The following is a 60,471-nucleotide window of genomic DNA, read 5'->3' as shown; positions in this document are numbered from 1 at the left end:
ACTATTTATAGAAAGAAGTCGGGGTGAGAAGAACCAGACTTACTTTTATGGTAGAGAACCGTCTTTGCCTGGAAAAGTGTGCACTTGATAGAGGTGAGACCTCATGGGCAGGAACCTGAACCCAGGCAAGGAAATGTCACTACACTGCTTTCAATCATGATACAAGGAGAAAAAAAGGGCCCTTGATAAAAGTGGGGAGAACAGAAGAGAGAGAGAGAAGAGAGAGAAATCAGCAATCAGAGACTGGATCTAGGTGGGTACAAGAGCTCTTGAAATTCTGCCACAGTGGAGTAAAGGAAGGACATTTTAAGAATGGTGGTGTCTGCTGTTGCATTTAAAGATGTTTTTGTTATTACAGTGCAAGCCCCTCCTCTGCTTTAGTCTTTAGAGCATAAGTCTTCAGTCATGCTCTCCACATTCAGGAAAGTTTTATCTGAGTAGTGTTGTGGGGGTTAGGGTGGGAGGATGAAATAATTAGACTGTTGCCTTTAGGGTCTAATTGGTAGGGAAGAGAGAGATCTTGTCCAGAAGCAGGGGCCTGAAAACAGATGTAAACCTTCCAACTCTTCCCACTCCTTGAGACTGGCATTCATTTGCAGAATTCCACTGGATATGGATTGATTTTTAAAGCTTGAGCCCATTTTGGGACTTCCCTGGTGGTCCAGTGGGTAAGACTCAGCTGTGCTTCTAATGCAGGGGGCCCGGGTTCAATCCCTGGTCGGGGAACTAGGTCCCACGTGCATGCTGCTGCTAAGGGTCCACATGTTGCAACTAAGAAGTCTGCATGCTGCAGCTAAGACCCGGCGCAGCCAAAATAAACAAATTAATAAATAAAGTGTGAGCCCATTTTATCTGGATTTCAAGGAGCAAAACCCTCCCTTGAACTCTGGTTTACATTTGACATTTTGTAAGGAAGGCATTTCAATCCTTATGTTAAATTATTTATACATGAAGTCCCAAATTGGGGAATGATCTCATTTCTTTTTCTCTTTTAACATTTCTTCTTTTTCCCTCAGAACCCTCCCCCCAACAAGATACAGTATCTCCTTCCAGTTCGAAGATGATAATTGGGAGCCACTCTCAGAAGGGCATATGATCTTGAGGGACAGATTTACTCTTTCCAACCCCACTCTCTTGTCCAGCCTCTCTGACCAAGTGCTTACATATGTGAGACAGCTGCTTAGAGTGAGGAGTAAGGATCTGACCGGATAAAAGACAGAAATTAACTGGGATACATAACTAAACTGTGACCTCATTAACACTATGCCTTAACCGAGTTAACTGCTGCAGAATCTCCAAGGTACAATAGGCCTGCCAAGCCAGTTTGCTTGTTGTCCCCCCCTACTAATTAGATTAGGTAATTATTGCCATTTAAGCTTTTCCTAGTTCATTCCCTGTACTTGAAACAACCAATTTCCTGTCATTTCCATATCATTCTACATCGATAACTTCCTTCAAGTACTGACTCAAAAACACACCTCCTCCAGGAAGACCCTCTTGACTGAACCCATCTCTAGACATTATTCTGAACACATAATGCCACATAAAGTAGCATGAATCCTATATTCTCTAGTTGTTTCATGTGCATGTGTATGTTCTTCTAGGTTAGAAACTCCACAAAAATAGACACTATTACTTTTTTTTTTTTGCGGTACGCGGGCCTCTGACTGTTGTGGCCTCTCCCGTTGCGGAGCACAGACTCCGGATGCGCAGGCTCAGCGGCCATGGCTCACGGGCCCAGCCGCTCTGCGGCATGTGGGATCTTCCCGGACCGGGGCACGAACCCGTGTCCCCTGCATCGGCAGGCGGACTCTCAACCACTGCACCACCAGGGAAGCCCCTATTACTTTTTCTTAACCTACCATTATATATGTATGTATATATATATATTTTTTCTTTTTCTGTTTTTGGCTGCACCTCGTGGCTTGTGGGCTCTTAGTTCCCGCCCTTGGCAGTGAAAGCACAGAGTCCCAACCACTGGACCACCAGGGAATTCCCGACACCATTACTTCTAAGTTTCTACCTCCAAACCAGTTAGTATAGGGCTGAATACAATGGTGAATTCTCAGTAGACATTTGTTAGAAGAATGAAAACTGAGGCTTAAAGACAGGCAGGCATCTGCCTAGAGTTATCCAAATATTAATTCAGTAGTGGAATACAGAAGGACTATTTGCATAAGAGGGCTTTGCCACCACTTCCGGCCTCCTCCTCCCCCACACTGTGCATCTCCCTGAGCCCTGGAAGTAACTGTGTTACCTATATCATATTCCTTTTTTCCCTCCTGGGAAATCCTCTTTCTGTGCTCTGAATAATATTAAAAATAACTCTTCTAGCCCTTCTTCCTCCTTCCAGCTGCCCAGAGAACCCGGCTGGCAAACTTCCTTGTTCACCTCCACTCAGGAGCCAGAATCAGGCACGTGACCCCAGCTCAACCCCTGACTCCAATTCCGCAGGTTACCAAAAGCTATTTTGGGCATTGGAGGCCATGTAGTCCCCTTTTCCCCATCCTCTGGACCATATACTAGCTTAGCCCTTCCTGGAAGGTCCATCATACCCACTAGCCAAGTCAGCATATCCCAACACCCATATCCATCAGATCCCCAGCTACCTTCAGTTTCTACTTCTTCAGCCTCATCTTCATCATCATCATCGAATATTGGGTCTGTTCCCATGTGCTGCTCTGCTTGAGCATCCTTTTTTTTTCCCATAGAAAACAAAACCAATAGGGGGCTTCCCTGGTGTTGCAGTGGTTAAGAATCTGCCTGCCAATGCAGGGGACACGGACAGGTTCGAGCCCTGGTACTGGAAGATCCTACATGCCGCGGAGCAACTAAGCCCGTGGGCCACAACTACTGAGCCTGCACTCTAGAGCCTGCGAGCCACAACTACTGAAGCCTGCACACCTAGAGCCCGTGCTCCGCAACAAGAGAAGCCACCAAGATGAGAAGCCTGCGCACCGCAACGAAGAGTAGACCCCGCTCTCCACAACTGGAGAAAAGCCCACACTCAGCAATGAAGACCCAATGCAGCCAAAAATAAATAAATAAATTTATAAAAAACACAAAAATCAAAAAACCAATATACAGTCCTGTGTTGGAGGACTCTGGCTAACAAGGAGTTTAAAATCCCTTCTGGAACACTGGACTCCTGTATGTCAAAGATGTAAGATGAAATGAACAACAAAGATGAGCAATTTAAACCTGATTGTGACTACAACACAGAGAATATAGCCAGTATTTTATAGTAACTATAAATGAAGTATAACCTTTAAAAATGTGAATCACTGTTGTACATCTGTAACATATAATGTTGTACATCAACTATATCTCAATTTAAAAAAAGTTAAAAAACAAAACCCAAAAAGAGCAACCTGACTGTGATAGTGTAAACTAAGTATGGAAGTGATAAGGAGACCTAACAAAAGGGAAAGAACTGTTAACCAGGGAAGACTTCCTGGAAGAGGTAAGTTTTCAGTAAAACTGTGAATTTTATTTTCAAAATGGTAAAAATTCAAAAAATTTACAGGTTTATAGTGATAGGTAATTTTTCCTCTCATTCCTTATTCCCAGTTCCCCAGTTTCTCTCTCCAGGAAAAACCACTGACACTTGTCTTGTGTATCTTTCCAGGGATCAAGATCCTGAAGGTAATGAGGGGCATAGATTGTTGAGAGCAAAGAAGGGGGCTTTTATACCTCTGCCTTGACAGGGGGCCATCCTGCTATGCTCTTTCCTAAATGTGTTCCTTTCTTAGAACGCATATATTGAGTTGCTGAGCTCTGAACAGGACCCTGAATCACCCTGTATAAACTGTACCAATTTTTCAATATCCACTTTTCTTCTCTCTTTTTCCCTTTTCGGGATGGGATGAACTCCATCCAGATCTTACCTGACTGGCCGCTCTCTGGCCTCTCCAATGGAGGAGGGGAAGCACCCCGACCATTTTCGGGGGAGAAACCCGATTGAGCCTTTTGAAGTGTAGCCACCCTACCACCTTAACCTGGCAGTGCAGTAATTAGGGAATCGAAAAGCCCGCTTCTGTTGGCCTTGGAGCCCTCCTTCAACTGCCAGCTAGCCTGTCCTCTCTGTGGGGTTTTTCTGCAGCTAAGAGTCCTTGTTTTTTTGTTTTGTTTTTTTTCTCCGCAGCTTGGCACTTTTGCTCTTTCCTTTCTACCCAACTCTTGTCACTGCCAGTGGAGATACGCGCCTTCCCTCCCCTGGGGCTATTGCCATATATAACCCCCAGATCTCCACGCCCTGCTTCCCCAAGTCTTTGGGGATTCTGAGGTGTGTAATCGTGGACGGGAGGCGTTAGCTCGGAGGAGGCATTTTGGGCTGGGTGAGATCGGGCCAGCCATTTGGTCCTCAGGTTGCAAGGCACCGCAGCAGGGCCGCGGCCTGAGTTGCCGCTAGGGTTTTGTGGAGAATCCCCCGGGTCGCCAGACTGGAGCGGAGAGCACGGCGCCGCTGGCCTGGGGAGCCGGGTAACCAGCGGCCGAGGTTGGGGTCACCCGAGCCTATGGGACCGCCAGGGCGGGGCGGAGGGCGCCGCGGCCTGGGGCAGCCTGCGCGGCAAGCGCCCTGCGGCCGGGCCCAGAAGGGCCGCCAGGGAGCGCTGCGGACTCCCGCTCCCGCCCCCTGGTAGGCGGGGCTGCGCTCTCCCCGCAGCCGCCGCCGCAGCCGCCGCCTGGGCCGCCCCGTGTCCCCGGTGGAGCCGCTGCCGCCGCCGCCGCCGGGAGCTCGATGCGGACGGAGCCCGGGCCGGGCCATGGGGATCCTCAGCATCACGGACCAGGTCAGCCCTCCTGCCCTTGCTCGCTTCCTCCTTCCAGGGCCCGACGCCGCCGCCACGCGAGCCCAGGGATGTGCGGCCTAGGCTGGGCCCGAGCCCGGGGCTCCCGCCCCGCCCCACGCCGCGCTCCCCTCAACCAAGCCGGTGTCCTTGGGGGCCTGGTGACCGGCGGGGACACCGCGGAAGCCTCCTGCGGCCAGGACCCCAGAGCAGAGTCCCTCCAGCGTCGCCCCCCGCCCAAACCCGGTGTCCCCCACCCCACTCCCCGGTTCCGCTCCGGCCCGCTCCCTGAAAACCGGTTCTCCCTGCAGCCGCCCCTGGTCCAGGCCATCTTTAGTCGAGATGTGGAGGAAGTGCGTTCCCTCCTCTCGCAGAAGGAGAACATCAATGTGCTGGTGAGTTGAGATCAGGGAGGATGGCGAGCCGGTAATCTGGGCCCTGGTGTGCAGGACCCCTCCCCACCAATGGGGCGGCTCCGTGTTTCCTCGGCTCGGGTGAGGCCGCAGCTCTTTCCACCCTGGGATGGGCAACTGCTCTACATTTGGGGATGGAGAGCAGGTCAGGCTTAGAGCAGAGACCAGTAGGGCTGAGGATGCCCAGAAACGGTGTTCTCTTCTGAACCATCCGTGTCTGCAGCGCCTCCACCCCTCCTGGCAGAAGGAGACTGCTTCGCGGGCCGTGGCGCCCACCCCCTGACTCCACCCTCCCTCGGTGCTTGCTTTGACCTAGGACTGGGGTTTAGGAGGCTGCAGAACCTGTGGGAAGAGGTTGTGGGGAAAGGCCTGGAGCACGAAGACTTGGGCTTGGGTCCTGGATCGTTCACCCCTACAGCTGCTCCTCTTCTCTGCCTTCCTAGGACCAAGAGAGGCGAACCCCACTTCATGCTGCTGCCTACGTAGGCGATGTCCCCATCCTCCAGTTGCTACTGATGTCAGGTGAAAGTAGGGAGCTAGAAGGTGTGGCAGCTAGGGAGGGGACCTGAGGGAGGAGCCTTTTTGTCGTATCCAAGGATTGTCCTCTGGTGCTTGGTCCAGGCAAGCTTCCGTCTCCATCCAGATTCTCTGGCCTGATTACTGGCTTTCTTCCCCACCTGCTCTCCACCTCCCACCAAAAGAGCATATTATATCCCCACAGGTGCTAACGTCAATGCTAAGGACACACTGTGGCTGACCCCTCTTCATCGTGCTGCTGCCTCCCGAAATGAGGTACTGGCCTCCCACCTCTTTTCTCCCTTCCAAAGAGGATGACTTGGTTAAAGGTTGGAAGATAAGGGTTGGAGAGCCTTAGTCCTCTGCCCTACAAGTTGGTCTATCCCCAGGTCCAGAGGAGACCAGACCTTGGCCCCTCCCTCCTACCCCTAGAACTGGCTGGTAAGGGGGGGCTGAGTGTTGCTAGCTGATGTGACGTCAGGGGAGAGCTTAACACTGGGCTGGCAGACTGCAGGGGGCCCTGCTGCCAGGCCTTAGTGACTCATCCCTCCCTGGGGGGCCACCATGGAGTCTGATCCCCCTCTGGGCACTGAGATTTCTTTCCTTGTGATGGAGGGATGGGGGTGGTGATTTGTTGCATCCCTGCCCCTCAAGCAGCATGAAAGTTGACACCACGAGGCTCAAACATGCCCCATCAGTTGGGTCCCTCAACCCTGAAGAGTGGGAAGAGATGACCTTCTTCTTGGCTTGGTAGTCACTTCCCTGGCTCCAGCCACCAGGGGGAGGGACTGAGGCCAATGGGAATGGGGTGGGTGGTGAATAGGAGGGGTATTTTAGCCTGGGTTTTGGAGAGGAGCTAGTATCTGTTTGCTTACCTAGGTAATGGAAATGATTCTGATGCATATGGAAGGGCTGAAGGGGGGTATCTGGGGATTAATGTAGCGGGAACATTTATCTTTCCTAAAAGTGGTAGGGGATTGGGATCCTCTACATGTGTGGATTTGCTTGGTAGTGGCTGTATATATGGGTGAAGATGTTCAGGGTTTGGGTTATGAACAATATCAGGTGGCTTGAGGAGGAGATCCACGTTTTCCTCAGCAAGGGAGGGAATATTTTAAGCTCTAAGAAGTTCCAGAAGATGGAAAGTAGGTATTGAAAGGCTAGGTATGTTGGAAAAAATGAGGAGAGACTCTCTGCCAGGGGAGTGGGGAGATGGGGTCACATGTGCTGTGCTGACCTGTTCGCCCCTCCATTTCCTGTTGGTTCACCTCCTGCTCCCCCTCTATCTTCTCTCCTATCGCCTGCTCCTCAACAGAAGGTGCTGGGATTGCTGCTGGCACATTCAGCAGATGTGAACGCCCGGGACAAGCTGTGGCAGACACCATTGCATGTGGCCGCTGCCAACCGGGCCACCAAGTGTGCTGAGGCTCTGGCACCATTATTGAGCAGCCTCAACGTGGCTGACAGGAGCGGGCGCAGTGCCCTGCACCACGCAGTGCATAGTGGGCATCTGGAGGTGAGGACCGCTCCCGTCCACGCCCAGCCTCGTGCCTTCTTCCTTCCCTTCCGGCTCACCTTCCCCTGCCTCCGGGCCATTAGGCCTGGGGAGCAGCAGCCCAGATGATTATATAAACACTTGGGCTCAAGCACCAAATAAATGGTTGGGTTGGATGGAAATTCTTGACTTGGACCTCAGGAGGGTGGTAAAGCCTCTGAAGTTGCATGGAAAATGTTTGCATACGTGGTTTTTCCTGAAGCGAGAGTCCGTGTCTTTCAGCACACTTAGAAGACTTCAAAAGAGTTTAAAAACCACCGAATTACCTGAAGAGACTCCCTTAAGTTTATCTCAGACTTCCAAATCTACCTGGGATCTCCTTAGTGCCTGCTTTCTCTGTTCCCTCTAGTTCTCCAGATTGTTCTGCCCAAAAACAGAGACATTAGGCTGCCTCAGCCTTTTCAGGTGCTAAGGGCTCTGCCCCTAATTAGGTATGTTGAAGGCATGAACCTGGCTCTAAACAGGTGTCTTTCATGTCCTGAAACAGACGGTGAACCTGCTCCTCAGTAAGGGAGCCAGCCTGAATGTCTGTGACAAAAAGGAGCGGCAGCCTCTGCACTGGGCGGCTTTTCTAGGTGAGAAGAGAATCACGGGGAGAGCAGGATTTGGGATTCCTAGGGCAGAGACGGAGTGCTCAGGGCCCTAGAGTTCACCTTCCACCTCCTTGAGAGCGTATTGTCTTTTCTCAGGGCATTTGGAGGTCCTGAAACTGCTGGTGGCACGGGGAGCAGACCTTGGCTGCAAGGACCGCAAGGGCTATGGGCTGCTCCATACAGCTGCTGCCAGTGGCCAGATTGAAGTGGTGAAGTACTTGCTACGGATGGGGGCTGAGGTCAGGGTGCTGAGCACGGGGTGGGGCTGGGGGTAAGGGCAGGGAGCTGGAGGTCGGAGTCTGTTAGGGAGATAGGAAGGCACTGGGATTGCTGGTGTGGTTTGGGGAGGTCGGGAAGATGTGGTGAGAGGATCTGAGCAATGCTTGTCTTAAGCAGTAGTGCCCCCAGTCTTAGGGTCTGGAACCTGAGGGGTCTGAGGCAGTCGTTGGATTTCTGGGATTCTCTAGGCTATCTGTGCTGGCTTCCACTTTGTTTAAACTGATATCTCCCTTATCCCCTTACCCTCACCCCTGGAAATCCAGATTGATGAGCCCAACGCTTTTGGAAACACAGCTTTGCACATCGCCTGCTACCTGGGCCAGGATGCTGTGGCTATCGAGCTGGTGAACGCAGGAGCCAATGTCAACCAGCCAAATGACAAGGGCTTTACACCACTGCATGTGGCTGCGGTCTCCACCAATGGCGCGCTCTGCTTGGAGCTGTTGGTCAATAACGGGGCTGATGTCAACTACCAGGTGCCTGAAGGGATGAGTCTGAGACCAGTGGGGAGAGGGGCCTGGCTCTGGGGGTGCTGACCATATCTTTTGTTCTGGATAACTCTATGGGGAATGGTCCGCTTGCGTCCTGGGTTGATCAGTCCTTCCCAGGGGCCCAGGAAAATGTGGGCTGAGAAGATGTCCATATGATCACCCCGTCCTCAGAGACGTGTCCTTTGGAAGGGGGAACAGGGCACTCTCCATGCTTTGCACTAGGAAAAAAAAAAATGCCATGTTTCCACAGAGCAAAGAAGGGAAAAGTCCTCTGCACATGGCAGCCATCCATGGCCGTTTCACCCGCTCCCAGATCCTCATCCAGAATGGTATGGACCTGGAAGACTTTGTGATCTCTTTTCCCCCCTCAGAGAACTCAACCCTAGAAACACCTTTTCTTCCTCATTCCACCCCCCACCCCATCTTCCAGTCAGGATGGGCACCTGAAGCTCTGAGCAAGACACCTGTGGAAATGGCCCTGCTCTGCCTGCCTAGCCCCCTCAGGCTGACAAACGAGATAACACGTGTAGAAGGCTTAGCCTGGCCCCTGGCACGTAACAAGCACTCAGACAGTAGCTAACTAGTGTGAGTGGTCTGAAGCCAAAGGTCTGAGTGTGTGGGCGTGCGTCCCCCCTTTCAGGCAGTGAGATTGATTGTGCCGACAAATTTGGGAACACGCCACTGCACGTGGCCGCTCGCTATGGACACGAGCTGCTCATCAGCACCCTCATGACCAACGGCGCGGATACCGCCCGGTGAGTCCGGACCACTGACCCCACTTCCAGGCTGCCTCAGATCTAGGCTGGTGGGAGGCCACAGAAAAGAGGTCTGCATCTGGTCCCTCCTTGACCCAAGGACTGAGTCCCTCCCCTTCTCCCCAGGCGTGGCATCCACGACATGTTCCCCTTGCACTTAGCTGTTCTCTTTGGATTCTCTGACTGTTGTCGTAAGCTTCTTTCCTCAGGTATGAGCTAACTGGTTCGGGGGTTGGGCAGGTGGGCAGGAGAGCAGAGGCCCTTCCCGGCTCTGCTCAGAGCCCTCAGATGGGATCTGTGGCTGTTCTGCCCCTTCAGGTCAGCTGTACAGCATTGTATCCTCACTCAGCAATGAGCACGTTCTTTCAGCTGGGTTTGACATCAATACACCTGACAACCTTGGCCGTACCTGTCTTCATGCTGCTGCTTCTGGAGGGTGAGTTTTCTTCCCTCTGTCTCAGGCCTTGAGAAGGAGGCTGGGCAGGGGTCTGGGCCCCTTCTTCTTTCCTGCCCAGAGCTCCCCCCCTCACAGTGAGAGCAGTGGCAGCAGAAAGGGCTGTCCAGTTCCATCCTCCTTCAGCCCCTCCCTGGGGAGAATCCTGTGGCTTCTCCTTGAGCCCTCTTTCTCCCCTTAACCTGCATCCTCCTTCCTTTTAGGAATGTTGAATGTCTTAATTTGCTGTTGAGCAGTGGAGCTGACTTGAGGAGGAGAGACAAATTTGGAAGGTGTGTTAATGTGCAGGAGTATATATACATAAGGAACATCCGATCAGAGAGACAAGTGATGGAGGGCAGGGTGGGGAGTTGGAGACTAAGTGAGGAGAATATTACGAAGCAGCTTTGGGCTGCACATCTGGTTGCATTTGGATCTGCCCCCGATTCTTTTACCCACCCTCCTTCACTTCTCCCCAGGACCCCACTGCACTATGCAGCCGCCAATGGCAGCTACCAGTGCGCCGTCACACTGGTGACCGCCGGGGCAGGCGTCAATGAGGCTGACTGTAAAGGTTGCTCTCCGCTCCATTACGCTGCCGCCTCCGACACCTACAGGAGGTGAGGCGCCCGCTTTGCTCTTCTCAGCCCCACTCTCCTCCCTGAGCGCCCCCCAGACTTCTTCACTCTCCTCCCCCAGGGCGGAGCCCCACTCATCTTCCAGCCACGATGCTGAAGAGGACGAGCCACTGAAGGAGTCCCGCAGGAAGGAGGCCTTCTTGTGAGTAGCCGAGGAGACTACTCGGGGTGCGCTTTCCCAGCAGTGTCAACTCTGGCCCTGTTATTCTCCCACCACCACCCTGCTGCTGCTTTGCACCCTGAGTTTAGTCCTGGACCAAGCACTGTGGGTACAGACAGAAGTAGGAGACATAGTTCCTTCCTTCAAGGAATGGATGGTCTTCTTGAGGGAATCAGAAAAGCTAAACACAAATTCATTTGCTTATTCCACGAGCATTACTTGAGTATTTACTTAATAGGTACCAAGTAATGTGCTGGGTGGTAAGGATAGAAGATGAATTACCCCAAATTTCTGTACTGTATACATTCTAGTGTAAGATGTTAATAATAGGGGAAACTGGGTGAGGAATTTATGGAAACTGTATTATCCTCACAATTTTTCTGTAAGTCTAAGACTGTTATAAATAAAGGGTTTATTTATTTTTTTAATTTATTATTTATTTTTTTGTGGTACGCGGGCCTCTCACTGCTGTGGCCTCTCCCCTTGCGGAGCACAGGCTCCGGATGCGCAGGCTCAGCGGCCATGGCTCACGGGCCCAGCCGCTCCGCGGCATGTGGGATCTTCCCGGACTGGGGCACGAACCCGTGTCCCCTGCATCGGCAGGCGGGCTCTCAACCACTGCGCCACCAGGGAAGCCCAAGGGTTTATTTATTTTTTTTAAAAGATATTTAAAATCCAAGAGGCTCAACTGTGTGATCTTTGGCAAGTAACTTAACCTCTCTGTGCCTCAGTTTCCTCAACCATAGTAGAGATAAGAATGATAGCTATCTCAAAGGATCAGTATGAAGATTAAGTGATTTAATACACGTGAAGTGCTTAGAACAGTGTTTGACACATTGTAAGTGTTAAATGCTGTATCAATATTTCTACTAGTACAACTACTACTGAGCTATAAGAGTGGTGCCGGGGAATAGAGGGGAGGAGGCACCTAACTGGGAAGTTTGGGGAAGGCCTCCCAGAGAAGAGGATTCTGGGAGCGAGTATGAGATGAGTAGGCCTTTTCAGGCGGGCTGGGAGGAGAAGGCAGGGGTCAGTATGCCTGGAGGTGGGGGGAGAGTGTGTCGATCACAGGTTGGTAACTGATAACTGTGCTCCAGGTTCTCTAGGAGGGCATTCAAAGGATAGAGGAGGGCGTTGAAGCAGAGTGGTTCAGGGCAGACCTGGAGGTGGTAGGTCTGGGTCTGGGCTTGAATGGGCAGGAGTTAGCCTACCAAGAGTGGGGGATGGGTGTTGGCCAGCTAGGCCTGGAGGGGCTCCCTTGCCCTCTCCTCTGCTCCTCTCAAACTGTGCCCTCCCTGGCTGGGCCTGTCCCCTCCTCACAGTCTACTCCTGTCCCCCAGCTGTTTGGAATTCTTACTGGATAACGGTGCAGACCCCTCCCTGCGGGACAGGCAGGGCTACACAGCCGTGCACTATGCAGCCGCCTATGGCAATAGACAGAACCTCGAACTGGTACGTGTGGGACCTGGCCTGGGGGAGAGGAGCAGGGCAGGGCACAGCACACCGTCTACTTTGGTATCTGTGGATTCTCAAACCAAGGGGTGGTTGAATCAAATGTGGTCTCTAGATCCAGGGGCTTTGGGGATTGCTGTGGGTGGGGTCAAGGGGTAATATCTTGGGAATACCAGAACCTCAGCACCTACTATTCTGTCCATTGCAGCTCTTAGAAATGTCCTTTAACTGCCTGGAGGATGTAGAGAGCACCATTCCAGTCAGCCCTTTGCACTTAGCTGTGAGTCCCAGGTCTTTTCCTCTTGCCTTCCTTGTCCCTACCTGCCCCAGGCTGGCACACAGGTATAAGCACGTGTGAATCTGTCCTTGCTTCTGCCTTCTTGTGGGGATGTCGCAAGCAGGCAGTGGTCTGGAGAGGGGCCCAGGGAGCTCACGGGGAGGCCTGTTGCCTGGAGTCTCCCTGTGGGCCCCAAGAGCAGAGTGGGGACAGTGTCCCGAGCTGTATCCATTGGTTGCCTGCACCCCTCCAGGCCTACAACGGTCACTGTGAAGCCCTGAAGACACTGGCCGAGACGCTGGTGAATCTGGATGTAAGGGACCACAAGGGCCGGACCGCGCTCTTCCTGGCCACTGAGCGAGGCTCCACTGAGTGTGTGGAGGTGCTAACGGCCCATGGCGCCTCTGCCCTCATCAAGGAGCGCAAGCGCAAGTGGACACCCCTGCATGCTGCTGGTGAGTGCGCCCTTTGGGCTGCTCCCTCCCCTCGTCACGCCAGGCCTCCTCCAAGACTGGTCCCCAGATCCCTCCTGAACCCTGAGGGGACTGGGGTTGGGATGGAGTAGGGCGAGGAAGATGGAAACTGCAAGTTCTGATTTGTAGCCTCCTATCCCCCAAGATTTCTCCCTGCCCCAGGTCTTCCCATAACCTCCACCCTTCACCTGGCCTTCTTGCCTCGACCATGCCCTGACACAGACCCCCTCTTCTCCTAGCTGCCTCTGGCCACACTGATTCCCTGCACTTGCTGATCGACAGTGGGGAAAGAGCTGACATCACAGATGTCATGGATGCCTATGGACAGTGAGTGTCGGCCAGGGGTGGGGTGCAGGGTTCCCATCCCTGCCAGGCCCTCACCCTTTTCTTGCCCCCTCTGTAGAACCCCACTGATGCTGGCCATCATGAATGGCCACGTGGACTGTGTACATCTGCTGCTAGAGAAAGGATCCACAGCTGATGCTGCTGACCTCCGGGGCCGCACTGCCCTCCACCGTGGGGTGAGTGAGCTCCCGGGTAGGGTCACTCACAGAAGGGCCTGGACGCGGGAGCATGACAGTAGGACATTAGATTGTCTAGCACGTGGGCCAGGATCTTGTGCCCGGGCTCTCAGTGGGCCTTACTGTATTTGCTCCAGGATGAGTAGCTGACATCGGCAGCTGATCTCCCTGATTACCTTGCTCTGTAATCACATACAGCCACCTGCTCACCACCCAGACTCTGCCCCAGGGTACCCAGCTGGCCCTGTCCTGTTGGATAATGATGCCACGGCCTGGTCCTTCTCCACCATCGCCTGTCCTAAAGCTGCCTCCTCCTCATCCCACGGGATTCTCTGACTCAGTCTCCCACTACAGAAGGCCAGGATTAACTCTCACCACCCTGATTGTCAGTTGGCATAGAGTCAGGGAAGGAGATGCTCATCCCTAACACTTAGAATCATTGCTGTAAAGACGAGGATTGGAGCCCTGGAGTTGGTTCCTGCTCCTGGGCCAGCCCCAGTGACTGGCCGTTGGAAAGGGAGTTCCAGCCACACCCCCATGTCCCCCACAGGCAGTGACTGGCTGTGAGGACTGCCTGGCCGCCCTGCTGGACCACGATGCATTCGTGCTGTGCCGAGACTTCAAGGGCCGCACGCCCATTCATCTGGCCTCAGCCTGTGGCCACACTGCAGTACTGCGGACCCTGCTGCAGGCTGCCCTTTCCACAGACCCCCTGGATACCGGGGTGGATTACAGCGGATACTCGCCCATGCACTGGGCCTCCTACACTGGTGTGGCTCTGGGGCCTTTGTAGGCACAGCTGTGTGTGTGGGGTGTAGGGGAGGGCAGACAGGGACTAGTGGGTTGAGGGAGGGACCTGGGTTGCTCTGGATCTGGAGGTAGAATGGAGTGTTGAGAGATGGCACAGGACAGATGGAGGGGACCTCGTTGTCATTTCTCTCCATCACCACTCTTCCTTCCTCATACCCAGGACATGAAGATTGTCTGGAGTTGTTACTTGAACACAGCCCATTTTCATACCTGGAAGGAAACCCCTTCACTCCTTTGCACTGTGCAGTGTAAGTCCCTTCCTATACCGCAGCCCCACTCAGGGGTCTGTGACCTGGGCTTAGGACAGGCGGTCCATTTCCCCTGCCCCTCTTGCTGACCCTTCCTCTTCCCCCAGAATTAATAACCAGGACAGCACCACAGAGATGCTGCTGGGAGCTCTGGGTGCCAAGATTGTGAACAGCCGAGATGCCAAAGGACGGTGAGTGGTGGGAGGCTTGGGGAGAAACCTCCGTTGCCTCTGGCTTCCTCTTGCTGCTCAGGAGAGAGGGCCTTCCCTGTTTCACTCTGCCCTGACCCCCTCCCCACAGGACCCCTCTTCACGCAGCTGCCTTCGCGGACAACGTCTCTGGGCTCCGGATGCTGCTGCAGCATCAAGCCGAGGTGAACGCCACTGACCACACTGGCCGCACCGCGCTCATGACGGCGGCTGAGAATGGGCAGACCGCTGCTGTGGGTGTGTAGGGGCCGCGTGTGGAAGGGAGGTGCGCCCCTGGGTTTTCGCCAGACGGGTCAGCCCTGCCTGTGGGGTTTAGGAGGCAGGAGGCATGTCTTTGGATGTTTCACCCTCTGCAGATGGGGTGCAAAGGGTATGCAGACAGGAGGGTGCAGAGCCAGGCCGGCACGGCTCTGGAAGGGAGCGTCAGCCCCCTCTGCCTCCTTTCTCTTGTAGAATTTCTGCTGTATCGAGGGAAGGCAGACCTTACTGTGCTGGATGAGAACAAGAACACTGCCCTCCACTTGGCCTGTAGCAAGGTACCACCGGCAGTGCAGGTGGGGCTGTGTAAGGGGCTGGGCCTGGTGACTGGAGAGAGGGCCCGGCGGAAGTCAGGATTGTCCAGACTGTCTGACTGGTGGGATAGCTTTCTGTCCTCTTGCTGCCCCCTCAGCTCCTATTGTCATCCTTCCACTTCACAAGTCTTCGCTCTCTGTCCCTCTCCCTCAGGGCCACGAGAAATGTGCCCTCATGATCCTGGCAGAAACCCAAGACCTTGGCCTTATCAATGCTACCAACAGTGCGCTGCAGATGTGAGTGCCCTGGGGAGGGGGCTCTTGGCTAGGGGGCGGGGGGCAGGAGAGGTGGGTGAGGAAGTTGCAGCCCATGTTCCAGGGGCCCTCTGGAACTCACAGTGTTCGCTCAGCAGCGTTGCGACTCTGGCTGAGGGTGGAAGGGCAGCTTGCCATTGCCCCGACTTCATGCTCCTTCTTCCTTTCTTCCAAGGCCCCTACACATTGCCGCCCGGAATGGTCTAGCTTCTGTGGTGCAGGCCCTGCTGAGTCGTGGGGCCACAGTGCTGGCTGTGGATGAAGAAGGTGGGTGGGGTCTGGAGCTCCCTGCCCCTCCGGGCTTTGGGGTCAGGGACATTCATTCTTCAGGAGGTGACTTCTTAAGCTTGCTGGTTAATAAACTGGATTTTCTTCCCAAGGGAACTCTTCAGAGCAGGGACCCAACACCGATACGCTAGAGTCTCTGAGGGGAGTCTGACGGCACTAGGTGGAGCCAGCAGGTTCCTCAGGAAGACCTCCTGCACACCTCAGCCTCCCAGCCTCCTGTCCCCCAGGCTGGCTCTGTTCTTTACCCCACGCTGGGACAGTCTGCCTGTCAGCCTCCCTGGGCCCTTATAGCCCTTGAGTTCTGACCATGCTGGGTGCTTGCCTGCCTTGGCTCCCCTCCACAGATAAGAGAGCTCAGGGCCCAGGGGCGGGTGGATGGGGAGCCAGGGGTACAGGACCCTGGGGCTCAGTTCTCCCCTTTGCTCTGCAGGTCACACCCCGGCATTGGCCTGCGCCCCCAACAAAGATGTGGCAGACTGCCTGGCCTTGATCCTTTCCACCATGAAGCCTTTCCCACCCAAGGACGCCGTCAGTCCTTTCAGCTTCAGCCTGCTCAAGAACTGTGGCATCGCAGCAGCCAAGACGGTGGGTGGCTGCGGTGCCCTGCCCCACGGGGCCTCCTGCCCCTACAGCCAGGAGCGGCATGGCGCCATTGGGTTAGATGGCTGCTACTCCGAGTAGCCCCCTCCCGTGTCCCTCCCCCTGCCGGTGGCTTGATATCTTATTCTATTTATTTAGAAAAAGTCTATACATTTAGGGCACTTTAAAGGAGAACACGACTGGGTTGGGGGGCGGAGGGGGGAAAAAGCACTGGGGAGCAGCTGCTCACCCCTTTGCCACACTATCCTGGCCTGGCAGGGGTCTGGGACCAACAGGGAGCACCCCAGGCCCTTGGTACCCCCAGGGCAACCCCTTCTGCCAAGTGTCCCAAAATGATCGCTCGATGCCTGGCTCCCCCTCTCTTTTATCCCCTCTCTCCGGTCTCCCTTTCTGCTGCCAGCTGCCCCCACTCTTCCCGTTGACTCTCCTCTCTGTCCCCTTCTCCATGCTCCTGCCAGGCAGATCCCCACCTCTTCTTCCATACCCATCACTGCCTCCCTGCTTGGCCGGCCCCTCCATCCCCCCTCCATCCCCGCAGCAGTGAGAAGCCTTAATTTCTGGTACTGTGTGAGCACTCTGGGGGTGTCCCCCTCCCCCTTCAGGGGCAGCTAGCGGACGAGGGGGGAGGGTATTTAGCACTGGGGCCTGGAGCTTTTCCCCCACTTCTGTATCCCATCACCCCCAAAGTTCAAATGCAAAACACTTGAAGCAGCAACTACTGTACCTGGGCCCCAGTCCTGCACGCTCCCTGGCTCCTCATATGCAAATCAAGGGCTGGTCCTGCCCCCACAGCCTGCCCCGCCCTGCTTCCCTCCTCCTCCTGGCCTGGCCCCCTGACCACGCACTTTAACCTTGCTTCTTTCTTTTAACTTCTTTCCGGAGGGCAGAGCCTGTGGCCATTCCCTCTCTGGCTCTCCTCTCCCTTAACTTTGAGGCTTGTCATGAATTTTTAAGTAAGCATTTTATCCTTTAGGGGAAGAAACAAATTAATTTCCTGCCCATTTCAAAACCACAGCCCTAGTATGTCTTCTGTGTTTCAGGCATGTGTTTGCATGTGTGTGGAGGGAGGGACTGTGTTCTTCCTCCTGTGCCCCCCAATCCCACAGTTCCTCTGTGCCCCCCGTCTGCTGCCACCTTCTGTTATGTCCAAGAGTACCCACTGCCCCCAGTCACTCCTGATCTGAAGCCAAAGAGGGAGGGGCAGGGCGACTAGGGACCGTGGCTACTCGGGGACCCAGGCTTCCCCTCCGGTGTGAGGATGAAGTTCTGATCTAGGGAGCGACAAGTAGATACTGAGGCTTGGTTCCTGCCTTCCCAGCAGCGGGGAGAGAAGGGATTGAGCTAAGGGCTGCACTGAGAAGATTCCCGGAAGTCGTACCCCAAAAGCCAAACTGGGCTGGAGTGAGGAGGGGGCAGTTTTCTCTCTATATGTAGCATTGAATTTGGCCCTGGTTCCTTCAGACGCCCTGTCCATCCATCTCCTAGCTAAGCCTCCTGGACAGTTGGACCCGCTCCCTCAGCCCAGTGTTCCCTTCCTCACACTCAATACCTCAGCCAGGGGCCAAGACACAGAACTTGAATAGAGGTCATGCTCCCTCTACCCCCCCCCCCCCCCCTGCATCCTCGCCCAGTTTGGCTGCCATCAGTATTGTCCCCTGAGAACTGGACAGGCTTCGTTTACACAGTACAGGGCCTCCCCCTTGGGGGTCCCTCGGTCTCCTTCCCCCACCCGTGCTTGCTTTATTCATGATCTTACCCCCTTTTCAGTTGTGTCCGCTGCACGTCTTGCCACCCTTGCCAAGGGTGGGCTGAGGGGAGAGGGGCATCCCAGGGACTCCTCCCTCCCTAACAGATACCCTTAACCATACCTCATGCTGGTTTCATGAAGCCTGGGGTGTTTGTCCAAGTCCTCATTCTTTTTGTCATGGTCCCTTTTTTATCCCCTCTCTCTCTGTGTCTTGCTCCTCCCAACGTTCAGTTCCTAAACCATTTCAAAGCTTCCAGATGACCATTATTGATGAGAAGGATTGTGCAGCTTTTAGTTTTTATTTTTGTTTTCAAAGCCAAAGGGCCTTGCAACGCCCCTCTCGCCCACCTCCCTTCGCACCCTGCCCTCCCCTGTACGACAATCAATGTGACCTCTCTTAAGGGCTGCAGCCCCCCACCTCCAGTCCTGCTGGTTCTGCAAAGCTTGCCCTTAACTTCAGTTCTCTCTCATAAAATCTTCCTGTTCCACCCCCTCCCTCTCATTTTGGTGCTGGGAATTAGGTGGCGGGGGGCAGGGGGAGCAGAGAGACGTGTCCTCCAGAGAAAACTCCTGGGGTTTCAGTCGTGTTCTCCTTTATCAATGTTCGGTGATGACAGGAAGAATCTGAGTTATTTGTCAGGAGCCCCATCGTTTTGCTAGATGAGATTTCTGGTGGCTGCCCATTCCCTGCTGCGCCTTCAGCACACCGTCAGCAGTGCTGGGGCAGGTCGCGGGGAGTCCTCTGTCCCTCCTCATGTGGCTGTGAGGAGGCCAGCAGGACGAGCAGCCTCCTCTCCTTATGCCAAAGGAAATCCCACACCCCACCCTGGGCTCCCCAGCCCCTAGTGTTTTTTTTTGAAGCATTTTGACCATTCTCATGGCCACTGCATATTTATTTTAATGTTAAGTTGTTGTTGTTGTTGTTTTTAAAAAGACCTCTTTGACTTAAACGGGTGTGGAGAAGTAAAGCAGGCAGAATGCCCCCCAATCTTAAGGGGGTAGGGTGGGGAGGAATCATCTCCTTCCCTTCGCCCTCCCTCTCCCCCTCCCCCTCTCCCCACTGCAGCTCTAAAGCACTTGCTTCAAGTAATAAGCACTTTTGAGAAAAGGCCTATTTTAAGTGAGGACCCTGGGAGCAGCCCCAGGTCCCAGCAAAGGAGACAGAGCGAGGGCTACATAGGAGACAGGGAAACAGATGTGTGAATCAGAGGGTGAGATGAAAAAGAGCCAGTTTTTAGTTTCTGATTTTGGGGGAGATGTTTCTGGTTGGCCGGTGGCTTTGGTAGGGTTGTGTACTATCCTTCAGAAAGACAAATGGCACAAACTGTGGGTCCCAGCACGGACCAACAGGCCCGGGTCACTGCCACTGTCCAGCGGAGACTGACGGGCCACCTCCCCACCCCGCGGCCCCCTGAGCCATAGGACTGCTGAGAACCACTGAATGTACAGCCCAGGTTGGGGTAGGGAGCAGCCCCTGGGGGAGGGGGCTTCTCCTTTTGTTTGGTGCTGTGGGGGTGGGAGAGGTGAGACTGAGGGACTGCCACCCACCTAGACATGTGTTCCTTGGGGTGGAGGGGCTGAGGAGGGCCTACCTCCCTCTCCATTCCCAGCCGTGGCCCCTCTTCCTTCCTCATCCCTATCTGTTTTGACTGTAAGTCCAGCTCACCTTTGCCTTCAATATGTAACCAAAGGAAAACTCAATACTGTTTCCACCTGTCTGCCCACCCGAGCACCTTCCGACTCCCTGGACCTAGAAGGGGAGAGGAGGCGGGGCTGGGCCGGGGGTCGTGGGGCCAGAGCGAACGGTTCTGCAGCTGTGTGCCCCCAAAACCTCCTCTGGGGTCTTGGAGGGCGTCCTGGGAGGGGGCGTGGGGGCCAGGCAGGAGGGGCTGGGAGCAGGCGTGCTCGGGACCTTGTGCACGTGAGTGTGACTTCGTCCGAGTGACGCCCTGACTGCCCCAGGGGGAGGCCCCTTCCTCCTTCCCTCCGCCATTTCTCACCTCTCCCCACACCAAGCGTTCATCCCCCACCTCCCCTTCCTGCCGCAAAGGAAAATAGCCTTACAGACCCTAGCCCAGAACCCCTCCTCCTGGGGCACTCCAGTATGGGGCCCCAGCCCACCTAGTCTGAACCCCACCTTTTAAGAGGGAGGGATGAGGAGCAAAGCAGCCCCTTCCCCTCTGACCGTGGCGGCTCCAGCCCTCCTCGGCCTTGACCCAGATTGGGCCGAGGTGCGGAATCTTTGAGGACCAAGCCCAGTGGTCTGGGAAGAGGGAGGTAGAGAGGGAAGGGTCTGACTTGGGGACCCCCTCCTCCCGACCCAACCCCTAGAGAAGCGACCAAATCCCAGAGATGGGAGGAAGCTGGGGTGGGGAGGGTCTGCTCCATGAATTACTTGAAGGTACTGACTCCGAGGCTGCTGTTGCCCACTTAGGTGTGAGGGGGACACTGTCACTGCGTTTGGGAGGGCAGAGGGTGGCGGTGACGAGAGGGTCCACCTTTGGCCCTCGCTCACTCCTGCTAGGCCCTTTCCCTGGGGAGCCTAGCCTGGCCCTCCTGCCTCCATCCCTCACTCTGGGCACCCTCTCCAATTGCACTAAAGTAGCTGTGTGCCAGTCTTACCCCACGCCAGGGTGGGGTCTCTGCTTCCAGTCCTTTCTCCCCACTGCCTCTGCTCCCATCCCGGACAATCTCCTTGTTCCCCTGTATTCCTGGATAGCTCAGCTTTGTGTGTGTGTGTTTGGGGGGTGGGGGTGGGTTCTGGCTGGAGTGGGTTTGGTAGGGGTTTGGGAAGGGCTGGGGGAAAGATGGCGGATGAAAGTCTCCTACCCCCTTCCTCCACTCCAAGCCACAGAAGCCTGGGAGGGAGGGTGCCTACTCTCGCTGCCGTGTGTCTTGCAGATGTGCCAAAACGGGGGTGGGTGGGAGGGGAGGGTGCCTGGCAGAGCAACCCCCAGGGTGGCTCTCTCAAAGCAATACAGTTCCTCCTGCCTGGGGGACGGCAAGACAGGGGAGAGGGTTGGGTTGGGGACCTGGGGGTTCCCTGTGTACAGCTGTGTATATTCAGGGGTGTTCTCTGTCTGATACCCGCTGTGGGCGTCTACGTGTGTGTGAACCTCCCCTTCCCCGTGCCCTGCATGACCTGTGATGCTGCAGACACCACCATTCCTGTGTGCAAGGGTGCGTTGGGGGCACTGAGGGGCATGTCCCCTGTCCTGTTGCTCCCTCCATCCTGTGACCCATGTACTCGGTTGTAGGAAGTAAAGAGAACTGAGCACAATTCACTGGATTCTAGTTGAATCTTTCTCTAAGCAATGTTCCCCTTCCTGCCCTTCTCCCTGCCCTGGACTCACCTGTGGTGCTAGCGTTGGGGTCGGGGTGTGTTTCATGCTGGTGGGCAGCAATAAAGGGCAGACCTGCCCAGATGCCTGTATCCCCAGGGTGCTGAGGGCAGCAGGAAAAAGTGGGGACCTTGGTGCATTTGCCTCACCCCTCCCCTTCCTCTCTGGGCTAAAGCACAATGCTCTCCCCGCAGATGGATGCATCCTGCACCCTCCAGGCCCCTCCTCCCCATACCTGCTTTGAGCCCTCCTCCTGCCACATCCTGGTTTTCTATGCTGTTTTGGTGCAAGTACAACTGTCGTAGTCATGGCTTTGGGATGGGTTCTGTTTATTAAAATCCTGTTGCTCCTACTGGCCCTGTGTCCCGCCTCCATTCCTGTGGTTGGGGGGAAGGAAGGGCAACCTGGACGCCTTTCCACTGGCCCCCATCAGCCATCAGAGACCAGAGGCCACAGCTGCTCCTCCAGCAGGGCTATGGTGAGCATGAGGCCACCCCCCAGCAGCAGCCCCAGCCCCTGCAGTAGCACATGGAGCGTAGGGAGGGGCCCAGGTGGACGAAGCAGGGCTGGTAGCTGAAAGAAAATAACAACATCAGGATCCTGGCCTTGTCTCTGCTCCTAAAACAGGAGAGGGAGATGTCAGCAGCTCTCCCCCACCCAAGCTCTTCCACACCCCTGTTTCTCATGTAGTCCAGCCACCCTTCTGGGGGGCCAAGGGGGAAGCAGTGGGACTGACACTTCCCTCTCCTCTACACCCACCCCGCTTCCCTTGGTTTCTCCGCACTACCCCACACCTCACCATGTCCACAAGGGCCACGTAGAGGAAGACCCCGGCAGTGACCCCAAACACCCAGGGCGTGAGGGGGACGGGGCCCAAACTGAGCCCCACCCCCAGGGCTGCACCCCCCAGTCCCAGGACTCCGGACACCAGGCTCAGCAACAGCAGCCGCCGGAAGGGCAGCCCTGCCTGGAGCAGCATCGCGAAGTCACCTGTGGGGAGAGAGGACGGGGTAGGAGGGAGTACGCCAGGGCTGCCCCTCACCCACGTCACCGCCAGCCTCCAAGTTCCACCCCTTGGAAGTCTCTCCTTTCTGGAGTCGACCCCACCCCGCTCCTGCCATTCCTACCCAGTTCATGGGGCAGCTCGTGGCAGAAGACTGCTACGGTGGTGCTGAGGCCACTGGAGAAGCCATCAGAGAAGGCAGCGCCTGGGTGGGCAGGATGGGAGGTGGTCAGTCTGGAAGGAAGCTCTCCCCGGAGGAGGCTGGGGCCTGCATTCCCTCTGTGGTCCTCCCATTCCCCGCCTGCCCCCCACATGGTAGCTCTCTCCCTGCCCCATCCAATAACTAGGAGGCCTACCCTCTCCCTCCCTCCCCCGTCCTTCCCCTCCCTCCCTCCCCCGCCTCACACCTATGGCCAGCCCATCAGTGAAGTTGTGCAGACCATCCCCCAGGAGGACCATCCACGTGATATTGGTGCCACCGCTACCCTGACATCCATGACTGTGGCCTTGGCGCCCAGGAGGGGCCAGGACTGCTGGGGGCTGGCTGTCCTGCTCCCTCTGGCCCTGAGCCCCTGGCTCTGTGGGAAGGAGGAAAAGAGCCGTGTTGGTGGCTGCGAGTGAGAGCTGGGAGCCAGGGCCCGCTCTTCATGTCCTCCGCCGGTCACCTGGAACTGCCTGCAGGGGCCGAAGCACCATCCCACTGCCATCCTCTGGGTCCAGGTTTGGAGTTCTGAGATCCTTTCTTTTTCGCTGGCAGCACCTCTGAAATGGGAGGGTGTCCCTCCTGAGGGAGGAGGCAGCAGAGCTGGGGGCTAAGGAGCGGTCAGGCTGCCAGCAGGGAAGGTGAACACCTGGTCCCACCTCTGCCACTTGGGGATGTTCTCTGGCCTCTGCTCTCTTCCCAGGCTGGCACCTCTCTGTTTCTTGTTGACTTGAACTCAGGAGAGGAGGCCGTTTGGCCGGAAGTCCTGGTCTATGCTGAGAAGCCCCAACCCACTCCCTGTTAGCTGTCAGGTCCTGCACAGTCAGGCAAACGTCAGAGCCAGGAGCGCACTTGGCCCCTCACCTCCTGGCTTGAGTGGCCAGTTCTTGGCTAGGACTCTGGTCTCGGCAGGAAGAAGACAAAAGGGTGTCACTCACTGGCTTGAGCCCTCGTCGCCGCAAAAGCCCTAGCATGTTCTCCAGGACGAAGAGAAGAAAGAGACCACCAAGCACCGACAGTCCTGGTCCCAGGTCCTCCTCTGGCTGCCCGCCAGGTCCAGCATGCTGCCCTCCTTGCGCCTGACAGAGAGGCGGTCAGGGCAGACTCTGGAAGCACCTGCACCCGACAGCATCCCCCTCCTGAGATGGTGGAGAGAGGTGGTGAGCCTTCACTCATACGCTCTACTAGAAGGCAGCTGTGGGCTGAAGCTGGGGTGGGAGAGAGGATGTCCTATGACTGGGAACACACTGGCTCCATGGAGGCTGTCCACCCCTAGGGCAGGGGGACAGGAAAGGGGCTTCACGTACATGTGGCAGCAGGTGTAGCAGGGCGTCCCCACAAAGAGTGCCCACGGCCAGGGCCCCCAGGAAGCCCAGCAGGGGCTGCAACAGATGAGGTCCCAGGAGCCGCAGCAGCAGCAAGGAGAGGGGAGCAGGCAGGCTGAGCAGCAGGACCGCCAGGGCACTATGAACCAGGGCTGGGGAGAATCAGGGGCTGAAGTTAGGCACGGCTGAAAGGGAGGCCTTAAAGGGAATGCTGCAAGGGGAGGCGGGACCCCAACGAACCCCCTTCCTTGGCTTGAGCCCCACTCCCTACAGGATTCAGGTGCCCCACCACTTGCTCTCCCCTACTGACCAGATAGCAGATCCCCTGGGGGTGTTGGAGCTGGGGCCCGGATGCAGACACGGCTGTCAATCTGATAAAGCAGGGCTGGACACAGCAGAGCAAACTGACGAGGGGTCAGAGGAGCAGCAGGGCTCAAGCCAAAATTGACCAGCAGCTGGGAGCCATTCAGACACTGGGGAAGTGGAGTTGGAGGTCACACATTGGGGAATTGCTGAGAACTGTGACTCAGATCTTTAATGTCTGCCCTTCCATTGCATGGGCTCCTGGGTCTCTCCCAGGGTCCCCTTTGCTCACACTGGCAGGTGCATCAGGGACTCGGAACAGTTAGGTATAATCAGTGTGTGTTAATTATTAGTGAATATTCAAACCAATGCAAACATTCAGTTCGGTACAGATTGGGTGCTAGTGAACAGCGCCATCATCTCCCTCCCTCCCAAGCCCCTGATGTCTCATGAATTTGGTGATGGAATTGGTTGGACAACTAGAGTCCTCCATTGCAGAATCTTAGAAGGAAAAGAACCTAAAATGCCATGCTGCCCTCCTCTCAGCAGCCCTGTCACTCGTTCAACCAGCCTTGGCTGGAATGCTTCCTGGGATGGGGTGCTCACCTCACCAGGCCTGTTTCAGGTTGGCTTTGGCTGCCCTCTGGTGTACATGGAACAAGTTCACCGACTTTCTGGATGAAGACAGCCATCTGCCGCCTGCAGGCCGCGTTCTCCAGATAACCAGCCCCAGAGGCTACCCTGGGCTGCTTCTCTGAATTCTCTCCTTTGCCAAGTGTGGCCCCTGAACCAGGTCTTGGAGCTTGGGGTGTGGGTTTATCTTGGAGCTTGGGGTGTGGGTTTATCTACTCTGAGCCCAGAGGAGACATAGTTCACTACTGGAATAACATACCCTAAGATCACACCTGGATTTTTTTTTAAGTAACCATTTAAAATGACTTTTTTTGGTGTGGTACGCGGGCCTCTCACTGTCGTGGCCTCTCCCGTTGTGGAGCACAGGCTCCGGACGCGCAGGCCCAGCGGCCATGGCTCATGGGCCCAGCCGCTCCGCGGCATGTGGGATCTTCCTGGAACAGGTCACGAACCCGCATCCCCTGCATCAGCAGGCGGACTCTCAACCACTGTGCCACCAGGGAATCCCCAAATGAATGACTTTTTAAACATTTCAGGCCATCTAAATGCCATGGCTCCTTTTCCCTCACTACAGATCATCAGACTCACATCCTCATTCAGATGGTCAGCCAGTGAATGGTCCAGCAGCAGAAGCCTGTGAAAGAGGCCCAGGCCCGATGGGGCTGGCCCATGGGGTGGTGCTGGGGCCTCGGTCTCCTCCAGGTCACCCCACCCAGGGGGATGCAGGGGCAGCCCTGCCCAGATGTCCACACTCAGCTCGGGGTCCTGGGGCCTAGAGTGGATGGATAACAAAGTCAGACTTACTCATGTTCTCTCAGAAAGGGGCTGTGAAAGGATGTAACGAATCAGGTTCTGAAAAATCTGTAATTCCAGGAATCTGATTTTAGGAAGCCAGAGCTAGGCAACCGGAGGAGACTGATCCAAGTGCTGAGAAGAGCTGGGGTGTGACATTTTGGGGTGGGGAGAGGGGTTAGTACCTGTGCGTGGAATTGTCTCCAGCTGGGGGTGTAGCCTGACCAGCTGGAGGCCCGTGGTGTCCCAGGTGGAGGGCCTGAACTCGGCCTAGCCCCAGGCTGTGGAGAAGCCTCGCTAGGCCCCCTGCAGTCAGCGTCCCATTCTCCCCATACAGGCCAAACAGCTGGGCCAGGTAATGGTTCTGCTCCTGCTCAGCAGGGCCCAGGTAGGGGGCTGAGCCCCCTACCCAGCCCAAGGCCACCCACACACACAGGCCAGCCAGCAGATGACTCACTGGGGGCCCCATTATCAGGGGGACAGGGTTAGAGGCTCTGGTTCCGGCTTCTACTCCTCCAGGAACATTCTGAGGACCGTGCCCTGGAAGAACAAGGAGGAGGGGCTGGGGCTCCTGCCCTGCTGTCCAGCCCAGGGCCCGGGGAGCCTGCACTCCTCACACCGCCCCCTCCTCGAACGCTGCAGCGGCAGCCTCCTTCCTTCCTCCCCCTTGCCTCCTTCTGAGCAGCCTCTTGCTTCCCAGTTCCTAGAACACCTTCCCTGAACCAGAACACTCCCCTCACCTGATCCAGAGCTGACCTGTCCCTGTCCCTCCCCTATCCCCCAGACCCCACCCCTCAACCTCACCCCACCTCTCTATCCCCCCTCAATCCCCAGGGCCTCACCCCCAACTGGCAGTGTGAGAGCCGTCACCTCAGGTCCCCATGAGGCCTCGCTGTGGACACTTAGAGGTTCCTGGGTTGTGGAGGGGAGCCAGGCTCAGCCTCCAGCTGCCCAGGTAGATCGGAGGCCATGTCAGATAGAGGGCTGGGATGGACAAGCCCCCACTCCTAGCCCACCTGCCTGGGGGCGGGGCCAGGGAGGTGCCAGTGTGGGAAGGCTTACATCAGAGAAGAGTTAATGGTTCACTGGTCTCTGGGGTGGGGGTCAAAGGTCAGTCTTGGCTGGGCCCCTGAGTAGGGAGGGGCCACCCTCTGCCCCTGAAAAAGCCACATGGCCAAGGAGAACCAGGGCCTGGGCTTTTCTTCTAAATAATTTACACCCCAACCCAGGTGGTACCGTCTTAGCCTCTCCCTGCCTACACTCCCACCTCACCTACCTTACATATGGCATCGGGTTTCATTCATCTCCAACCCCCATCCCCACATTCCCTGGGAAGGTTGGACCCAGGTGTCCCTAAGCTGGAGAGGAGGGTAAAGAGGCAGATAAGTGGCAACCCCAGATGCGTGGGGAAGAAATTGTTTTTAGCACTTCCTCATCCCAGAAGAGTAAGAGCCAGACCTCTGGGAATCTATGACCACGAGAGGGGACGCTCTGGTGGGAAGAGGAAAGGAGTATCTGGGCCTCCTCAGATGTCTGACCTGGCTTAAGGTTGGGGAGCACAGTCTGACTGGGGTGACCGGCCCAGGGGGTCGAGGTCGGCATTACCTGACAGCAGGAAACAGGAAGGACGCCCAGAGGAAGGGGGACACAGTCTTCTTGGTTCCAGCTGTGGGGGGTAGGCAGGCAGGCGGACAAGGGTCACCGGCAGGGAGGGGGCAGGGGAGGGGCACTACCTTAAAGGGGCAGGCCTCCTTTGCCCGGGCCTTGCCTGTAACCTATCTCCCCTCCACCTCCTAGGGACACCCCACTCTCCCAAATGCCCAGCTGCCGACCTCTTCATTTTCCCACAAAGAGCAAAGCAGTCCAGTACAGAGTGGTAACATTTATTAGGAAGGAGGGATTCAATTAAACTTCCACATCACAGACCCAAGGATCAGACTGTAACCGTCATTTCTAAAGAGGAAGGCGGGGAGGCAGAGGGCCCGGACTCCCAGGGGACAGGCCGCTTCAGCTGACAAGGAGGGGACTATGGGCTGAGGGCGGATAAGGCCACTGCTCACCACCCCTCCAGTGAAGTTTAGTGGCTAAAATACTCCTACACACCCCCTGCCCCCAAAAGCCAGCAGCCCAGTAGAAAGCTGTGTTCTCTAGCAGACACCTGGGTTGTGGCTGGTGGCAGGGAGGAAGAATGTCTTGCTATCTCTTGCTGCTCCTCCGGGTTTCTTTGCCATTACTGACAGGGCTGCTGGAGGGGCCAGGAGGGCCGGCAGGCGTGTGGTTGGGCTGGCTTCGGGTAATTCGGGGGGTGGGGGGGTGGGGAGGAGTGTGAGGGGGGTGTGGGCCACCACCAGGACCTGGTGGGGTGCTCAGTCCATTCCCGTTCTGGCTCTCAGAGGCTAGTTGTGGGAGAAGGGGAAGAAAAACTGGAATTAGAGAACTAAGGTAGGCAGGCATCCATCCCCAAGGCCTGCCTCCAGCCCCAGCAGGCAGCACAGTCTCCACCGAGCACAGCTGCACACTGATGCCGTGGGACCAAGTGCAAAGGATGTGAGTTGTAGGAATGGGGCCCCAAAAAGATGCAATCATCATTTTGGCAGTTGCTGCATGAACTGTCGTATGATATTTTTTCTTCCTTTTTTATTTTTAATTGTGGTTTTTTTTTTTTTTGACTGCACCACGCAGCTTGTGGAATCTTAGTTCCCCAAACCAGAGATTGAACCTGGGCCCTCAGCCGTGAAAGCGCGGAGTCCTGACCACTGGACTGTGGGGAATTCCCAATCTATTTTTTTTCTCTTTTATCCATCTCTGTATCATTAGGAGTCAGATCTAGAAATAGCTGTTTAGTTCTAGGCTCAAGGACCACCGACAAAAGAACCCTTGACCAAAAGTGACTGTAAGACTGGAGAAGCATTGGGAAAGGAAGGGCCTGAAGTTTCTATCTTAAAATGTAAGAAGGATCTTAAAAAAAAGAAAGAAAGAAAAAAGTGTGGTGGTGTGTATCACAATGATACATGTTCACTTGGGAAAACAGAAATAAGAATAAGTACAAAAACTATTATACATACTCTCACACCCCCAAAATAACAGACAACATTTTTGTGTATTTTCAGTGTTCGATGGTTTCCTTGAACTACCTTAGCTGTGCAAATCATTATCACCACACTTACCACAGTGTGTTACAACTGTTGTCTGTGGGACTATTCCTTTCATGGACTGCAAGCTCCTCAAGGCAAGTGCTATGTTTTTTCCTTGGCATTCCTCATCTATAAATGCTTGTTAAATGAAGGCAGAGGCCTGCCTCTCACATACATAGGGAGTCATGAACCCTACCCATATCCCTGCTGAATCCTTCTGCTCCATCAGACTAAGATATCTGCAGCCAAAAATGGAAGAATAAAGCCCCTTCCTTAATTCACAGAAAAAATGAGGAGTATGTAGGAAGTCATCATTTTTATGCCACACATGTTTTTTTTAAAACCTTCTGTACCTGTTAGCAGATGACGAAGTGAATAAACATCTGGCAAATGAATATTAGGGACAAACAAGCTTAAGTGTACCTTATTTAAAATAATTTTATAAATTATGGAGTTATGGAGACCTGAGAATACGTAATAGTCATATTTTCAGTTGAAAACATGGATGCTACTCTTTTGTGGTGGAATTAAATGTTGTTATTTCACGGTGTTCCTAAAAAACACCGTGACCCTGAGTGGTTCTGACACAGACAATTTTGGAAACCATAGTAACTGGGGATGCAGACACAGACTGAGGAAGGGTAGAGGAAGCCTGAAGCCTAGTGTCACAGGGAGAAACATAAGGCATGGATCAGAGGCAAGAGAGAGACAAACACCCAGGAGTGGTAGGGTCAGCTGCGAGATGACCCAGAAGGAGAAAAGAGCAATAAAAACCAGGTTCCTAAGGAGAAGCCAGGAGACGAAGGAAATGATGTTGGTGAGTGATTCTAATCAAAAGCTGATGATCGGCAGTAAGCCAAATTCCTCAAGAGACCAAAAGCAGGGGCTTCTGAGTTGGAAGAACCATAATCCTGAGGGCCAAGGCCTAGAAGCAGGGCCTTTAGTTTTCAAGAAAGTGGCAACCCTAAAGGGGAACTATTTAGTGCTTAAAGTTGTGCAGTGTGGACTCCATGCTGAGTCCTGTAAGTAACAGTGTATCAGAACTGATAATGAATCAAAATAGGCAAGGGGAACAAAGGCAAGGTTCTGCCAGAGAAGAAGCAGAGAGGAACAAGCTAGAATGAAAGAGGGCAGTCTTTGTGGAGAAACTGCTCTCATTTTTGCCTTTGAGTGGCAGTGGCAAAAGGGAGCTCTATCAGTGATAGAAACATGGCCCCAAATCTTTTCACCCCAGGGACTTGCAAAAGAACTGGGAGAATTGGGTGCAAGAGGATATTGAGAGAAGAGAGATCTGGAAAAGGGATGAGGGCAATGCATCTTTCCAGGCTGGGGAGATTAGAACTAGGAGGGCCAGTGGATGGAAGGAACAGGTTTACCTGGAGAAGTGGCGGGGGGTCCGGTGGTAGGCTGGGGAGCCGTAGGGCTGCTATCGTTCTGCACCTGAAGGCACAAATGACACATTCAGACCTTACTCCCTACCATGCTTCTTGGCCTGACCTGCCCTCCTTCCACACATCACAGCCATGGGACTCACCGTCTTGTTGGGTGCCTGCTGGGCACTGTATTCTGGATTTGGCTCACTGAAGTTAGGAACCTCAGAATAAACCATACAGAATCTGCAAGGGGAGAAAGTGGCAAAGCCTCAGGCCCAACCTCTGGGCTACTCTGGAAACCTCAGAAAGGTCCAGGTACAGGACAGGGAATGCACACCCTTATGCTGTCTCCTTGCAAACCTCAAACTTCTCTCCTTGGCCTGGTGCTTCTACATCCCCAGCTCCAAGACAGCACTTACTCTCCAATCTTTTGAAGATCACCCCCACGGCCAGTGTACAATGTCAGACAACCTTTGAACACTGAAGCGTACCTGTGGGGTCACAAAAAGCAGGATTCGAGTTACAGGGACTGTTAATCCCCCCACCCCCCCACCCCGTTACTGCCCTTGAATAGCCAGAAGTCACCTGATGGCTTACCCTTTGGTGAGCCGGATAATATCCCCAGGCTGGATCAGGTTGCCCACGTCGTCCCAGACGGAGATATTGATGCTGCCAGTTTTGTCTGCCACTTTACAGGTCCGAACCTCGTGCCCGTCCTTTGTCTTGGTCACTCGGCCTGGAGGGAACAGAACAATGGGGTTAGGGGGTGGATGGTCAAATAAATGGGGGTGGTGGTGATCAGAGGGATGAGGTCTAGATATTGGTGGAGTGAGGAAAAAGGTGTACAAACAGGGCAAAGTCAAATCCCTGGGGCAGGTGAGGGAGGGGCCAGCACCATGGAGAGGGCCCACACGTGTGGGAAGAGGCCCAAGAGGCACTGGAGGCTTGGATCTGACAAGCGTTCCATCCATCTACCCTACACTGCAACTCTCCGGGTGGGGGCGAGGAGACTGGGCGTGAGCAGTCCTGTGGTGCGCCCTGCTGTGCCGGGTGCAAGTTAAGAACAGAGGTGATGTTCCCCCCCTCCTGGCCCCCAACCCCGAGAATGCGCGCAGGGGGCCCACCGCGCCAGCAGAACCACCTGTCTCCAGCACAATGAAGATGAGGTTCAGGTTCTTGAGCCCGGGCTTGATATCCTTCACGAAGGTCTCCGTCGTCATGCTGCCCGAGCCTCAGCACCCCACTAGAAGGGGGAAAAGGGGACGAAGGTTCAACGCTTGGAGCCTTCGCCCCCATGTCCACTTCGCAAGGCCTACCTATCACACTAGGCTGGGGTCAGGCAGCCTCAAACCCTCTAACTCTTCTAAAAGGGTAGAAACGAACTTCCCCAGGGGCTTCCAACTTCAAGATCAGAATTCGGGGGTGTCTCTGGATAGACTGCTTCTGGGCTGGAAGCCCCCTCCCGGGATGCTCTTTCAGTATCAAGCCCCGAAGTAGAGAAGCCGACGCACACGGGGGCAGGAAACCTGGTGCGGAGCCAAGGAATGGAATCTCACTCGCCAAACCCTCCCGAACCCTCATCTGGACAACCGGGGACTCGGTGCATCCTCTCCCCGACCCGCAGCCCACTACCCACCCAGCCTGCCCGCCGTACACTGCACCCCACTGAGCCGCCCGCAGGGGGAGCCAAAGGCCCCGCCGCCGCCGGATGCGGACCAATGGAACGCTGGAGTGCGAACATTCCCGGAAGTTTCCCCCGGCGGGCCTCCTCCAGCCAATCAGCACCGCCCCCCCCGCGTCCCGCCTCCAGTCCCCACCCGGCCAATCGCGATCCGAGATTCACGCGCCGCGAAGCGGGTGGGATTTTAGGTATTAAAGGAGCCCGGGAGAGGGTTGGCTGCGCAAGAAAACACGTGGACCACCAGGGGGCGTCTCAGGTACCAATTTTCCTCCACTTGACTGGGAGAATGCACTAAGATTTGTTTCTCCTAGACGTGACCCAGTGGAAAAAGAACCAAAGGTTTTTGGAATCCGGCGGACAAAAGTATGAAACCCGGCTCATCACTTCTTTTCTCGACAGTTCTTCAATATGTGATTTCATTTTGCAGACGAGAAAAAGAAGTTATATAAGAAGCTGTGTCTAGCACACAGCAGGAAGTTTCCTCCTCTTCTCCAACTGCTTTAACTCTCATCTTTATTCCTGATTTGGGGTCCTCAACTTTAATGCACTATCCAGCTTGGTCAAGATCTCTGGAAAAAGCAGCATTCACAGCAGAGACAGACAACAGGCAGACTCACCCCCTCCCCCTTTGGAAGTAATGGAATCTGGGGCACCGAAAGCAACATTTGCATTAGACTCTCACAGTTTGAAAGGCACCTGTTCCTAATGCACTTATCTCACTAGATCTCAGGGTCCCCTCAGAGACTGAAAAGAGGCCCGAAACTTTAGTTCCCTTTGAGACTTGTTACATAGTCAACAAAAGGCAGCTAGCTCTGTAATGTTGTCTATAGACCAATTATATATAAACAATATACGTACATGTGCATTACCATTTGCTTGGCGAATATCCATATCAAATACTGCTTACTATCAGATTAGCCTAAGAGGCCATGTAATTGTAATGCCTTGGTTTGCTTAATCAATCCCTTACCTTCTCCTAGAGGGCTTTAGGGTCCACCTTGACTTTCCTCGGAGCTCAAGTTCTCTCCCGCCCACACCCCCAGCCATGGTGCTGTACCCTAAGGAAATCAAACCACAACCCGGGAAGAGGGACATTTTATCTCCCTCCTCTCCCGTTAGGTGTTTCAGGGAACTGTACAAGCGTTTGGATGGCCGACGTAAAGACGTCAGGAGTGCGACTGGGAGAGAGGCGGGCAACCCTAGATCAAAGTTGTCCGGTCAGACACTCCCCCATTCCCCACCCCGTGGTCGCCTTGTTGACTACATATCCACTCCCATGACCATGAGTCATAAGATCGGGAGGCTCCGGGATGCTGACCACAGCTCTGGAAACGGGAGAGGGACCGAGGAGACGGCAGGTCACTGCAGGCCAGCCTCCTAGAGACGATCTCGCAGCAAGCCGCATCAGCTTTAGGGCACGAACACGTGCACCCCTCCAAAGCGAAGTCTCGCGCTCCGGGAGAGTCGGCCTCCAGCTCTGCCGCTGACGCTCACGCTGGGAAGAACATAGAGCTCTCCCTCCCAAATGGCTATCTAGTTCTCGCTGGGACCATAAAGACTTCCGTTCTAGAGCGGAGGCCTGGCTAGCCTTCCACTCACCTCGTTGGCCGCTTGTGGCTTCTAGTTCGGGGCTGAGTTAAACAAAAAGGCGGAGTTTGGTGACGAGCTTCCGCTAGGTTGCGTAGCAGCGGTGGGCGGGGCAAGGGATCTGTCCCACACCGCGAAGAGTGGTCGGAACCATCTCTCGTCTTCTTCCCCTTCCCCTTCCCCTCCCAGGAAAAGCTGGGACCCGGCACCCTGGCTATCCCTTGGCCGCTGCGGCCTCAGCTCCAGCCAGGCCTGGGTACGGAGAGTCCAGACCGCTTCCAGGGCGGTGCGTACGGCGCCTGCGCGAGCTCCCCCCTGAAAGAGGGTGTGGGAGGGGAGGGGGCAAGGTCCCAGGGGGGTTGGGATGGGGGTTCGAGCTATTGGAGGTCAGGAGGAGGGATGGGAGTAAAGATGAAAAATGGAGGAAGGGAGCAGTAATAGGGAGGAGTCTAGAGGTGATAAAGGGGCGCTGATGGGTGGGTTGTTGGGGAGGTCCATTGGAGTGGGGGAGCCTTAGGAAGTGCGGGAGGGGGCCTGGGCTGGCTGGAGGACAGGGAGGGGGGCGAATTGGGGGAACCACGTGGTGTTTAAATGGGCAATGATTGACGGGCCGGAAGGGGAGGCAGGGAACATACTGGGGGTCAGTGTGGGCAGGGGCGTCGGAACCTGAACCCCCGCCCTCGAAGCGCCATAGCTTGGCTCCTCTCGCATGCCTTGTCTTTGACAGCCTTGTCTTCCTCCTCCATTCCTTCCCCCCTCTCCCTCCCACCCCTCCATGAAGGAATCTCACATTCCTTACATCCCTGCCCTGGATTGCCAGTCCCTCTTCACACACTTCACACACCGGAAAGCCTTCTCCAAACCAGAACGCAGAGGAAATTGAGGATTGGGAAGGAGGGGGCCGGAGAAGGAGCAGAAAGCTGAGAGGGGTGAGGGTGTTTTGCCTGAGGGACTGACAGACATCTCCATTCAGAAACTGACTTCATTCTACCTAGTAGCAAATGTGGCTGTTAGAGACCACTGAATCACTGTTCTTGGGGACTGGGCTGTGGTAGTGATAGTCTAATCCCTTCCTGTACAGGTGGTTTTAGTCTGACAATAGAGCAAGAAGCTGATAATATTGCAGGCTGATAGTTGTCCCCAGATAGGAATGGTAGGGAATCTGAGTGATGCAATAATGTTACTGCCCTGTGTGTCCAGCCGGCTTTGTGGCTGTGTCTGGTTCCCAGTAATGGGAAAGAAAGAACAGGCTTCTTTCAAGCATTTCCTCATGGGCCCTCAGTACTCTAAATTTATTTTGCAGTCTGTTACTACAAATACCTTACCTATGAATAGCGGTATTCAGTATGCTTTCACATTTATTATGTCATTTGCTTTTCCTGGACAATATGTAAGGTCGATAAGGCAGTTATCATTTTCCCTACTTGACAGGTGAAGAAATTGAAAATTACAGAAGGGATACATGGCTTGTTAAAAGCCATACAGTGGGTAGAGCTGGGACCAGAACCCAAGTCTCCTGACTCCTGGTCCTCCTCTCAGTTGAAAAATCCTGTTTTGTTCTGGTCAAGGGAGCAGTGAAGGACGATTGGTTTTCCCAGGCTAGATAACTGTTTGCTTTCTGAGTCTGAAACTTGTCACTGGAAGACTGAACATAGCCAACAGCACTGGCTCCTGGAAGCATTTCTTGACGTGCAGGTGCTTGTGCCAGGCTGTTGCTGTGGTCAAAATGGAAGAAGCATTATACCCTCCTCTGTATTATGGATGGGAGAGACAGATCAACTTCCCCCCACCTCCAACTACAGGGAAGAGAAAGTGGATCTGGCCTTGCACTTTTATCCTCTGATTAGTTTTAAAATACCACACTAATGTGTTATGGCTGATGAACATAGTAAACTAATGAGCACGTATACCAGACTCAGGATGAAATGGTCTCTGTTTTATGACTAAAAATCGTGATCCTTTCTAAGATAGCCGTTAACATGGATAGATGTGAAGGTAAGGAAAGGAATTTGAATAGTTCCTATTCTGCGTCTGAAGCCTTGTCTCCTTCTACTTAGTTTCATCCTTTTAGTAATGAGAGTCTGGTCAGCTTAATCATACTGCTACCTGTAGTCTTTCCAGTTTCCTACCCTAGAATAATTTCCTGATTCACTGCCTCTTCATTTTTTTTTTTAAAGCCTGATCCCCTCAGGAATATTTCTGGACTTGGAAGTAGAATTGCACCTGTACCAACATTCTTGAGCATCTTCTTATGAAACAGTATTTTTCAAGTGGAGAGTAGGACAGAATTCTTTTTATATGAAATAATTTATGTGAAAGCACTCTGGAAACATTAAAGCATCATACTGTGCATGTAAGCTTTCATTGCTCTCTGCATTGTATAGCCACAGATTTAGACTCATTGACATTACTTTTAGTTGTATGCACTGAATAAAAGAACCTTTTTCTATCTCAAACAGCTCCTCTTCCCTACCTTTCTTCTTGTCCCTTTCTCTCCCCCTCTCAGCTATGTTTGAATCACCTGGTCTGTGCGTGTGATTCCTTAGCTGATGATCTCACTCCTTAGAGGGTAGCCTGGATGCCTAGCCTTGAAACCTATAGTTCTTAGTGGAGTTGTCTCGTCCTCCTCAACCAACCACCAGATCCCAGTCTGTCTAGTTTCACTGCCAAGTGCAGGTAGTTCTCCTGACTCACCTTTTTCTTCCTTGTTCCTATTAATAGAGTGCTCCTGATTGTGACATCACATCCATCCCCTTGGCAATGGAGCTTGTCCCTAGGAAGGAAGACTCAGTCGGAGAATAGCCAACAAGATGGGTTACTGGGAACGTCTCCTGAGTGGCACTGAGTGGAAGCATCAGGGGGTTGGAGCCTTGTGAACAGGGAACCTGCCCCCAACACTTGGAAGGTAAAGAGCCTTGATTCAGAATCCCATTCCTGGCTAGAACCCTCTTCTCTGCCAATCCGGGTTCCTTCTGCTCTTGAAAACCTGATTCTCAAAACTCTTTTTTGCATAAAACTTTCTGTGATTAACCCACATCAATCTGTTCTTCTTTGCATACTTATGTCTTACGTGAACTATTAACTTTTATTTGTTGGTAAATTGCTTAGTAAATTTTACTCTTTTTATGTGTTTTATATCCTGTGTACTCAGCCATTGGGCTGAAGCCTGCACTTAGTTTGAGGACAAGGATTGTGTTTTCCGTTTCTTTTACATGTCTATACTGGCAAGGGGGCTGTGTATATAGGATGAAGATGAGGTTTGGGGTAACCACACAAATAGTGCTTGGTGCTGGTGATCCAGTGGGAGGTCCTTGCTGGTCTTTGAGGCCTGGTAAGCCTCACTTTAGGTGTTAGAGTTGTTAGTTGGGAGTTCTGGAAGAATTGTGTGCCCTCTGGATTCTTTTTTAAATTGAACCAATTAAAACGTGCTGAAGAAGCCTAACTTTAAAAATCTCCTGTGCTAAATCTAGTCTGGATCACAGCATTCTGGAATTAAATGCGACTTTAGAGGCAATGAGGAACCTGAGTTCCTAAGAGCTCAGTTCTCTAAGAGGGGGAGTAACTTCACTCTAAGGATTCTACTGCTTAAATGAAAAAGACCACTTTTTTCACTTAGAAAGTGAAGAGAGTTGCCAAAAGAGAGCAAGGCCAGACTTTGCTCTCATAAAGCCAGGGCAACCTTTTATCATATAATTATCCCCTAATTTAGCCTATTCTTGTACTTATGTAGAATTTATGTAGTTTCAGATGTTTCATTTCATGTGGAGTAAAGGGAACTGAGGCCCAGAGAGGTTAAGTAACTTGCCCAAGGCTACACATTGGTCGGTAATATAGCTAGAACTAGGACTCAGGTTTCTAGATTCTCAACTCAGTTTTCTTTTTTTCCAGATCTGTTTCTTTATTGGGAGACAGAGAGATAAGATGAAATGTTTTAGGGACACCTGTGAGACACCCTCCACCACCTACTTTCTTCACTAGGGTGAAATTCCTAGGAGTCACCTGTTTCATTACACTGGGGCAGGTTATGGGGCCCTTTTCCTATGTGTCTGGTGATTTGTAGTAATTGGGCTGAATCCTCAGCCCTCTGCACCTTTGCTGTATTTAGGGCATGGAGGAGAGAGAATTAGAAGGAGACTACAGCACATATACTTGGCTTTTACCTGTATGCTTTTGCCACGAATTGGTGACAGCATGCCCAGTTACTCTAAATGGGTTGGAGTGGTTGCTGTAACGTTTCGTGTGTGTGCGCCTATGTATGTGTGTGTGTGTGTGTGTGTGTGAATGTGCATGGTTTGTACACCTGTACGTGGGTTCAAGAAACCCTGAATAAGGGAGGATAAATGTTCAGGCTCTGTTAGAAACAATCTGTTTTTTAAAATTTATTTATTTTTCGCTGCATTGGGTCTTTGTTGCTGCACGTGGGCTTTCTCTAGCTGCAGCGAGTGGGGGCTACTCTTCTTTGCAGTGCACGGGCTTCTCATTGCAGTGGCTTCTCTTGTTGCGGAGCGCGGGCTCTAGGCACACGGGCTTCAGTAGTTGTGCCATGTGGGCTCAATAGTTGTGGCTTGTGGGCTTTAGAGCGCAGGCTTAGTAGTTGTGGCTCACGGGCTTAGTTGCTCTGTGGCATGTGGGATCTTCCCGGACTAGGGCTGGAACCTGTGTCCCCTGCATTGGCAGGTGTATTCTTAACCACTGTACCACCAGGGAAGCCCAGAAACAATCTGTTTTGAATTCCTAGCTCTCTCTAGGGGTAGAACAGTGAAAACAACTGCAACAGTAAGTTAAAAGGGTATAGGAAGGGGTCTAATAAAGTTCTCACATTTTTATAATAATGCTGACCAGGAATACAGAGAGACATCCCAGTGTAACAGTGAGGAAGTATAGCAACATAATTACCTGGTTTGGTTCTGGCCTGTTGGGAATGCAGTTTTGGGTTTGGGTTCAGGATGTTCAAATCAGGGAATTTGGCAGAACTCCTGTAAGTCTAAAGGGACACCTCAGTGCTACTTTAGTTCAGCTCCCCAACTTGAGTAAAACCTTCCAAGGCCTTTTCCTATTCCGTAACTCAAGGAGGAGATCTAGGAAACTGTGCTTCCAGTGGATGTGGTCACTGGCTGTGACTCTTGAGGTCCCCGTGGTTTCGATTTTATTAAGGCTTCTGTCCCTAGGGCAGTGAGTGGTTGAGTTCTTGTACTGCATCCCCCTTGAAATGATAACCCACCCCAGTGACAGCCCTACAGCAGTGTTGAGAGTCCCCGAGGGTAGAAGGAATAGTCAAGGAGCCTAGCCTGTCAGCTTGACTGTCTACTTAGGGGCAGGGCAAGACGAGGCAAGGAGCTAGATTCCAAGATTGTGTATAACCACTTCAACATTTGTTTCCCATAGATGACAAATAGGAAATGCCCTAATCAGAATCGAAATCTAAATTTCCCCTTAATTCTCGAGGCCACACCTCTGAAAGGATATAGTTATAGGAGGGTAGATAAAACAGGAGCATCTCCAAGCAGATAAAGTGGAGGTTTCTATTTAGAAAGAACAATGCCCAGCATCTTTGCAGAGTTTTGTAAACCTTGACTTTATAGTAGGAACTTTGCAACTCCTAAGCCTGGCTGGTGGCTTCCCACACCCTCTGGCCATCTCTGCACCAACTGAGGCTGTTTCTTTGGGGAAGTTCTCTGCTGTTTCTTTTGGCGATGTAGGATCCCCTGAGACCCCATTATGATAACTTTTCAAAATTTGTATTCCCCCTTAAGATAACATTGTTAGCACTGTTTTAAAATGAAAGCACAGTGAAGCTATACAATACAGGCTCTCAGCTTGCTTTCTGCATTGCCCCATAGCAACAAGGGAGAAAAGGGTACTGTTTTCATTTTTGCCCCTTGCTGATTTTTAAAAATAATTAAATCTTGCAGAAATATATAACATAGATCAAAAGTATAATCTCAGCATCTAGATTTTTAAAATGTATACGCTACATATACCACTTTAAAAAAACAGTTTTTATAAAAATGGGACCATACTGTACAAAATGGGACCATACTATTTTTGCAACTTGCATTTTTCAGTTTGAGAGGCAGTTTAGCACTGCAGTTAAAGGCTTGAGCTCTGGGGCCAGTCTGCCTGGGTTGGAATCTGTCTCCACCACCTGTTAGCTATATGATTTTGAAGAAGCTTTCTAACCTTTCTGCATCTGTTTTTCATCTGTAAAATGTGGATCATGGTAATGCCGACCTCACACAGAGTAACTCATAGAGTTATTTTAATAATTAGTTGAGTTAATACACGAGAAATGCTTAGAATTGTGGCTAGCATATAGAAATAATAAATATTGATTTAATTATTATTTAATTATATAAGTAAAACATGATCACTGTTTAAAAAAAAATAAAAGAGGAGGAAAAACTAAGAGCAAAACTGTGAGGGATTTCTCTGGTGGCAAAGTGGTTAAAAACCTGCCTGCCAGTGCAGGGGACATGGGTTCAAGCCCTGGTGCGGGAAGATCCCACGTGCAGCAGAGCAGCTAAGCCCGTGCGCCACAGCTACTGAAGCCTGAGTGCCTAGAGCCCGTGCCGGTGCTCTGCAACAAAGAATAGCCCCCGCTCGCCACACCTAGAGAAAGCCTGCGCACAGCAATGAAGACCCAACGCAGTCAAAAATAAATAAATAAAATTAAAAAGAACAAAAAACAAACTGTGAGTGAAATTAAAAGTACTGATAGGGCTTCCCTGGTGGCGCAGTGGTTGAGAGTCCGCCTGCCGATGCAGGGGACGTGGGTTTGTGCCCCGGTCCGGGAAGATCCCACATGCCGCGGAGCGGCTGGGCCCGTGAGCCTTGGCCGCTGAACCTGCGCGTCCAGAGCCTGTGCTCCACAACGGGAGAGGCCACAACAGTGAGAGGCCCGCGTACCGCAAAAAATAAATAAAATAAAAGTACTAAAATTCTACACTTAGAGACAGCTTCTCTAATATATATCCTTCTAGATGCTCTCCAATATAAGTGTGTACACACATAAAATTTTTTAACAAACATGGCACTATAGTATATATAATATGTATGTGTTATTTTACTTATATATAAGTAATGAATAAATTGAAAAAATCTAAATAAATAAATATTAATAAAAACAAATATATCTAAGTTATATTAATGCTACATTGTATCCCATTTTATGGATGTAAGGAATTATACTGGATATTTGTGTCATTTCTGATTTTTTTTTTGCTATTATAAACAATGTTTAGATAAACAACTTAGTATATTGTTTTGTACACTTGTGTAATTATTTCCTTAGGCTAAGTTACTGGAATTAGGATTGCTAGGTAAAAGGTAAAAAAATATACTTTTTTTAGAGGCTTCCCTGGTGGTGCAGTGGTTGAGAGTCCACCTGCCGATGCAGGGGACACGGGTTCGTGCCCCAGTCCGGAAAGATCCCACATGCCACGGAGCGGCTGGGCCCGATATATATATATATATATATATATATATATATATATGCTTTTTTAGGACATTGGTTTTTTGTTATGATTCACCTTGATTAACTTTTTCTTGCAAGAGTACATTTTTTCCAGACCTTGCTATAGTATATTACATGTTATATGTATATGTTGTATATGTTATATGACATAAATGACATACATAGTATATGTGACATTGAGTATTTTGGACATATTTTTTGATTTAATCTTAATATTGATACTTTCACAATTTAGGATAATTATAAATTTATTTCTTTATTTGAATATTGAGTGAACACACAGAGAAAATCTTTTTCAAAGGTACAAAGGGATAACTGAGGAAATTAAAATTTTCCCCCTGTTCCTGTCCCTTAATGACCCTTCCTCAGCAGCAACCACTGTTGGCAGTTTCTTATGTATCCTTGTGGAGAGTTCCATGCATATGAAAGCATAGTCACATACATATTATTTTTGGCACATTTATGTGGCACATCATGGTGGCACATTTACATGTACTATTATATACTGTAGTTTTTTTCTCTTAGTGTATCTTGGAAGACTTCATACCTGGTTCATTTTAAGGCAGCAATAATTTTTTTCCTCTGATTGATTTAATAGCTATTGTAGAGAAACCAGATTACAATTTGTTTATTTGAGGTAGATATTATAAAGTTAGCAGTTCAACAGGTGAATTATGGATATTTGGTGATATTTTTGCTATCACGTAGAGGCTGTCTCAGGTAGCACCTATTCTTGACTCTTTCTCTTGTGCCTTCCTTTCATCCCAACTCTGTGTGTTTGTCTTGACTATGAGAATGGCGGTAGCTATCATCCAGAACAGCACTAACCAGTGTCAGTTTGCATTAATTGAAGTAGAGAGGAAAGGTGCTAATAGTCCCATTGTGTTCATATTGGTCAGTCCACAGGTGAAGCTCCGGGTACCCTGTTTTAGAGGGACATAGGCATTCTAGAATGCTATGGGAGATTTGAGTTTAGGCTAGATATTTCTCATCTGTGCTCCTGCTGCACCCTATCTTGGCCTTTCCCTGGACTGTCAAAGCACAGGGTGAGTGACTGTTGGGTACTGTGGAGAGGATTCCAGCCCTGGGATGTTAAACTAGATGGTCTCTTATGGTCCATTCTAACTCTCAATGCAAAAATAAGACTGTCTGAATTAAGTCAATAGGGAAAACTTCTGGGTGAGATCAAATTCTGTCACCTTTTATTCCTGAACTTCAAAAGTAAAAACATTCCTATACTTTTTACTCTTAAGTAATTTCTAAATTGAAAAAAATTTTTTTCCATATTTGTGGAAGACTGTTTAAAGCTGAATTATGACAAAAAAAATGTATGCTCAATAAAATGTTTGATAGTTAAAAATAGAAGAAAAACATTATTCTTAGTCCTACACCTAAATAAAACAATTGTTATTTTGATAATTCTTTCTGGTCTCTTTGTACATGGATTATTTATAAATATATACGTTTTTGTTTTGTTTTGTTTTTGCGGTACATGGGCCTCTCACTGCTGCGGCCTCTCCCGCTGCGGAGCACAGGCTCCAGACGCGCAGGCTCAGCGGCCATGGCTCACGCGCCCAGCCGCTCCACGGCATGTGGGATCTTCCCGGACCGGGGCACGAACCCGTGTCCCCTCATCGGCAGGCGGACTCTCAACCACTGCGCCACCAGGGAAGCCCAATATATACGTTTTTAAACAGATCTGTATTCAAATTTGTGTACTACTTTTTTCATCTATTATTGTATCATGTTACTGTATATTCCTCATAAGCATCATTTAAAAATAGATATGCTGGGCTTCCCTGGTGGCGCAGTGGTTGAGAGTCCGCCTGCCGATGAGGGGACACGGGTTCGTGCCCCGGTCCGCGAAGATCCCACATGCCGCGGAGCGGCTGGACCCGTGAGCCATGGCCGCTGAGCCTGCGCGTCCGGAGCCTGTGCTCTGCAACGGGAGAGGCCGCAGCAGTGAGAGGCCCGCGTACCGCAAAAATAAATAAATAAATAAATAAATAAAAATAGATATGCTATTCCATCAGATGGGCTTACATCACCATAATTAAGCATAACTATACCTTCACTGTTCACTTAAATGAATAAGTGATTATCTGAATTTTAAAAGTTTACGGGTGTGATTTTTGAAAAACTATCTGGGCCTCTTTTGGTACCATCTTTTCTTTTTTCCTGCTTTAAGTGTGTCCCTCTTCCTGTTTAACATAATTCCAGAACTCCTTCCTACCTTTTCCCCAGTGACCAGATTCTCTCCCATCTTTACTTTTCCTTCTTCACTAGTGCTTTCCTCTCAGTTCATAAACATCCTCAAGCCTTTCTCATCATAAGGAAAAACACCCCTACACAACCCACTTCCTCAGCCTCCAGTGCTCCTCTAGCTGGTTCTCTCTCTTTTCCTTCCTTGGAAATCAAGCTTTCGACAGGGTTGTCTTCAGTCCCCATCTCTCTGTCTCACCTGTTCACTGTGAGCCACTGCAGTCTGTCTTCCACTCCCAGTGCCTCACTGAAACTGCTCGCCACAGTGCCACCCAACTCCATGGAACCGCCTTCTGCTGTGGTGTCCACAGTCCCACATCCTGGCAGTTTTTGCTTTTTTTAATTTGACTTGTGTTTGCAGTTTTTGACACTTCTTTTCCCTCTAAGCATTCTACTTCCTTAGCTTTTGTGTGTGTGTGTGTGGGGGAAACACATAACATAAAATTTACCACCTTAACCATTTTTGAGAGTATATAGTTCAGTAATGTTAAGTATATTCACATTGTTGTGAAACAGATCTCTGGAACTTTTTCATCTTGCAAAGCTGAAACTCTACTCATGAAACAAGCATTCCCCTTTCCCTCCCCGCTCCCTACACCCCCAACTCCCTTAACTTTTGTGACCATCTTCTCTCCAGGATTTTCTCTTATCTCTGGCCAATCTTTCTCAGTCTTCTTTTGCAGGCTCCTTTTTGTCCCCCTTTTAAAATGTCACTGATAAAGTATTTTCATGCACTGTTGTTGGTGGTGTAAATTGAAAAGGCCTTTCCAGAGTATCGTATGGAAGTGTCTAGGAAAGCAAATAGCAGGCACACCATTCAGTGCCGCAGTTCCACCTCTCAGTGGAATCTGTCCTAGGAGAGAGATTTGTTCTTGTGCTCCAAAAAATCTTGTTACAAGGGGTGTTAACTGCAACGTGATTTGTTTCAGGGGAACACTTGGCAGTCAGGCAAACTTCAGTCGTGAGAGGATAATGGCAGAATACGTTGTAATCAAGGCTTAGACTGGTGGATTGGAAATTCTTACCACTAGAATATAAACTACATGAGAGAAAGAACCTTATCTGTCTTACTCATACGTGAATCTGTGCAACTTCCCTGGAGGTCCAGTGGTTAAGACTCCGTGCTTCCACTGCAGGGGGCGCGGGTTCGATCCCTGGGGAACTAAGATCCCCCATGTAGTGCAGCACAGCGGAAAGAAGAATCTGTATAGCAAAGAAGGGCAGTTGAAAGAATGAATGTTCACCAGTCAATGGATGGGGAGAGGAAGGTGGGAAGAGAGGCTATATTCTTTTTTTTTTTTTAATATAGATTTATTTATTTATTTTTGGCTGCCTTGGGTCTTCGTTGCTGCTCGTGGGCTTTCTCTAGTTGTGGTGAGCGGGGGCTACTCTTGGTTGTGGTGTGCGGGCTTCTCATTGCGATGGCTTCTCTTGTTGCAGAGCACGGGCTCTAGGTGTGCGGGCTTCAGCAGTTGTGACTCGCGGGCTCTAGAGCCCAGGCTTAGTAGTTGTGGCGCACGGGCTTAGTTGCTCCGCAGCATGTGGTATCTTCCTAGACCAGGGCTCGAACGCGTGTTCCCTGCATTGGCAGGCGGATTCTTAACCACTGCGCCACCAGGGAAGTCCCGAGAGGCTGTATTTTTTTAAAATGAAAATATAGTCATATATACTTGTGAAAAAAGAAAAACTAAAAAAATAAGCAAAGAGTCAGTGCTCCCCAGGGTTCTATAGTCTTCAGACCAACCCTTATTTTCTGTTTTCATTCTGTATACTTTCCCTGTGTGGTCTCTGAAAACCCATCAGCTACTACCTTCATGATTTCTACTTGGAATCTCAAACTGTACATGTCTAAAACTAGGATCATTGTTTTTTTACCCCATCCAGATCTTTTTTTTTTTTTAATTCTTATATTGGTAAATAAGAATTCACCACTACTTAGCCAAGGCAGAAACAAAAGAGTCATCTTTTTATTACTTCCTGAACTAATATAGATTCAGATTCCTTCTTTTTAAATTTTTATTTGTTTATGTTGGTTTTTTTTTGGCCACGCTACCCAGCTTGTGGGATCCTAGTTCCCCAACCAGGGATCGAACCCGGGCCCCCCCGCAGTAGAAGCGCAGAGTCCCAACCACTGGACTGCTTGATTCCTGATTCCTTCTCTGAAATGTCTTGGTTTGAGCCTTTATACTTTTTCTTAATCTGAATTTTAAATAAACTCCTACAAAGGTCTCACTTTCTCTAATCTTCCCTACCCCCTATATTTTCTGTACAGTTACCAGAATCTGCCAGCCTAAAACAGAAAGCTGATCATGTCAATTTCTTAAAAAATCCTTCAGGTGTACACACACTTAAAGAATCTCCCCTACAACATTTATACTAATTACAAAGGAAAAAATAATAACTCTTAGAGTAGAGAAACCTGACAGACAGCACTTAACCAAAGGGTCAGAGTTAGTATCACCAGGAACAGTACAAATCAACATTATGTGCTCCTGATATGATGCATTGAGAACACGATGCCACTTCCTTGCTATTTTTGCCCAAAATGAAACCTGAATTTAATCATGAGGAAACATCAGACAAATCCAAATTGAGAGACATTCTCATATACCTGGTGTGTATTCTTAAAAATGTCAAATTTATGAAAGACAAAAAAGATTTAGTAACTTTTTCAGTTAAATGATTAAAGAAGCTTGACAATTCAGTGCATAACATAATTCAGCATAATCTTGAATGTTCTTTTGCTAAAGGAGATTATTGGGACAGTTGGAAAAATTGGAAAAAAGGTTTGTAAATATAGTATTACATCAATGTTAATTTCCTGATTTTCATAATCTTACTATCAATATATAAAATAATGTTCTTTTTAGGAAATACAGTACACAGTAAAGTTATTTAGGGTTAAAAGCATCAAGTCTACAGTTTACTCTTAAGCAGTTCAGAAAATTTTTATCCATCTATCAGTGTATATATATAGCAATGATAAAATAAATGTGGTTAAATGTTAACATTTAGGGAGTCTGTATGAAGGATATATGGGATCTTTGTAAGTCTGAAATTGTCAAGATAAAAAATTAAACCCTGTAAATTTATGTCAACAAAAATCCTTCAGGTGCTCCCATAGCTTTCAGATTAATTCTAATCCTAGTGTCCTAGCGCCTTCATTAGTCCTAATTTAAACTATCCCTCTCCAAACTTCTAATGCTGTATGCTGTCTCTTTGTTGTTGTTTGAGCCAGGATTCTTTTGGCTGTAAGATACAGAAGTGCAGGGACTTCCCCCCTGGTCCAGTGGTTAAGGCTCCGTGCTCCCAATACAGGGGGCCTGGGTTCGATCCCCGGTCAAGGAACTAGATCCCGCATGCCGCAACTAAGAGTCCACACGCTGCAACTAAAAGATCCTGCATGCCGCAACTAAAGATACTGCACACGGCAACGAAGATCCCGCTTGCCACAACTAAGACCCGGTGCAGCCAAATAAATAAATAAATAAAATTTTAAAAGGTACAGAAGCCCAACTCAAAGCTTAAGCAAAAACAGGATACACAGGGCTTCCCTGGTGGTGCAGTGGATGAGAGTCCGCCTGCCAATGCAGGGGACACAGGTTCGTGCCCCAGTCCGCGAAGATCCCACATGCCGCGGTGCGGCTGGCCCCGTGAGCCATGGCCACTGAGCGTGCGCGTCCGGAGCCTGCTCCGCAATGGGAGAGGCCACAACAGTGAGAGGCCCGCGTACCGAGAAAAAACAAACAAAAAAAAGAGGTGTCTTGCAGAAGCCAAAGATAGGAAGGCAACTGGGTCTTGGGAACAAACCAGTCACTCTGAAGCCTCAGGACTTTCCAGCTCTCATCCAGGCCTTTCTCACTGTGTCTGTTTCAGTCTTTTCTTTCCTTCTGTAGATTTGTCTTCCTCAGTCCACATGACAGGCAAAGAAAGACCAACTCATCTTTCTTGGTATCAAGCTCAAATTCTCAGAGATAGGATCCATTGGCCCTGCTTGGGTTGCATGCTCACCCTTGTCCCAGTCAGCTGCTGCCTAGGTTAAAGTCTCACAGTACTAGTGAGGCAGCTTCTCCTGGAGCCATGTGGATGAAAGAGAAAGGGAGTAGAATTCCTAAAGTGAACAACGCCATGGTCTGCACTACAGCTCTCAATAGTGGAGGTCCACAGGACAGTGACACTGGACTGCTCTTGGCTGTCTTACCACTGTCCTCATTGTTCAGTTCAGTGAGTTGCAACAAGGAGAATCACAAGGGGCCTTAGTTCTGGGTTTCACATTTCACTTTATGATGTCTTTAATATTACCCTTCATGTACTCACTCTAATCCATTACTGTTGATGGATTATTCAAGGGAATGTTGGCATAGGAACAGAAGGTCAAAGGTCTGAGGAGAGACAAATAGATGGATATCCCTATTTTAGAGGAAGATAGCCAGACCAAGGTGGTTTAGAGTGACAATTTCAGGGGGATTGTTAGTAAGCCCAGGGCCCTGAACTTAGGCCCTAGAGATGGAGGAACAAGAATACAGAGAAGTGGTGGTGATGGAGGTCAGTGTAATTGTAGCAGTGTCATTGGGTATCGTTGTTCCTATACAAAATGGGTAAAGAAAAATAAGTGGTTCCAAAGTGAGCCTTGTGATTTCTTGTCTCCATTAGCCTACATTAATCAGGATTTTTGTCAGTTTAAAGAGATAAAAACCCAGCTCAAACCAGCCTAAACATAATAGGGAATTTACTAACTCATGTAACTTATGTTCAGAAAATGATTGTGGCGTCAGGCATGGCTGAATCCAGGCCCTCAAATGATTTCACCTGAATTTGATTTCTCAGCTCTGCTTTCTTCATTATGGCATCATTTTTTTTTTTTTTTTTGGCCATGCTGTGTGACATGTGGGATTTTAGTTCCCCGACCAGAGATTGAACCCATGCCCCCTGCAGTGGAAGCGCAGAGCCCTAACCACTGGACCACCAGGGAATTCCCAATTATGGCGTCATTCTGTAAGTAGGCTGTCCTCATTAATGGCAGAGATGGTCACTGACCACTCTGAATTGTACATCCTACCGCTATGCAAACACCATGAGAGTTCCAGTAGAAGTCCCAGGCATCTCTCTCACTGTCCTAGGTTGGGTCACATGTCCACTAGGAAACAGGTTCTGATTCCTGAAGGAAAATTGTGATGCTGTTTACAGAAAATGGGATGTTAGGTAGGCAAAATACATGTCCACTGTACTCTGCTGGGAAGCTTCCAGTTAAAGCAACATTTAATCACACCAAACATTTTACTGTTTTGTAAAGAACTGTGCTTGGTGCTAAATTGGATGTAGCACTTGAGTTCCTACTCTTAAGGAATTTTTAATCAAGTAGTAGAAATTAGATATGTACATAAATAGGGAATTCCCTGGCAGTCCAGTGGTTAGGACTCCACACTTCCACTGCAGGCGACACGGGTTGGATTCCTGGCTGGGGAACAAAGATGCCGTGTGGCTTGGACAAAAAAAAAAAAAAAAAAAATGTATACCTAAATAATGGTTACTCTTGTGTATTGAGTGCCTAGTATGTGCCAGCAGGCATTGTGCTAAATGTTTTATATGTATTGTTTCTTTGAGGGCAATTCCGTGAGAGTCACTTCTGTTGTTACTTATACCAATGTTATCTGTTTAAAAAGCTGTGCAGGGCTTCCCTGGTGGCGCGGTGGTTGAGAGTCCGCCTGCCAATGCAGGGGACACGGGTTCGTGCCCCGGTCCAGGAGGATCCCACATGCTGCGGAGCGGCTGGGCCCGTGAGCCATGGCCGCTGAGCCTGCACGTCTGGAGCCTGTGCTCCACAACGGGAGAGGCCACAACAGTGAGAGGCCCACGTACTGCAAAAAAAAAAGAAAAAGCCATGCAGGCTTAGGAAGTATACGTAAGCCTGCCCAAGGTCACACAGCTAATGAGTAGTAGAACCGGGCATCTAAATCCAGTCAGTCTTGACTCAGTCCAGTGCTGTACTTTAGCTTGCACTTGACCTATCAAGGCCTCTCTGCATCCATCCCATTCCCCACCCTTTTATTTATTTATTTATTTTTAAATTTTATTTATTTATTTTTAATTTTTGGCATGCCACGAAGCTTGTGGGATCTTGGTTCCCTGACCAAGGATCAAACCTGGGCCGTGGCACTGGACCGCCAGGGAAATCCCTCACTCCCCACCCTTTTAAATTGAACAGCCTGATTCTGAATTCCTGAGAACTACATGATTGACTCAGCTCATTTTTTTCAGGACATCACAGCTGATGGCTGGTCTGCAGATTGTCTGCCCTTATATCAGGTACCCATCCTTGCTCCAATTAGCCCACTGGCTGGATGTCCACAGGGGAATTTCACTTACTGTTCAGTGATGTCTTGTTTGGGTTTGACCCTTAGGAGCCTAAAGAAGGGGCATGGCAGCCTCGCTGCTCTTTGAGTCTTTGTTCTCCTGAACTTCCCTCCCATCACCACCACCTAAATTCAGACTCTCACTACTTCTCTCCTGCCTAGATGTTCTTCCTGTCTCTAATCTCATCCCTGTTTACAGAGTGATTCTAAAAAGAACTTTTATCACATCATTCCTTTTAAGTGTTTCAGTGGCTCCCCATAGCCTTCAGGGTAAAGTCCAAACTCCTTACATAAGACTTCTCATGGCCTGGCCCTTACTTGCCTTTCCAGCCTTGTATTTTGACACTCCCTCTCTTGCACCCCTCAGATCGAACTTTTTCTGAACCACTTACAGTTGCCTGAACTCATCATATCCCCTCTTACCTTTTTTTTAAAAATATTTATTTTAATTAATTTATTTATTTTTGGCTACGTCGAGTCTTAGTTGCAGCACATGGACTCTTTAGTTGTGGCACGCAGGCCCCTCCTTGCGGCATGCAGGCTTCTCTCTAGTTGTGGCGCGTGGGCTTCAGAGCATGTGGGCTCTCTAGTTGTGGCACGTGGGCTCAGTAGTTGCGGCACGGGGTTAGTTGCCCCAGGGCACATGGGATCTTAGTTCCCGGACCAGGGATCGAACCTGCGTTCCCTGCATTGAAAGGCGGATTCCTAAGCACTGGACCGCCAGGGAAGTTCCCTTCTGGGCTCTTAATATGCTCTTTCATGTGCCTAAAACCCTAATGCCCCACCCTGCCCTGGCTCCCCCCGCCCCCCACACACAACCTAGCTAACTTCTTGCTCGTCCCACTGGTGTCCTGGAAAACTTCTCAGCCTCCCTCTCCTTTCGGCCTGGGTCAGGTATCCACATCTCTTGGCCTCATAGTGCCCTGTGCTCACCCTAAAAGCATTTATCACTTCTTTTTTTTTTTTTTTTTTTTTCGGTACGCGGGCCTCTCACTGCCGTGGCCTCTCCCGTTGCGGAGCACAGGCTCCGGACGCACAGGCCCAGCGGCCATGGTCCACAGGCCCAGCCCCTCCGCGGCATGTGGGATCCTCCCGGACCGGGGCACGAACCCGCGTCACCTGCATCGGCAGGCGGACTCTCAACCACTGCGCCACCAGGGAAGCCTATCACTTCATATTTTAAGTGTATATTTATATAAAACCTTTTCCCATTAGAATTAAATTTCTTGAGTCAGCTCCCCCCCCACCCAAATGACTGTCACATAGTAAGCTCTCAGCAAATATTTATCGGACAAATGAACGAATCTTGGCAATGAGATCAAGTTGGCACATATCTGTAATCTTCTGAACTGGCCTCTTTTTTCCTCTGTTGTTCATTCCAGGACCTGGGTTTCAGTGATGAGACATGGGGTATGATGTAACCCGTTTCCAGGGGGATGTTGACGAAGACCTTATCTGTCCTATTTGCAGTGGAGTCTTGGAGGAGCCAGTCCAGGTGAGTCGGTCTGATGGCAGGTTTGGTGGGGCAGTAGATGGCAGTGGAGCTAGTACAAAATATTCAGGGACTTCCCTGGTGGTGCAGTGGTTAAGAATCCGCCTGCCAATGCAGGGGACACGGGTTTGATCCCTGGTCTGGCAAGATCCCACATGCTGCAGAGCATCTAAGCCTGTGCGCCACAACTACTGAGCCTGCGTTCTACAGCCCACGAGCCACAACTACTGAGCCCACATGCTGCAACTACTGAAGCCCACGCGCCTAGAGCCTGTGCTCCACAACAAGAGAAGCCACCGCAATGAGAAGCCCATGCACACAACCAAGAGTAGCCCCTGCTCTCTGCAACTAGAGAAAGCCTGTGCACAGCAACGAAGACCCAACGCAGCCAAAAATAGATAAATAAATGAATTTATATATATGAAAAGAAAAACATAATTGGAACATTTGGAAATTTAAAAAATATATATTCATAGGAAATGGGGCCACTGTGTTCAGGTCCCCCTTCCCCCACACCCCGCACTCCTGACACACACAGAATAGAGGTTTGGTGCAAAGGAGCAGTGGCCGCTACAATAGGAATAGGGCCTTCCAGAGTCTGTCGAGAGATGGACACCACAGAAGTACAGTGGTTCAGATTTTCTTCAGAGGTCACTGTGAGACTTGTGTGCTGTAAAATGGTCAACTGTTTCTGTCCTCTTGACAGTAGTTTGGTAGCTTCTTTTTCTCTTCAGGGGCTCTGACTAGGTTCCATCTTCCTACCCATGACTGAACTCCTGGACTCTTCTAATAAGTTCTCTCTCCATTTTCATGATACAGTGTTTCAGGTAATCAGCCGGTCTTCCTGCGGGCCTGCGTACTGTTTAACAAATCGCAGGTGGGGAACTGTGTGAATTGACCTAGTTTCTTCCTGGGATTTACTGAAAAAAAAAAAGTTTTTGATGCAGCCATGTACTCTGCATTTTGATATGAAAGCTGCCACCTTCACTAGGTCATTTCTCTACTGGCTTTGCCAGACCAGAGATAATTGTATCTTCCTGGGGCAGGTATGAGGAGAAACTCATGATTACCAGGCAAGTATAATGAGTGAGATGAATTCTTAACCGTTGTATTCATGGGACACCATTCTGCACGGTCCTTATTGCCTGTACTCTGTAAATACCAATTAATCCTCTGCCGCTCCTGGCTAGCTGGAGATAATCCCATTTTCCAAACCAGGACACCAGTTAGTGAGGTCGCATGACCCTTCCCCCACTCACTGCTAATACCACTCCCTGGGACTCCCCTTGATTCTTGGAGTTTATTCTTACTCTCCAGTTTTCAACTACCCAAAGGAGAACAGATGCCTGAGCTGAATGAAAATCAGACTGCATTCCAGTGGCAGCTAGCCCTGGACCATTAGAAGCAGATTGGCTGGGTGTGGAGCAAGCTCTCCTGGTGGTGTCAAGAGGTCATGGGGTATGTCAGTTCCCTCCCCACCCTGGCAGGGCCTTGTCTGTTTTCTAGCACTATCATTTGAGGTGAGTCACATGTGGAGAAGTCAGTGGCAGTTGGTGACTAAGGCAGAAGCTCCCCCCCTCCCGCCCGGACTCAGGCTTTACCTTCTGAGGAGCAGGCCAGGTTCCAGACACATTTCCAAAGGTAGAAAGCCTCTGCTAGGGATGCTGATTTCCCTACATCATATTTATTTATTTTTTGAATAGATAATAAATTCATATGGTTCAGAAGTCAAAACAGTATAAAAAGATATATGGTGAAAAAAAAAAAAAAGAGCTATGGTGAACAGTCTTGCATCCATCTTTGTCCCAGTCCACCTAATCCCCCCATAGATAACCATTTTTACTAGTTTATTTGGTATCCTTCCAGTGTGTGTGTGGGCAGATAGAAGCAAGTATGAATGTATATGTATATTTGCCTACCTTTCTTACACAAAAGGTACCGCATTCTATATACTTCTGCAGAGGTGGCAGGTTTAGATAGGAAGGTCACCAAAGAGGTTCAGTTGAGCTGAGATCTGAATGATAAGGGGCCATTCTGGCAAAGGGGAGCAGCAAAAGCAAGAGACAGGAATGAGCAGGGTGTGGACAGGGAACAGAGAGAAAGCCAGAATGGCTGAAGTCAGTGCTGGGAGCATGATGTGAGGTGAGGAGAGGCCAGAGGCACAGGGCCAGATCAAACAATTTTATAAGTCCTGAGCAGGAGTTTGGATTTATTTTAAGTGTAATCGGAAACCATTGTAAAATTTTAAGCATGATCTAGTTTGCCTTTTTAAACAATCACAGCTGCTGAATGTAGGATGGATTATAAAGAGGCAAGGTAGAAGTAGGAAAACCAGTTAGAAGACATAATAATATAGATGAGAGATGATCGTTTGAACTGGATTAGCGGCAGTACAGACGGGGAAAAGTAGACAAACAGGATTTTTTTTTGGAGAGAGGGCCTATAAGATTTTGAAAAGAATCAAATATGTCTTTAAGTGAAAAATAAAAATGTACTGACAGTTGGATTAATGATATTGAGAATGACTTCTTTCCTTATGAAGCCTTTCTGTGTTACAGTCTTTGGTGTCTGTGAGCATCTTGAAGGCAGAAACTTTTTTTTTTTATCTTAAGCACGTAGCAAAATGTTTGGGACATGATAAGTGCTCGAGTCATTCATCCATGCATCAACATCTAGTGAGTGCCTACTGTGTTTGTCCCATGCTGGAGGCCAGATTGTATCTCCACAGAGGCCAGAGAGTCCTCTCTCTTTGCATTATCAAGGAAGTAGGCTGAAACATGATCTTTGTGAAACTGAAAAGAATGTGATTCTACAAAAATCTAGTCCTGTTTTGGAGGGTAGCCCTGGTCATTGGGACTCAGGGCAACGCCTCAGGTTGGGCCTCATAAAATAAGAACTTGGGGGAGTTCCCTGGTGGTCTAGTGGTTAAGGAATCAGCACTTTCACTGCTGTGGCTCACGTTCAATCCCTGGTCGGGGAACTGATATCCCGCAAGCCACTTGGTGTGGCCAAAAAAAAATTTTTTTTGAACTTTTGCCAGTAAATCTCTGCCCCCGCCTCCTCTCTACTTATCCCTCAAGACCCATATCAGATTCTGTCCTGTCCATAAATACCTGCCCTGATTGACCTAGACTGGAAAGATCTCACCCTCCTCTGGATTTCTTTGGCAATTATTGAGTATGTAATCCAGTTGGCAATTAATGTTGACTACTGGGCCTCCCTGGTGGCGCACTGGTTGAGAGTCCGCCTGCCAATGCAGGGGACACGGGTTCGTGCCCCGGTCTGGGAAGATCCCACATGTCACGGAGCGGCTGGGCCCGTGAGCCATGGCCGCTGAGCCTGCGTGTCCGGAGCCTGTGCTCCGCAACGCGAGAGGCCACGGCAGTGAGAGGCCCGCGTACCGCAAAAAAAAAAAAAAAAAAAAAATTGACTACCTTATGTCCTCTCTCTCATTGTCCTGGAATATTATTTATATCTCTTACTGTTATATAACTTTTTACTTGTTTGTCTTATGTCACAATCCATTTGGACTATTGGGCACAGGAAACATATCTGAAGCCTGTCCGCCACAATGCCTTGCCCATAGTAGATCTATATTTTGCTGTGACCCCAGGGACCTCTGGTCCTAGAAGCTGCGCAGAGGCTTGATTGGCTTTGCGGAGTTAATCGTACCCAGGCTCTTAGCTCCTGCTAATTCTCTTGTGCCCCTTTTGCGCTGCTCTCCCGTCTAGGCGCCTCACTGCGAGCATGCTTTCTGCAACGCCTGCATCACCCAGTGGTTCTCTCAGCAGCAGACGTGTCCGGTGGACCGGAGTGTTGTGACGGTCGCCCACCTGCGCCCAGTACCTCGGATCATGCGGAACATGTTGTCAAAGCTGCAGATCGCCTGCGACAACGCTGTGTTTGGCTGCAGTGCTATTGTCCGGCTTGACAACCTCATGTCTCACCTCAGTGACTGTGAGCACAACCCAAAACGGCCTGTGACCTGTGAACAGGGCTGTGGGTAAGATTCCTGCCCTTCTTCCGCCCACACAGATAAGGGCCTTCCCGTTTATACCCCTGTCTCTGGATCCCCTGCTCGCTAGCTGAAGAGGTCTCCTGCAGGCAAGGAGTGTTCCTGGCCCCCCTGGCTCCCTGCTCCAAGATCTCACCCGTGCTGCTTTCCGAGCTACGATCTTTTTGCTCTTGCTTTAATGAAAGAAGGGAGACAGCAATTCAGCAATCTCTGTGATACCACTAAAGACTGATATACTTTATTCCTCCCTTTCATCCAGTACTACTTTTCTCTTTGTCAGATTGACTGCTCTAATATCCAGGCTTCTCATATTCCCTGTTGTCCTATTTTTTCTTTCTTTGGGGTGTGAAATATTTGATTAAATACTGATAGCTAGGGCTGTGAATCTAGGGCTTCTCAGAAGGAATGAGTGCACAGGCAGAATCTGTAGGAGGAAAGGAGAGCCACGCGGGAGATGAAACACTGTCTTAGACAGGGAAAGAGGCCCAGAGGAAGTAGACAGCAAAGGGACGAGGGAGAGCTGGGGAGAAGGAAATGAAGGCAATAAGCAAGAGGGCGCCTGAATGTTGGAAATGAATGAACGTTAGTCATTTCAGGTAGGAAAAAGCCCTCTCAGCAGTTATCTGCCTTTGCTCACATGTCCCATTAATGCTCCTATCCTGTTCTTTTCCCACCCTGGGTGGCAGCCTGGAGATGCCCAAAGATGAGCTGCCAAACCACAACTGCATTAAGCACCTGCGCTCAGTGGTACAGCAGCAGCAGACACGAATTGCAGAGCTGGAAAAGACCTCAGCAGAACACAAACACCAGCTGGCAGAGCAGGTAGGGCGCAGAGAACACAGGGCAGCACACGTCTTTCACATGCAGATAACCTCGCGCCCGTGGCCTGTGGGTGGCAGGCGTGGATGTGAGCGGCAGATCTGTGCGTGCGCTTGAGAGCCTGGTCAGTGGATACTCTGCCTGTGCATAGCAGTGAATCAGGCTGGAGCTCTTCTTGCTTCCCTTCATCCCATCAGTGGCATTCATTTACTTAACATTTATCAAATGCCTTCCCTTGAAGGCACTATGCTAAGCACTGGGGATACAGCTGGGAATGATACAGTCGTATCCCTGTCTTCATGAAGCTTCCACTCTGGTTGTTCCTCAGATCTCTCCATTTCCCTCATTCTCAGATGTCTCTCATCTACTGTCTGTCTTAGCCATTATCCCTTGTTCTCCTCCCCCCCCTCCACAGAAACGAGACATCCAGCTTCTCAAGGCGTACATGCGTGCAATTCGCAGTGTCAACCCCAACCTTCAGAGCCTGGAGGAGACGATTGAGTACAACGAGATCCTAGAGTGAGTGTCACTCAGGACGTGGAGTCATTCATCCCACGTCCTGGCACTGAGCCCTGGGGGGAGGGTAAGAAGAGGCCTGGGCTGGGGCCACTGCTTCTCAGGTGTTGGGATGAAGAACAGGGCCAGAGGAGGAGGCGATAACCTTCAACCCTAGCAGAGGATCTCATATTCTTTTGGGTGGTTGGAAGGGAAAGCTTACCCAAGAGTTAGATGGGTACCCACATGTACAAAGCCCTGTATTAAAGGCTGTGGGAGTGCTAGGAAGACCAAAAAGAGAAGATATTGTCCCTGACTTCAGGGAGCTTACAGTTCAGAGAGGAAGAGAGTACAAATCCAGGAAAGTGATCTAAAATACAGCAAAAACAAGTGAAGTAAACAAGCGAAGTCTAAGATCCCTTTCAGTTCTGGAGTTCTGCATAGTTCATAGACTAAACTGTGAGTCAGTCTGTATAGTGCAAATAGTGCTGCGAGGGACACAGTATAGAGGAATAATTGCTTCATTCAGTACACATTTGTTGAGCACTTACTACATGCCAGGCACCATGTGCTAAGTATTGGGATTTTTAAGAAAAATAACAGGAACCCTACTCTCGTGGAGTTTAATCTGGTGAGTAACATGTGGTGACACTCGAATGGGACCAACTAGGGAAAGATCTGGAGTTTCTGAACTAATGATGGAAGGAAAGAAGGAGGAATCGAGTTAGGTTGAGTGCAGAGCAGGCAGTCGTTCCTATTAGGAGAAAAGCCAATGCAGAGAAAGGGGACGAGCTGGACTGACCACCTCCAACTCCCTCCACACAGGTGGGTGAACTCCCTGCAGCCGGCACGAGTGACCCGCTGGGGAGGGATGATCTCCACCCCAGATGCTGTACTCCAGGCTGTAATCAAGCGCTCCCTGGTGGAGAGTGGCTGTCCTGCGTCTATTGTCAACGAGCTGATCGAAAATGCCCATGAGCGTAGCTGGCCCCAGGGTCTGGCCACACTAGAGACAAGACAGATGAACCGGCGTTACTATGAGAACTACGTGGCCAAGCGCATCCCTGGCAAGCAGGCTGTTGTCGTGATGGCCTGTGAGAACCAGCACATGGGTGATGACATGGTGCAGGAGCCAGGGCTTGTCATGATATTTGCGCATGGCGTGGAAGAGATATAGGAGATCTCGACGGGCTATCTGGAAGAGATGAAAATCAGAAAATCCTGTCACTCCAGCAGCGGGGCCCTGAGTCCTCCCCACTTTCCTTAATTCCGTGGCTAACGCTAGAGCCACACATCTCCCTGCTCTTCTGCCACTGAAGAGGGCCCCAGGGCACTCTGCTCAGGCTTTCAGGTGGGAAACCCAGATTCCCTCCATTTGCCTAATTTCTTCCCCTAAAATGTCTGTATATTTTCCATCTGGTTGGGAAAGTCCCCACCTCTATTTCTGTTTTCCTGCCTAGGGTCCTGGTTCCAGATGTTTTCAGAAAGCACAAAGATACTCATTTTCTCTAGAGGATCAGGATGGAGTGAGGCATCTCTAACTGTTCCCCTCCTCCAAAACCAGGGAATCCAGAGCAGGCAGGCCTTTGACTCTCTAAACAGCATTTAGGGGGCGGCTCTGGGGAGCAAACATCCTAAAGAAATGGTAAGGATGGAACAAAACCCTAGAAATAATGAGGCCAGTAGGCCATCGCTGGTGGCCCTTAGGGGAAGACTGGACCTCTGTGCCAAGCAATACCCTGTTCAGCCCACCTTAAAGGTGTGGGCTCCCGCCGGGTCTGCAGGTGTGCAGGTGGGGATGCCGAAAATTTCCAGATGAGCTCTTCTTTCCTACACTTTCTCACGATTAGGGAATGACAGGGTTGGGGTGAGGGGTTAGTCCATTGGGGTGAATATGCTCAGCAGGAAGCAGCTCTCTGGCTTTTGCTGAAATTGGGTAGGCACTGCCTCTGGCACAGGCCATAATAGTTCCATAGACTCCTCTCTCTCAGCCCTGTGATTGTAACTAGTTATTTTGATAATTTTCTTTGGCCATTGTTTGTTTATATTTCACTCCCTCCCTCACAGTTTTTCTTTTTTAAGAATGGCCTGATTATGGCTACCCCACTTTTCCAGCCCAGCCACATTGTTGGCAATTTAATTTATTTACTTTTTTTTTTTTAAGAAAGGAAAAAGAAAAAAAAATTTACAAAACTTAAAACTTTTCTTTTGCTGTTCCTATTGTGGGGATCTTTGGATAGGGTGGGACGGGGATGGGGTCTGTCTTATGTTTTTCCTTTTCAGCACAACCTTTGGCTTTAATATAGGAAAGGCTAAGGAGCCCTTGGCTGAACTGAAGTCTGCCCCAGTCCTCCATAGCCCATCTGAGATGAGGAGCTTCCTCTATTCCAGTGATGGATGTGACAGTCCCGCATCAATGGCTGTGCCCTCTGGAGAACTTTGCTCCCAGCCCATCTAGGGTCTCACTGTAAAACTCTGGACTTCGAGTATTAATTTTGAAGAAATCCTGCCCGCCACTCCCCCCAACACCCGGTTTCCTTGGAGATATATATATAGCTGGGTTCTAAGCTTCATCAGGCAAGATGGGATAGAAATTATGTCTCTGAGTACAGGCTGTGCTGTCTCACCCGTACCCCCTTAGGACTTCAGCTGCATTTCGGGATGCCCAGGGCATTCCTTAATCCCTGGGGTGACTAGCAGAGTAAGAGAAGGGGAGGAATAGTGGGTATGATTATCGTGATATGCAGGTGGAAGTGGGGCTGGAGAGAGAGGCCATAAAGCTTCTCTTTTTGGAGCTTTTTCCAGGCCAGCTTGCGGTAGGTCTGGGTAGCTGGGTCATGGCTCCACTGGAACTGTGGGGAGGAGGGAATACAGCTTGAAGGGGGTGAGGAACAGTCATATGTTCCAGCTCCAGGACATTGTGCTCAGGAATTTGAAAACGCTGCTATACTTAGTCTGGTTACTACATTTCTTCCACTCCCCTCTGCCCCTGCCTGCCTTACCCAGGCCCATACCCTCCTGTTGTCACCCTAAGATGGAGCCAGGAAGCTCAGTTAAGGCTTCCCTACCCTTTGCACTAGTGTCTCTGCAGGTTGCTAGTTGTATTATATATGTGCTGTTCCATGGTGTTGACTGCACTAATAATAAATCTTTTACTCAACTCTCTCAATTCTTAATTCACATCACTCCCCTCATGAAGGTTCTCCTCTGCTTTGGCCTTTCTCTCACCTTAATTCCCCTGACTTCTTCCTTGCTTTGTAACCTACTCTTGTCTTAGAACTAACCTCTGTTTTAGGAGGAGTTCTATCTGGGAGGAGTGTGCACCTCATATCTTCTTTGCCTTGTGTACCCTCCTACATCCTTCTCTCCTGACTCCTGTTCTGCACAGCTGAAGCACTCTCACCTGTCATCTGAATTGTGCTCTTTTCAGGGTTTACCTTTGCTCCAAATCCATGTCTTCCCTATGTGTTCTGGGATTTGGGGACATTTTCTATAGACGATATGCAAGTACCTTTCCCCCTTGTCCCACAAACACCTTTGCTTTGGAATCTGGGATTCCATTGAAGGCAGGGAAGCCTCCACCCCCAGTGTCTCCTAACCAAGAAAGTACACAGGAGGAAAGGAACCTGGAATGACTGCACCTGCTGCGGTTGTCAAATCTTGATAAACCCTTTTGTAGGCATTTGCTGCCACCTCCCTATCATGAGAAAAAAACTCTTTTACCACAGTGTACCATATTATAAATTTGTTGAGCATTTATTGTGCACCTAACACAAATCTAATAGCACTCTAGATACTTTAGTGGCGCCAAAAAGAAAAGCATAAGGACATTCCTGTGCCCACTGAATTTACTACACTACACTTTCATACATACGAGGTCTGATTAGAAGATACTGATGACCGTATCACAGTATAGAGCACAAGTGGCAATATAGGTACTCTAATGAGACCGGTAGTGCTTGTTTTTTTTTTTTTAAGCTTCAAAATTACTTTTAGAACCTGCTGCTCATTCTTTTGAATGTCATGAATGATGCCAAATCTTCCTTTTAAGGTAGATTTGGTTTTTTGGAAACAGTATTCATTGAATATCTATTCGCCAAGAACTCACTAGG

The 60,471-nt window shown here is 50.6% G+C and overlaps 4 protein-coding genes across 17 annotated transcripts; 2 read left to right on the top strand and 2 right to left on the bottom strand.

The window, feature by feature from the left end:
- The first annotated feature begins 4,310 nt into the window (after window positions 1-4,310).
- ANKRD52 (ankyrin repeat domain 52) lies at window positions 4,311-21,768 on the top strand. Of its 6 annotated transcripts, none has more exons than XM_027106625.1 (29): window positions 4,312-4,793; window positions 5,102-5,185; window positions 5,647-5,725; window positions 5,925-5,995; window positions 7,035-7,235; window positions 7,762-7,849; window positions 7,964-8,076; window positions 8,410-8,622; window positions 8,888-8,966; window positions 9,278-9,392; window positions 9,519-9,601; window positions 9,711-9,828; window positions 10,050-10,118; window positions 10,305-10,445; window positions 10,525-10,605; window positions 11,964-12,075; window positions 12,284-12,355; window positions 12,606-12,807; window positions 13,065-13,152; window positions 13,229-13,346; window positions 13,897-14,116; window positions 14,317-14,404; window positions 14,512-14,595; window positions 14,705-14,850; window positions 15,067-15,167; window positions 15,340-15,422; window positions 15,616-15,707; window positions 16,159-16,313; window positions 21,611-21,768. In XM_027106625.1, exons 1-29 carry the CDS (start codon window positions 4,767-4,769, stop codon window positions 21,719-21,721), a joined length of 3,234 nt encoding a protein of 1,077 aa, XP_026962426.1. In that variant the 5' UTR covers window positions 4,312-4,766; the 3' UTR covers window positions 21,722-21,768. The 6 variants fall into 6 exon arrangements, 4 of the variants coding, with proteins under 4 accessions (XP_026962426.1, XP_026962427.1, XP_026962424.1 ...); XM_027106623.1 differs by having other exon boundaries at window positions 4,315-4,793; window positions 7,964-8,106; XM_027106624.1 differs by having other exon boundaries at window positions 4,317-4,793; window positions 7,964-8,106; window positions 15,067-15,149.
- On the bottom strand, window positions 21,729-27,429 carry SLC39A5 (solute carrier family 39 member 5). 2 transcript variants are annotated; one of them, XM_027106628.1, is made up of 11 exons: window positions 26,517-27,429; window positions 25,860-26,214; window positions 25,471-25,654; window positions 24,257-24,419; window positions 23,929-24,098; window positions 23,560-23,700; window positions 23,085-23,181; window positions 22,827-22,997; window positions 22,544-22,624; window positions 22,216-22,406; window positions 21,729-21,989 (listed from the first exon to the last, which is right to left on the bottom strand). In XM_027106628.1, the coding sequence occupies exons 2-11, from the start codon at window positions 26,141-26,143 to the stop codon at window positions 21,846-21,848; spliced, it is 1,626 nt and encodes a 541-aa protein (XP_026962429.1). In that variant the 5' UTR covers window positions 26,144-26,214; window positions 26,517-27,429; the 3' UTR covers window positions 21,729-21,845. The 2 variants fall into 2 exon arrangements, with proteins under 2 accessions (XP_026962429.1, XP_026962430.1); XM_027106629.1 differs by having other exon boundaries at window positions 27,280-27,429.
- A 114-nt stretch (window positions 27,430-27,543) lies between these two features.
- On the bottom strand, window positions 27,544-33,382 carry NABP2 (nucleic acid binding protein 2). 5 transcript variants are annotated; one of them, XM_027106649.1, is made up of 7 exons: window positions 33,181-33,382; window positions 31,323-31,424; window positions 30,779-30,917; window positions 30,601-30,672; window positions 30,343-30,424; window positions 30,185-30,248; window positions 27,544-28,070 (listed from the first exon to the last, which is right to left on the bottom strand). In XM_027106649.1, the coding sequence occupies exons 2-7, from the start codon at window positions 31,399-31,401 to the stop codon at window positions 27,871-27,873; spliced, it is 636 nt and encodes a 211-aa protein (XP_026962450.1). In that variant the 5' UTR covers window positions 31,402-31,424; window positions 33,181-33,382; the 3' UTR covers window positions 27,544-27,870. The 5 variants fall into 5 exon arrangements, with proteins under 5 accessions (XP_026962450.1, XP_026962452.1, XP_026962451.1 ...); XM_027106651.1 differs by lacking the exon at window positions 33,181-33,382 and adding an exon at window positions 32,833-33,119; XM_027106650.1 differs by lacking the exon at window positions 33,181-33,382 and adding an exon at window positions 31,818-31,895.
- Window positions 33,383-33,486: 104 nt separating this feature from the next.
- On the top strand, window positions 33,487-59,524 carry RNF41 (ring finger protein 41). Of its 4 annotated transcripts, XM_027106638.1 has the most exons (8): window positions 33,487-33,735; window positions 36,171-36,354; window positions 49,444-49,491; window positions 50,921-51,033; window positions 54,762-55,033; window positions 55,732-55,867; window positions 56,280-56,383; window positions 57,185-59,524. In XM_027106638.1, exons 4-8 carry the CDS (start codon window positions 50,944-50,946, stop codon window positions 57,534-57,536), a joined length of 954 nt encoding a protein of 317 aa, XP_026962439.1. In that variant the 5' UTR covers window positions 33,487-33,735; window positions 36,171-36,354; window positions 49,444-49,491; window positions 50,921-50,943; the 3' UTR covers window positions 57,537-59,524. The 4 variants fall into 4 exon arrangements, with proteins under 4 accessions (XP_026962439.1, XP_026962440.1, XP_026962438.1 ...); XM_027106639.1 differs by lacking the exon at window positions 49,444-49,491 and having other exon boundaries at window positions 33,487-33,705; window positions 57,185-59,523; XM_027106637.1 differs by lacking the exon at window positions 49,444-49,491 and having other exon boundaries at window positions 57,185-59,523.
- Window positions 59,525-60,471: the final 947 nt, after the last annotated feature.

The sequence above is a fragment of the Aethalodelphis obliquidens genome, unplaced genomic scaffold (assembly GCF_003676395.1).
Source record: "Aethalodelphis obliquidens isolate GAN/ISIS:26980383/991018 unplaced genomic scaffold, ASM367639v1 scaffold8, whole genome shotgun sequence".
Lineage (NCBI taxonomy): Eukaryota > Metazoa > Chordata > Mammalia > Artiodactyla > Delphinidae > Aethalodelphis > Aethalodelphis obliquidens.
The sequence above is the reverse complement of the archived record's forward strand: the minus strand, read 5'-3'. Positions and strand labels throughout refer to the sequence as shown.

Coding starts and splice junctions, on each gene's coding strand:
- SLC39A5 (XM_027106628.1), bottom strand. CDS start 26,143: ATGGGGCCCCCAGTGAGTCATCTGCTGGCTGGCCTGTGTGTGTGGGTG. Junction 22,625..22,826: donor CACTGATGGGCTGGCCATAG/GTGTGAGGCGGG, acceptor CTGCCCACCCAG/GCGCTGCCTTCTCTGATGGC. Junction 22,407..22,543: donor CGAGCTGCCCCATGAACTGG/GTAGGAATGGCA, acceptor CTCTCCCCACAG/GTGACTTCGCGATGCTGCTC.
- RNF41 (XM_027106638.1), top strand. CDS start 50,944: ATGGGGTATGATGTAACCCGTTTCCAGGGGGATGTTGACGAAGACCTT. Junction 55,034..55,731: donor ACCTGTGAACAGGGCTGTGG/GTAAGATTCCTG, acceptor CCTGGGTGGCAG/CCTGGAGATGCCCAAAGATG. Junction 55,868..56,279: donor AACACCAGCTGGCAGAGCAG/GTAGGGCGCAGA, acceptor CCCCCTCCACAG/AAACGAGACATCCAGCTTCT.
- NABP2 (XM_027106649.1), bottom strand. CDS start 31,401: ATGACGACGGAGACCTTCGTGAAGGATATCAAGCCCGGGCTCAAGAAC. Junction 30,425..30,600: donor GATCTTCAAAAGATTGGAGA/GTAAGTGCTGTC, acceptor CTCCCCTTGCAG/ATTCTGTATGGTTTATTCTG. Junction 28,071..30,184: donor ACCCCCCGCCACTTCTCCAG/GTAAACCTGTTC, acceptor TCCCACAACTAG/CCTCTGAGAGCCAGAACGGG.
- ANKRD52 (XM_027106623.1), top strand. CDS start 4,767: ATGGGGATCCTCAGCATCACGGACCAG. Junction 10,446..10,524: donor GCCTCCGACACCTACAGGAG/GTGAGGCGCCCG, acceptor CTCCTCCCCCAG/GGCGGAGCCCCACTCATCTT. Junction 15,168..15,339: donor AGGTACCACCGGCAGTGCAG/GTGGGGCTGTGT, acceptor CCTCTCCCTCAG/GGCCACGAGAAATGTGCCCT.